At 48.1% G+C, this 72,089-nt stretch overlaps 1 protein-coding gene across 1 annotated transcript; it reads left to right on the top strand.

Moving 5' to 3' along the window:
• The first annotated feature begins 12,041 nt into the window (after positions 1-12,041).
• METRN (meteorin, glial cell differentiation regulator) lies at positions 12,042-65,265 on the top strand. The gene is made up of 4 exons (XM_069647012.1): positions 12,042-12,315; positions 24,377-24,804; positions 40,654-40,713; positions 59,614-65,265. The coding sequence occupies exons 1-4, from the start codon at positions 12,083-12,085 to the stop codon at positions 59,928-59,930; spliced, it is 1,038 nt and encodes a 345-aa protein (XP_069503113.1). The 5' UTR covers positions 12,042-12,082; the 3' UTR covers positions 59,931-65,265.
• The last annotated feature ends 6,824 nt before the right edge of the window (positions 65,266-72,089 follow it).

Raw genomic sequence — 72,089 nt, 5'->3', positions numbered from 1 at the left:
CTTTAATATTAAAGGTGATAATGTGCTGGTCTGACCAAAGGCAAGGGGTAGTGGCTAGGACGTTGATGTTGCAATTAGAACTGGCTAACCAGTCAAGGGTCCTGCCTTTGGAGTGTGTGGGCCCTAGAATGTGCAGGGTGAAGTCGGAATTCGCGAGAGTGTTTTCCAAATCGAGTGCAGCGGGATCATTAGGGTCACCAAGTCCCAAGTTGAGGTCGCCAAGGATGATGATTTGTGAATTAGTTTGGGCGTTATCAAGGAGGAGGGTGGATATGTCATCAACAAAGGTCAGTGCGGAGCCTGGGGGTCGGTAGATTAAGTGGATGGTGGCTGTTTGGTTGGGTGTTAGTGTGAATGCAATTATATAAACAAACTCCAGTCCTAAAATATGTGTAGAAAGGGTTGGATAACCAGGTTTGTTTTTGGAACTGAAATCACTGGATACCTTCTATCACAGGTTGGCTGGGTTAGGGCTGGTACTCTGGTTAAGCTTAAACAGTTGGCCCAGTGGCAGAGTTTCTACCTGTACAGGCAGGGTGCCAAGGCATTCTTTGAGCATGTGTTTTCGGGTTCAATGGAAGAGGGAGGGGTCCATGGAGAACCTTGATGGATCAGCCTGAGGGAGTACAGAGGAAGTTGGACAGAGAGGGAAGACTTGGAACCTCATGTGAGGCCCTGCTGCTCCAAGCTCTGTTGTCACCCACATGCATCATGACCAAGAAATTCTGTTGTCACCTGCATACATCATGAGCAAGAGAGTATCCGGGGAGTGGTGGCTCGCTCACTACGTGTCATGGTTGTAGGTTTCGTTGTCCAGGTTTACTTCTCGGGGGTACATGTGAACATTGACAAAGCCTTTCAACAGCTCAGCTAGTGCAGCAAAGGGTCCGAAAAAGCCTGTTGCAACATAAAATCTGTGTTTAGGTTCTTGCCTATGCACCATTTTCTTGTTCTTGTCTCGGGAGGATAGCTCTGTGGCAACATGCTCGCTTTGGAAGCAAGACGACACAGAGCAACATGGGTTTGATCCACAGGTCTGCGCTTAGAAACCTGTGGGTATTAAGCGCGTTACAAATATCATATATCATATCACCATGATGACTAAAGAATCTCGTTGAGGCTCTAAACCGTGATATAGGCTGGTAGATACGGACACTCCCAGAACCCCCCTTACTTATGTGACTTTTCTTGGCTCGACATTCAAACTGGCGGACCCATGGCCATGGGCAAGTCCAGGCCCATGGATTTCTCAACTGCCTGGCCCTTCTTTGAGATCTTTAGCTCATGCATGGAGTGTACCTTCATGATGCGAGTTCCATGTCATTTCGCCGACAGTAATTACTTCGAGGCAATGACTTCGACATTTTATTTCGATTTTTTTCCCCCTTCCCCTTCATAACTACCCATATCCTAAAACTCTCCTCACCCACCTTTTTACCCCTTAATCTACAAATACCTATATTTTTTGCGAGGTATTTTTGAAGCAATACTTCGAGGGAAATGACCTCAAAGAGATTACTGTGGTTGAAACCCCGGGATACGGGATGTGGGCAGGGTCCGACTTGGTCCTTCATCACCTTGAGGATTTCTTGCTGGTTGGCAACGCACTGGCACATGGTGAATGCCTGCAGTTGCCGAGCGATTTAAGGCCATGGCAGAGTACCTGAGATCGCTGTTAGGGCTGAAACATTGAATTGATGCTCTTGTCGGACTTGTCCGGGCAGTTTGAAAAACGTGAAGATTGGGGTGGTACAACACTTTCTGGACCATTTGAACTTTGTGTGCAAAGTTGGGTTAGGTTGAGCAGTCCTTCCTGGCGGCACAAACAGGGGCACCTCGAACATCAGAGTGTAGGTGGGCCTGAGGTATGTGTTTTTGCCTTGGTCACTTTCAGTGGGTGGTGTGATGGCTGCCAGAGGAGCAGGGGGAATGGCGCATGGAGGCCTTCTTTTCCAGATTCCCTTGGCTCACATGAGTCAGGTTTGTTCTGGAATGGTGAGTGGCGCAATAAGGGTTGGCAGGGGAGTTGGATGTGAAGGGTGGATGGCATTATGTTCCTGTCTTTCTTTTCACGCCTCATGTTTGTGGGAAGAAAGAATGCTGTACAGGAGGTGGCATTTTGATTGTGCTGACCAGACGGTGGAGGGGATGGTCAACACGGCAAATGATGATGGACAGGTGGATGTTCCAACTATTGAGGATGCTGGTGCCGTGGAGTCTGGACTGGAATGCTGTGTTTGGAGCGGCCTGGCGGGATATCAACATTTCAGTTGTGCAGGCTCCTATACATTGGTCAAGACTCCATGACCTGACATTTGGGATAGATCCCAATCCAGCTCCCATGCTGATGGAAATGGGGGCTCGGCGAGCGTAGCCATTCTTGGTGGAGTGGATTCCACCCGCACTTGAGAGAGGGGTGTAGCAGAAGGCAGAGCGAGAGCTCATAGGCGGTGGGACACGTCTGAGGTGCGGAGAGTTTGGGGCCTTGGAGAAGAAACCAGGGGATGTCTTTAATTTACTGATGTCGCTCCTCAAGCAGAACTTGGCCCGAGAGGCGATAGTGACCAAGCGTGCAGGGATAGACTTCTATGGGACGCAGAAGTGAGGTTCTGGACCATCAGTAGAGAACACTGGGAAAGGTTGTTGGAAGGATGGGGAAAGGAGAGGGGAAGGAAGATGGACAAGAGAAGGCCTATTTCGACATCTCTCCCTTTGAGGTTGCCTCAGCCTTTGCGACGTGTGCACATGTCCCTCTGGGATGAGCGGCTGTGCAACACTGCATTGCCTTCTGATGTCCTGTGGGTGTCTGGGTTGACGGGAATATTGGGATTGCTGGTGCTCAATTCTAGTGCCACTCTTCACCTGAAAAATGTTTGCCAACTACACAGTGTCTAGCCTCATTGTTTGCTTAGTTTTGGCTCATAGGTACCGCTCTGACACCTTTAGTTTAATCTCATACGAGGCGCTTTAGCACCACCTAATGCAGCTACAAAGTGCTGACTCACCAGTTGCGCTTTAGCACCACCATTAGTTTTGGCTCATAGTGTTTTAGTGGCACCATTTACTTGCACTTTAGCACCAGCGTTAGTTTTGCGCCATAGTTAGTGTTTTAGTGGGACCATTTGCTTGCACTTTAGCACCAGCATTAGTTTTGAGCCATAGTTAGTGCTTTAGTGGCACCATTTGCTTGCACTTTAGCACCAGCATTAGTTTTCAGCCATAGTTAGTGCTTTAGTGGCACCATCTGCTTGCACTTTAGCACCAGCATTACTTTTGAGCCATAGTTAGTGTTTTAGTGGGACCATTTGCTTGCACTTTAGCACCCGAGTTAGTTTTGAGCCATAGTTAGTGTTTTAGTGGCACCATTTGCTTGCACTTTAGCACCAGCATTACTTTTGAGCCATAGTTAGTGCTTTAGTGGCACCATTTGCGTGCACTTTAGCACCAGCATTAGTTTTGAGCCATAGTTAGTGCTTTATTGCTTGCACTTTAGCAGCAGAGGGAGGGAACCAGCATGACATGCTACAGGAAGTGAAGACGGAAAGGTACTGGGGAGGTGGGCAGGGACTGGGCTAGTGGAAGAACTTTGCTCTCATCTATTATGGCGGCTCCCCCTAGTTCTTTCTACCTGATAGGATGCCTGTGTGGGAAAGAGTTCCCTGTGGCTTTGCCAATGCTTGCTTCTTTGAAGCTACGCCGAGCCCGGTGGGTTCCAAGCAACACGTACCTGACTTATTTTTGCGAGCGGGTTTTGAGCAGCTCTGGCGCCTGCCTGGGTCCTCGTGCATAGCTCTCAACCATTTGTGTCACAAAGGCGGGTGAAAACACCCGATTTTATTTTTGGTGGGTGAGAGGCCCATTGAAATGAATGGGCATGCAGGAGGCTTGGCGGGTGAGTCAGCTGTTTAGAAGGCGGGTGACACCCGCCAAAAGCGTGTGAGTTGAGAGCTATGCCTCGTGGCACGTCGCGCCGCGGCTCTTCCACCTGTAAAACAAGGTTTCAAAGGAAAGTGATGCGCGCCAGACTTGCTTCTTCATAAAACGAGTGCGCTTAAAATGTCCCAAAAACTCACCAAGATCGAGAAATACCTCATAAAACACGCAGCAGCGAATACAGAGTCACCAAAGTAGCTCCCCGGGTAATTCCGCCGCCTGTGCAGGGATGTTTAAGTATGTTTCTGATTGGGTCATTTTGTACAACGTTATACAGGTGCCTGATACTGTTATGCAAAAGCAGGCAGTGCAATATCACATTTGGTCTCATATGCGCCCCGACTGGCGAGTGAGGGCACGGCGTGGCTTTATATTCGCCCATTTTAAAGGGGGGGGGGGGGGGAGGAGGAGGAGAAAGAGAGAAAGAGAGAGAGAGAAAGAGAGAGAGAGACACCGATTGGGGAGGCACGAGTTGAGCCCTGGTGGCCCATGAACCTCTCTACATGAGATGGCCAGGGCCTCTCCAGTCTGGTGGTGAAAGGCGCCCCAGTCGGTAAATATAATGGCAGTGTGTTGGGTACCTTTTAACTTTCCCACTGCCCTTCAGACGGATATAAATGCCCTAATGTCTACAAGAAAGCTTTGAAGTCCCGGCAGGGGAAGGGTCAATGGCCACTGAGGTGGGTCAAATTCCAGGCCAGGTGAAGGGCTATATATGCTATATGGTCCGGTCCCTAATCAGAGACAAGGGCAGGTGGATTTGTCTCCATAAAGCAGTGTCAAGCCACTGGCTGAACATTTGGTTGCAGGGTGCGGTGTGCAGCTCTTCAGCATTCTGAGGTGGGTGTTATGTTCCGCCCTGCGTCCCGCTACGCAGTGACGCAGGGCGTGCTAAATAAAAGCCCCGCCCCCGCGCTCGGGAGGCAGTTCCGGGGCAGACCATCCACCCGTGTGCGTGCGAGTTATTGGAGCTCCCGCTGGCGCTGTGCCACAGGCAGTGCGGCCTAGCTTACTCCTCCAGCTCTCGTGCGCGCACGCCGAGGGCTGGGACCTAACAATGGCGACGAGGTGAAACGAGGACAAACACGCGCTCGACGTTCACGGCGCCTAGATGGCCTGCAGCCATCGCGGCCACATTTTTGGACACTCGATGGGGGGGGGGGGTAAATCGCACACGTGACCCACCCCACCCCAAAAAAAAAAAAAAATTCTCTCTCTCCTTCAATCTTATCATCATCACTCGCCCTACAGGTAATGACTGGGCGGTGTGAAGCCATCTCACATCTGGTATCGCACACCAGGGGCCCCATCACGACGTGGCATCGGAACCACATGGAAAAACCAGCACCTGAACTCTTCGATACAGCGTTTGGACACCAAGGCACCTCCAGGGAAGGCCCAACTTCACCGCGCTAGTGGTTGCCTGAAGAGATCACGACAGCACTGAACAGGTACACGTCGACATGGCGGCCGGCACGTCCACCCCTGGGCACACCACGCCGTCCAGAATTGCGGCAAACCTATCGCTGACGTCCCCACAGCCTCGCACACAAGGAGGCTCATCGACACTGGTCCAGCCATTTGACCCCTTTACCGACCCATCTTCGAGTGGACCCAGATGGCAGCTGTGGATCCAGAAATTCGAGATGGCGATGGAGTGCAAAGATGTGACGTCGGCCAGGAAAATGAAGGCGCACCTACTCCTCAGTGTGGGTGACGAGGTACTGCGCATTTTCAACTCCTTGGATGTGGCCGATGGCGAAGATGCGTACCAAAACGCAAAAGATGCCCTAACGGCTCATTTTCTCCCCCAACTGAACCCGGACTATGAGACATTCATCTTCTGCACCACCATACAGGCAGCAGAGGAGACCCTGGATGCCTACCACACTCGGTTAAGAAAATTGGCCATGTCCTGCGAGTTCACAAATGTTGAGGGAGATCAGGAGGCAAATCATTAACGGCGTACACTCAGAAAAACTAAGGCGCTTAATTCTCAGCGAGAGAGGCATCCCCCTGCAACGAATCCTTGAATTAGGACGACAAAGGGAACTAGCCCACACCAGAGCGGCCAACATGGAGGCCACTCTGCACAGACGGCAACCGGTCTTCAACACAGCCATGGTGGCCCAGATCACCAACAAACAATCCTCGAGGGATGAATACAGTGGGGGCTATGGCCAGAACAGGTGGCAACCGCACATTGCTGGGCCCACAGAGTGTGGCTGGTGTGGTGGCCCACGACATGGCCGCCGCAACTGTCCTGCGCAAGGCACCACCTGCGGCGCCTGCGGCAGGAAGGATCATTATTCAAAGGTGTGCAGATCATCGGGCGCCTCCACGCAGCCCCCACAGAACATTTCAGACAAAAACGCGACCAAGAAAAAGAAGCAGGCCAGTGCAAGGAGGGTCGCAGTGGCCAACTCTTCCACGGAGGAAGAAGGGGATGACATCTCGACAGGGCAGCAAGATCCCGGCAAGGACAACGAGAAGAAAGGAAGAAAGATATACCTCGTGTCCGCATTAAGCCAAGGCCAAGAAACACAAAGAAAATCTGTCCGAAGGCGCAAGTGCATGGTCACTGTCCAAGACCAGCGCATTCTCATGACCATTGACACCGGCGCTTCGGTGAACGTGATGCCCACAAGCATATTTCAGACTCTGAAGCCTCAACCAGTCCTGAAAAGCACGGATACGCTGTTGTATGCCTACGGCAGCCGAAAGCCCCTACCAGTCATGGGCAGGTTCCGCACCACGCTGGAGCACGGCGAAAACAGACTGTGGTCGAAAGTATATGTCGTAAAGGCAGGAATCGAAAGCCTCCTGAGTGGAGACGCCGCAGAAGATCTGGGAGTGGTCAAATTCACCTGCCACATTGATGAGGCCGAAGAGGTGGAGAAAATGCTAAGTCAATACCCCAAGCTGCAAGATGGAATAGGCTGCTTGTAGGGCAAAACCATCCGGCTGCACATCGACGTAACAGTACAGCCGAAGGCCGTACGGCATCGGAGGACACCTTTCCACATGAGAGAACAAGTGGAGCAGGAACTCAAGGCTCTGGAGGAAGCTGGCATCATAGAGGCGGTTACTGGGCCCACACCATGGGTCTCCCCGATGGTTGTCACGCGAAAGCCTAAACAGCCTGGAAAGGTCCGGATTTTCATTGATATGCGTCTACCTAACACTGCCATCAAACGAGAACGCCACATCACCCCAACGATCGACGAAATCGTGGCGGACCTCACAGGGTCTTGTGTCTTCTCGAAAGTTGACTTGAAGCGGGGTATCAGCGGGGTATCATCAACTCAAACTCCACAGAGACTCGCGCTACATTACAACATTCTCGACGCATCTGGGGTTAAGGAGATACAAACGCCTGAGCTTCGGGATCTCGTCTGCGGCTGAAGTATTCCAGCAAACTATCCAGGAGGTCATCAGGGGCATCCCTGGGGTCCTCAACGTGAGCAACGACATTCTGATTCACGCCCCCAACAAGAAGGAGCACCTCAAAAGGCTTCATACCCTACTGGGCAGACTACAAGAGGCTGGATTGACCATACACAGGGAGAAGTGCGAGTTCCTCAGATCGGAAATCACTTTCTTTGGTTACAAGTTTGGCAGCACGGGCATCTCCCCTGATCCCCAGAAGGTCGCAGACATCCAGGCGGCAAGCCCACCGATGACCCCTATAGAAGTACGCAGTTTCCTAGGGATGGCAACCTACTGCAGGAGGTTCATTCGAAACCTGGCCACCCTATCTGAGCCACTACGGGAGCTGACGAAAGCAAACACCAAGTGGGACTGGGGGCAGAAGTGCCAAGACTCGTTCGAAAGTATTAAAGAGTCCCTGTCCGTCGACACCAAGATGGCGTATTACAACACCGAGCTGCCCACAGAACTATTCGTGGATGCAAGCCCCGTTGGGCTCGGTGCCATCCTGATGCAGGTGACGAGAGAAGGGGAGAAAAGACAGATAGCATACGCCTCGAGAGCCCTCACGGAAACCGAACAGAGGTACTCCCACGTCGAGAAAGAGGCCATCGCAGTGCTGTGGGGGTGCAGGCACTTTCATCTGTACCTATACGGGCGGCAGTTCACAGCAGTGACCGACCACAAACCCCTACTACCCATCTTCATGGGAACGTCGTCACACCCTCCGGCACGGATCACCAAATGGCTACTACATCTCCAGCAATACGACTTTGATCTCATCTACCAACCAGGCAGTGGAAACCCTGCAGATTTCCTTTCGAGGCACCCGCGAGCAGCAACCCAACACGAGATCCAAGTGGCCGAAGAGACAGAGGAACATATATACCAAGTGGTTCGTGCAATGAGACCTAAAGCGGTGAGCATTGAAGACATTGAGGCAGAAACCAACAAGGATCCCTGCTGCAATCTAGTGAAAGATGCCATAATCTCAGGGGACTGGAAAACCTTCATGAGACACACACACAACAGAACAGCGGAAGCAAAAGGGTTTCTGTCCGGCATGTTCACCGTCCGGCAAGACTTGTCAATCACAGAAGGCGGAGTGATACTAAGAGGTAACCGCATAACGATCCCTCTCAGAATGCAAGACAGGATAGTGGTCCTAGCGCATGAAGGACACCAAGGGCTGGCAAGGACGAAGGCCCGCATACGGCACAGGGTATGGTTTCCCCAGATCGAGGAAAGGGTCAAGACGCTCATCAGCACGTGCCTAGCCTGTCAGATAACAGGAGCCCCGCCAGAACCAGAACCAATTCTATCGGCGGCACGCGGCCGCTCTCGGTGGGAGGCCATCAGCATTGACTTCTACAAGCTACGGGAAGGCCTCCACCTCTTGGTAGCTGTTGACGACCACTCCGATATCCGGAGGTTGAAATAGTCGAATCCACAGCAGCGGAAGTGGTCATTCCAGCCATAGAAAAAGTGTTCGCAACTCACGGACTACCAACCTCCATCAAAAGTGACAATGGGCCACCGTTTACCGGGGAGGAATTCAAGAACTATCTGCAGGACCTCAACATAAAGTATCACCACATCATGCCGAGGTGGCCCCAGGCCAACGGGGACGCCGAACGCTTCATGAGAACCATCAACAAGGTGCTAAGGGTATCCAAGGCGAACGCCAGCCCATGGAAGATCGACCTCTACCGATTCCTCAGGAACTATCGGGTTACCCCCCACAGCACAACCGGCATACCGCCGGCGGATCTCATGTTCGGCACCGTCATTCGATCCTCGATTCTGCACCATCCAAGCAGGACCCCGGATGAGGTCAATGAAGAGCGCACGGAAATGAGGAGGAGGAGTGCCAATGCCCACATGAGCGGCAAGAGAAGAGCGAGGCAGTCTGATCACCAAGTGGGGGACCAAGTCGTCATGCTACGAAACCCCACCAAATCAAAACTCGACACCAGATACGAGGAACTGCCATGGACCGTCAGCGATCGGCACAGAACCATGGTGACTGTGACCCAAGGACACCGTCGAGTGACGAGGAACTCATCATGGTTCAAGGCGGTGCCTCGCAACCTGTGGACTGACAGCGAGTGCTATCTGGAAGAGGAGGACGCTCAGCCCAGCGAAGACGAGCCTAGGTCCATCCCGGATGAGACAAGAGCGGCGGATGGTACCTGGGAACCGCTGGAGGCCCCCGGCCTCGAGGACATGATCAGTGAAGGTGAGCCAGATCAGGAGCCGGGGGGGGGGGTGCAGGCCCCGAGAATGGCGGTACGGTCTGAGAGCGGCCACGAGACCGCCGGCCAAGCTAAATGACTGTGTGGTAGTGTGAGGTGCTTGGACCACGGACCCTATGGCTGGACGATTATTGGTTAAGAGCGTGAGCAGATGTGTGCACTCACAGTTGATGCAAGTTAGTGTCATGTTTGTTTGTTTTATAATAAAGGAGGAATGTTATGTTCCACCCAGCGTCCCGCTACGCGGTGACGCAGGGCGTGCTGAATAAAAGCCCTGCCCCCGCGCTCGGGAGGCAGTTCCGGGGCAGACCATCCACCCGTGTGTGCGTGCGAGTTATTGGAGCTCCCGCTGGCGCTGCGCCACAGGCCGTGCGGCCTAGCTTACTCCTCCAGCCCTCGTGCGCGCACGCTGAGGGCTGGGACCCAACAGTGGGCACGGGAACCCTGCAGGTGTATCGGATGACGCAGCAATCAATGCACGACTCGCTGAGTCGCTGGTCTCAGGGTGAGCTCCCGCAGAAGCAGCCTCAGTCTTTCATCCTTCTCAGATCGATGAAATGGGTGCCCAGAAGCAGGGCACCCGTTTATTGAAATGTTACTGAAGGGCAGTAAGAGCTTCACTGGTGCTAGTACCGACACCGTGTATGCCACCACCCTCCCCTGGGCCCTTACGCCTGCATGTTACAGTGGGTGCTGGCGTTGACTGACCTGGCCGTTGCCCTCTGCAATGTAATAACTGGACGGCGACACTGGGATTAATCTCATACGCATGCAAAGCAGCACATACAACATACAGTAAAACTGTAATGGCATGTCTGTACACAGATTGACAAGGCGTGGTTTTGCAAACATTGCGGTGCACGTTTCTTGAAGAACACGCCCAGAAGTGGTGCACGCAACTTTTTTTGTTCCCAAAGCACAAATCATCCACTTCCTAGAGCTGCGCAAAGAGAATAATAAAAAAAAGTGCAGGACAACCTGTTCTGAAAGGTGACCGGTGGCTTTTAGGAAAGGACTGAGGCTGATCCAGGAACCGAGACATACCTGTGTGCGGGGCGCGCGCAGTGGGGGAGCTGGCGAGGCCGCGATGGAGGTCGCTTTCCTCGGGCCCCTTTTACATTCTGGTGCGCCCTCGAACGCTGCCCTCAAGGAAGAGGACTTGGATTATTAACCCGTGCCCCGTGAGAAGCCTTTTCGCACCCTTTGAAACTAAAACGTGCCTCCGCCACTGGGCGGGCACTCTCCATTCTGTACCCACCAAGGATCTACAGGGGTACTGCGCCCCCTCCAACCTCTGCCATGATGGGGGCGCAGTACTGCCCACAGGGGCTTTAAGGGCACGTCAGGGAGAAATGTCAGCATCAGCATTTGTGGGTGTTGGGAGAGTCCTCAGACGGCACCAGTTCCCCCTCCACCGTTCGAGCTGCTGCCCACATGTTGCCAGTCTCATGACAAAGTACATTATATATGCGTTTTGCAGGATGCACAGTACAGACTTCCCTTGCTGGGGCCTTCAGGTCGTCACCTCCCTCCGGCCGTGCAGTATCCAGCGACGTTCTTTTTACTGCGAGTTTGACTACTTTATCACACAGCTGACAGAGAGTGGTCAATAGCTTTTCAGTGGACATTTAGTGTTTCTGCTCCAAGCCTCCTGCCTATCCCCTGATAAACTGCAGCTATTAACCCCGCTGTTGCATTCCTCCATCTTAATTATACTCTATCCACCCCACTGGTGCCTCAGACTGGGGTTTCCTAGCTGGAGGTCAGGCGGCACCAGTGACCCCACGAATCGCGAAAAGATCTTCAGTCGGCCCTTGCTAGTGAAAAGATGAGTGTTGCTGCAGTGCGGCACTGGCAAAGCGACAAGTGGCAGACGCAAGACAGCATGGTAGCATATGAAACACAAAAACACGCAAACGAAGGAATGCCTGTTAAAAACAAATTTTAAGTAGACAAATATATATATATATGCAAACATACAAAATTCATGTATACTTTGAAAGTAAATAAATATTTCAAAAAATGTAAAAAAAAGTACTAGGATCTATAGGAAACTAAATTAAGAAATGCTTATAAATAGACAAACGAAGCATGCACATATAGACACGAGTGCATTGAAGGGGGACTGCGTTGTGTACAGCCGGTCCCTTCCTCCACCTGGACCCGCTCACTTCTGGAGGGGAGCGAGTCAGTGTTGCCAACTCCTCTAACACTGGAGCGAGTTCCCAACCGCTTTCACTTTTCTTCTCTTCGGTCCCAGCTCTTTAATGGCATTTCCCCCCCCCTCCCCCCGGCTGGGCCTGTGTGCGGTGGGGGAGGGGAAGCCTTAAGAAGTTCACCCCCCCCCTCGCTGGGCCGTGATTGGCCCGAAGTTGACCGGTCCTGCCCGGATTGGCCAGACCTAGGCACCCCTTCCCCCTGCCGCCCGTGAAGGTGGTCAGTGAGTGTGCAGCGGGCGGCGGTGAATGATTGTCTGCCTCCGGGACGGTGAAACTGAGGCAGCTGCGCACATCCCTCCCCCGCCTGTCCTCGGAGTCCCAACGGGGCGCCATGGACGGAGCCGGCGGAGAGTGATGCCCCTGTGTCCTGCACAGGGGCTCGGTCGGAAGATGCTCTGGCTGGCCCTCCTCCTCTCCCTCGGGATCCTGGACGCCGGACAGGCAACTTATTCCACGGACCTCTGCAGCTGGAGGGGAAGGTAAGGACTTTCCTCGCACTTTTTCGGGCACTTGGGTCCTGGGCAAGCAGGGTCGGACTGGGGCATATAATTGTCTCGTGCACCAATGAAAAAGTGGCACACAGTTGCAAATGGCAATTCATTCCTTTTGTGACATATTTTGGATAGTACCCAATTTTGCATTTTTAAAGAACATGTATTCAGCAACACTGGTCAAACGTACCAGCGGCATGGTGAAGTAACTCCTCACACCGGCCTCCATTGGACAAAAAAGTGGCACACTTTGACCAAACAAGCTGTCCCACACTAGCATTTTACGTTTTTCGTTCGGGTATTTGCCTATAGGCCAGTCCGTGATTGTGGCAAGAAGCGTTTTCCAGCAACTGCACGCCGGCATCTACTACCTGGGGCAAGCTCAGGGGAGCAGGGGTAAGCTGGAGACCGTGCCTGTGACCGCCGGAGCCGCCCCCCCCTCACATCCGCACAAGCCTTCCTATTCGGCGAGGTGTGAGATCTGCCCACCAGGGGCAGCAGCCCTGTGCTAGTCTCAGTCTCGAGTGTTTTAAATCACGGGGTGACCGTTAGGCAGCATGGCACCCACCCAGAAGTCTCTCAAAGGGTCCTCAAAGCTGGCCTTTCCGAGTGGCATGGCCCCGAAGAGTTAAAGATGGTTATGTGTCCCTCAACTGGCCCGAAAGTGCACGCATTTTAGAGAGGTTAGGCAGCGACTCTGTACTGAAAGAGCAAACGGGGGAGGGGCCGTTGACACAGTCCCCTCTATCCCGAATGAAGGGCAGCGCGGTTCGCACTTCGCAGTGACTAGAAAGTGCCTGAAGGAATCGATATCTTTGTGCTGGGCAGTTAGAGATGTTGTGAGTGGGTACTGGACACTTGGGAGGGTGGACAAGATGTATGGTTTGGCAGAGAGTGCTCCAGACTTGAGAGGTTGGAGGGGCACTGGTGTGGAAAGTTGAAGATGTTGGAGGAGGATGGTATTGCAGCCATAGGGTATGGTAGAAGTGTGGGGTAGGACTTTGGACGTTTAACAATTGTACCTGAGATTTAAGGCCAGCTGGGGATGTGAGATGTTGGGGGTGTGTGCTGGACACTTAAAGTTTGATCCATGTGTTTGAGGCTCAAGCTGTTGGAGGGAGGGTAGTTGAGAGAGATATTGGGGAACGTCCTTAAGACTCATTGTGTGTGCTGGAGACTTAAGATGTTGGAGGCTCTAGGCTTTGAAGAAGATGTAAGAGATGTAAGATGTTAGCGGTGGGAAACAGAGACTTGCAGTGTTGGGGTGTTAAGATTTAAGAATAGTCCGAGGTGTGTGCTGGAGGCTCAGTTTTATGGAGGCTGTTACTGGAGAATTACGATGTTGTACTAGTGACTTAAAGATGCTGGAAGAGAGTGTTTTTCGACGTAATTTGTTATAAGAGGGTTGAAATGCATTGAATACAGATATCAGATGTTTGAGGAGGGTAACTGACTCACACGTTTGGGGTGTTGAAGGGGGTACTGCAGACTTAAGTTGCTAGTTTGCTTGAGGTTGATGGTGTTGGAGAATGCTGGAGACTTAAGTTGCTGGAGGGTTGCTCTGTTTGTGTAAACATGAAGGTGTTGGTGCAAGGCATTGGCTGTGTAAGGTGTTGGAGGGCGGGAGTGGGTGCCAGACATGTAAAGCTGTTGATTGAGGCCCCTTAGCGACTCAGCAGTGGATGATGGGGTGCCTGTGGTGAAAATGGTTTGGGCATTTTCATGCTTTGGGTGACTTATGGGAGTGACTGGCTGTGCCTGTGCAATGGTTCAACGTGCACACTATTGGCAAGAAAATCTGCTGCAGGGGGCGTGGGAATTTGGGCTTGGGATGCTGCTGTGGGATGGTGGCCTCTGGATGCTGCAGGAAGTGTGGGAATTTGGGATTGGGAGGAAGTAAGTGAGCTTGGGATGCTGAAGGGGGGGCGTGGGCTCTGAATGCTGCAGGCGGGCGTGGAAAGGTGGGCTCGAGAGGAAGTAGGAGGTGGGCTCTGGATACTACAGGGGAGCATGGGAATGTGGGCTCGGAGGAACTAGCGGGTGGGCCTGGGATGCTGCAGTGGGAAGTGGCCTCTGTATGCTGCAGGGGGCGTGGGAAGGTGGGCTCTGGAGGAACTAGCGGGTGGGCTTGGGATGCTGCAATGGGAAGTGGCCTCTGTATGCTGCAGGGGGCGTGGGAATTTGGGCTCTGGAGGAAGTAGGAGGTGGGCTTGGGATGCTGCAGTGGGAATTTGGCCTCGGGATGCTGCAGGGGGCCTGGGAAGGTGGGCTCTGGAGGAACTAGCGGGTGGGCTTGGGATGTTGCAGGGGGAAGTGGCCTCTATGCTGCAGGGGGCGTGGGAATTTGGGCTCTGGAGGAAGTAGGAGATGGGCTTGGGATGCTGCAGGAGTAAGTGGAAAGTGGGCTCAGGGTGCTGGAGAAGGAATGTCACGGGGGATAGTCATTGGGCCAGAGTTCACAACATTTCAGAAAAAGAAATGACATCTCCAAGGACACACTGCGAATTACATACAGCACCCGGCAGCAAGATGGGCAGGTACAGGCTGCTCAAAAGGCGAGGAAGGCTCGCAAAAAAGCGGGCCACCAATGGCAAAAGGCAGGATTGGTGACCATGGCTTGGAACACGGAACAGACCAGAGACGCTGAGAATGACGTTATAGGTAATTATGGGCCTTGATGAAGATCCAAGCCACTGCCCCATCTGCTGTACCAAGGGTTATGCCGCCAGGAGGCTCGGCTTTGGGGACTGTAAGGCAAACCGAAGCGGAGACACGAACAAGGATGCCCATTTTGGGTGGTACATTTGTGAGAGCAGAGGAAGCAGCAAGCCACAGTTTGTAAGTCTCTCGAAAGTCAAGAAGCTTCCGGTCACACCCTGGTTAATAGGATGGACTTTGGAGCACAGCTGCAGGAATTTGATGAGATGCACGCATCTGCCACCTTTGGTGATGCTTCTGTCCAGCAGATTGTATACTGCGTGTATGCTCTATTAAAAGCAGTCACCTTAATCCTTTTGTATACGCAAAACAGTCATCTTAAATAGTGTGGACCCCACCCCCTGGAGATTATTGCGTCCCCCCGCCCCCTTGAAGACCACTGGTCCCAACTTCCAGCAAGTGGCGCTCTTTCCTCCGCTTAGGCGGGCTTTACGTGTCGGCGTGTTGTTACAGCCCCGAGGGGTTGTTGTTGTGCAACCTGAGCTGCGGCGGCGCTACCGCCTACCCCTCCCCCCCCACCCCCGCGAGCCAGTGTTGCCAACTCCTCAGTGAAGAAAGTAGCTATTGGCTCCCCTAGAAGTCGCCAGAAGTAGCTAGATGACGTCACTGCCCAATTTACATAATTACCTCCCCTTTCCCCCTGCAATTTATGGCTTTTACTGTGGCCCCCTCCCCTTTTAACACCTCCCTTTTAAGTTATAAGTGTGTTTTACTGTGGCCCCCTCCCCTTTTAACACCTCCCTTTTAAGTTATTTGTGTGTTTTTACATTACTCCCGTTAGAAAACGGGCGAATTACAGCACTTTTTTCAATTGGTTTGGAAACTTGCATAAATGAGCAAGTCTCCAAACCAATTGAAAAAAGTAGCTAGATTTCTCGCTAGCCGCTTTTTTATAAAAAAGTCGCTAGGGGGGCGTACTTTCTCGCTAAATATAGCGAGAAAGTCGCTAGGTTGGCAACACTGCCGCGAGCCGTAACCCTGTTCGTTTCACATGGACGTGCAGGCATCCGCGGAGGAACATCTGTTGCCCACAAGGGCCCCAGTGTGACCAACAAAACCCTCGGCTGGGAGTGTGGGTGGAGCTCGTGGTCACCCGGGGTCCGTAGGCCCTGGACTCGGACCATTGGCGCTCTCGGGCCGGCGGGCGGGGAGGGGGTTGTTTGGACAGTGGCAGGGAAGTGATACAAGTGACATTACCCCAGCGTTTGGGGGCAGGGGGGCGGGGCTGGGTAAACATCCGCACAATGGCGCTCCATTGTCGGGAATTACAAAGCTGAGCCCGGGTATCCTGCGCAGCTATTCTGGGACCAATCAGTTAATGCTGGAAGAGGGGCAGCGCACCAGGGTATAGCACCCCCTCCAAACCTCCCACTGGGGCAATGCTCAAGTCAGACATTGGGAATACCGAGGCGGCATATTAAAAATAGCATTTCCGCTAAGGCCATAAACAGAGCTCAGAGGGTTCATGCAGATGCGGTGTGGTCCGACTCAGAATTTCATCCGTACGAGGCAGAGAAAAGGAGTAGCCCTGCAGCTCTTAGCAACTGCTGATCCTCTCGCGCAGCAATATATGGCGACAGGCTTGTGACGATGTTTCTTTAGAAGTTATTGCTTTGTGGGCCTCCTTTAAAACTCGCCTGGAATCTTTGAGCCCCCCGCCACTCCCCTCATAGCAGTGTGGCCTCATGCCGCCCTCAGTTCACTCCACTGGAAGCCTTCCAGCCACTGTGGCAGTTGTTGTACAGGGTGTGTGCTGTTGGCTCACTTGTATGGTTGCGTGCGTGTTTTAGGGTACTTTGGGTTTTGTACGCGTTTTGCGATTGCACGCCGCCCCACCCACCCCCCTCGTGTTGTACCTTGTGTGTTGTGTAACTACACCCGTGTTTTCTGACTAATTTATGGAACTGTGATAGTGGGAGTACATCATTGTTGTGGCTAGTTGTGTTGCCCTGCTCTGAGTGTTTTAAGTTTAAACCTGGGGCCATTTGGTGTGTATACATTGCGGAGTTCTGCTTGGGTGTCTTCCCTGGGATGAGGAATCGCTTCCTGGACACTTTTAAACGTAGGTGGCCTTCCAGATGTTTTGGACTTTCATTCCCATCAGCCCTACCCAGCATAGTATGTGGCGAACGCTCATAGGATTTGTAGTCAGAGACTGCTGGAGAGCCTCGTAATTAGACCACTATAGGGTTGCTGTAATCATTTTCTAGTCTACTAACAGCCAAATGAATCACAATAAAATGATGATCCGGCGACACACAAAAGTCAAACACCGTTGCACGCATCAAAGCAATAAACCCAAACCGTTTAACAGCGAGGGGCCTGTGCATTGAGTAAGGTGGTGTATCTGTGTGCACAGCACGCAAACATGCATCGGTGAAGCCGCATGGCCGTGCAGCAGACCCTGTGGGCCCCAATCTGGGGTGTGTCATAGAAGACAGGGAAGTACAGGAGCGATGGACTCTAAACCCATGCATGAGGTGCCCCAGAGACTGGCTTAGAGAGAGGATTTAAGTTTCATGAAAGATCTTGCCTTGGTAGAATCTTGAAAATTAACCACGCACCTCTGGTTCCAGGCTAAATGCATACCCCTGCAGCATCAAACGGAGCACCTGGGTCTCCATGTTCCAGTGTTAGCCCATAGACCACATGTGCCTTGTCTGCTGGAGCTGCAAACATGCTGCAACAAACGCGCCTGCCCGATCACCATTGCTATTTAATATGGTTATCGCCCCAAGTCGACTTTATATCTGGTCCACTGTGTCTCAGATTCAACAAGATGTTGTAAAGTAGGTGGTCTTATATGTCGCCCTTCTGCCACACATGCTGGACTTGCTGTTCATGTCCCTGTGAGAACTGAGGGGGGGGGGGGTGTTAGTTGGATAGATCCCGAAACCTGTGGTGTTGTGGGCTGCTGCTGGAAAGGACTGCAGACCGTTTGACCGCACGCTATCTACCCCCCAGTACCCTCCACAAACATCTAATCCCTGCAAAACGGATGGGAGCCCCTCAACTGAGAACGAACATGGTTCAAATAAGTTAGCCTATGGGATGCATTCCACCGGGGAGTTTCTACAACCACGTTTGAGCTCACTACCCTCAACAGATATTAATTTGCATATCCGTCTGGTCCCACCCACAGGGATTGTCCAGCACGAAATACTAGGCAATTCTCTGAATGAGAGTACCAACAGCAACCCTATAGTTACAGTCAATCTCTTTACGTGCAATTCAACGCTGCTGTATTTACAAGCAAAGCAAAGGCACCAAGCTATATAATCGAGCACGTTGACAGATTAGTACATTCTGTGAGCCCGTGTCATCAGTAGCGTTGGCAGCCTCTTTGACTATTAGTTTCTGTAAAGATCCACTGTTGACTCACGGCCTGGGTTCTCACTGGAAAAATGTTAACAATCTATCATAGCAGGCAGAGCATCGTCAAAATTTCGCTCCAAGCTTGTATGTTCATTGACAACCACGCCATACCCATTCGGAACAAAGTGAAAATCCTCAGTGTTTACGTGAACGCAGACATGAACTCTGCGGCTCATGTCGACGGGATTATTCATGGCACACACTACCATCTCAAAGTATTGGGACATGCTAAATCTTTTCTGGCCCAAAGAAACTTGGCCATTTTGGCTAGGGCAGTCATATTACCGCGTCTTGGCTACGGCCACGCGTTATTACTGGGGGCCTCGGCACGTTTTATTCACTTATTGCAGATCGTACAAAACTATGCTTATCGATTCGTGTACGATCTAATATATACCACATATCCAGTGCTCGCACGGAGCTGCATTGAATTCCTGTCCCAGGCAGGATACGCTTCAAAGTCATTATGATGACCCACAAATGTGTTTTTGGCAACGCTCCTAAATAACCAAAGGAACATTTTACAACATACACCCCATTGAGGCTCCTCCACTCCAGCACCAGCAAGTCGTTGATGGTGCCCAGAGCTAAAAGGAGCAGGGGTTTGGGAAGATCTTTCCCCGTTCTATCTGCTCAACTTTGGAACGCTATCCCACCTGGACTACGGAAAGAAACCAACTTGCCGTGCTTTAGAAAACTTATGAAAGCCCACCTTTTTCGCCTAGGCACACCTGTTCCCTCTGAGCTGCTTTCTGTGATGTCCCTCCTTTGCAATGTCCTTTGTGTTTTTGTGGCGCCCTGATGCCTACGGGCTTTCGGCGCTTGATAAATAAATAAGCCATTGACTCCGCCCACAGCATTGTCAGTCCTTACCATGGATGCCGATGTCGATCATTAGTCGTTTTCGATCGGGAAACACAATAAGATAAGGAATTGAATTCTGAAAATGTTATGGCTACAAATTACTATTTCAATTAATCGTTAGAATTATCCCCACATGCTGTCAAACCTGCACATTTGTGGCACAATATTGCTCTTAATTTGCTGCAACATTTTGAGCCCCATGCCAGTATACATCCCGAGGGGCCTGGGTCCATGCCAGTATACATCCTGAGGGGCCTGGATCCATGCCAGTATACATCCCGAAGGGCCTGGGTCCATGCCAGTATACACCCTGATGAGGGGCCTGGATCCATGCCAGTATACACCCTGATGAGGGGCCTGGATCCATGCCAGTATACACCCTGATGAGGGGCCTGGGTCCATGCCAGTATACACCCTGAGGAGCCTGGGTCCATGCCAGTATACACCCCGAGGGGCCTGGGTCCATGCCAGAATACACCCTGAGGGGCCTGGGTAATGCCTGGAGTCCCAGTTTGGACTCCGGCACATACTTCTGGAAAGTCTTCCTAATGCATCAGGGAAAGAAAAGTGTCCTACACGGCAACACAAGTCCCAGCTCTGGTGCATCAAACACCCATGCAGAAAGGGTACTGGCCTACAAGACAACACAATTCCCAAACTGTGATGCACCACACACACAACAGAAAGCCTACTCATCTACATGCCAACACACGTCCGAGCTCTGGTGCATCACACGCACATACAGATAGACTACTGACCTACAAGGCAGCACAAGTACCCTCTTTGGTGCATCACACACACTGCAGAAAGCTTACTCGCCTACACAACAGCACATGTCCCAACTCTGGTGCATCACACGCACAAACCGAAAGACTACTGACTTACAAGTCGGGTGTTTTAGACCCGGCTGACTGCAGGAGCGGTGTGTCGAGTATCCATGATTCCCCCACCACGACTGTGCTGGCTAGGGCTAATGATAGCTGTAGTACAAAACATCCGGAGAGCTAACCTTGTAGACCCCTGGTATGACATAACTCAGTGGGTTTACTGTCCGCAGCACACATTTGTTTTCATTTTTGTACGATGCATCCAGACTGGGGCACCTCAAGTCTTTTTTTTTTTATCATCCATGGTTGATAAAAGGAGTACCATTAAGAGGGCAGGGGCGGGAGTCCCCTTTCATTCGAGGGGGAACAACTCATTTGATGTTCATGATATATATATTCTATGTAGCTTGGAAGTGAAACTGCCCCTCTCGCCTTTGGGCCTCATGATCTGCGATGCAGTGGCTGGGAACCCGGGCTATTTTTGGAGCCAGCATTTTCTCCCTAAGGATTGCACCAAAGGCTCAAGTTCATCTCCCCTCTCAAGTGAGAGATCTCAAGTTTCAAGAATTTGCATGAGTGAGGCCTGAGCATGTTGTGCAAAACGCTGGTGTTTAAATTGGTTAGAAGTCAGTGGGGGCCCTTGAGACTGCCCCAGAGTGACTCTATGGTCCTAGGCAAAATTCTACCTCCTTTCGTTATCCAGATGTTGTGGACTACAAATCCATTCAGCTGGAGCCATCAGTTTGAATGGTGAAGGATCTTGGGATTTGTAGTCCAGCATTTTAATAGCCACCGGTTGCAAGGGCTTGCTCCAAATTTTGCGAGACTCGACCCGTGCAGACTCGGATTAGGAGGAGGGGGAAATGTAAAGAACTGAATTGGTAGCTGGCTGGGCTTATTTCGCATACGGGTCTTTTGTGTATATATAGTAATGATTGGTGCTGTCTACTCGGCAGTGTTTTACAGACATAAGAAATAAACGCAGGACTGCTGCGGTTTCAGGTGGACACTACCATTCACTGATCCTATGTATTGTAAATTGGCGGCTGAGTTTACAGTGCATCGGTAAAAGTTGCAACCCAGCGTGGGATCGAGGTGGAGAATGCCCGCCAGTGCTATTGTGCAATCGCCCCCTCCCTTTGTGGAGAGATGTCCTGGCCTTCTCTGCCGCGGCGGTTACGCCCTCTGGCCAATAGGGGGCAGAGCGTGCATAGAGTTGGGCCCAGCTGTTGCGTGTCTGTCAGCCAGCAGCTTCCACACAGGCAAACACTGCTGCCAGGGTGAGCGGAGAACAAGGAAGGGGTCAAGTGGGCGTCCCAGAGGTCCCCCAGCAGCCAGTGTGGCCCCAGCTCCCCGGGGACCGGTCACCGCGTGCAGGGAGTCCAAGTAGAGATCCAGCGGTTGATTGGCGAAGTAGAGATCCGTGCGAGTAGTTCTACTCTTGTTTCTGATTTAAAATATTTCAGAACTTCCACACGTGGATCGAAAAACGGGGGGGCGGGGGTATGGAGGCGAGGAGTACTTTTTGTATTAAAAAGGGCTTGCTCCAGCTAATGTGCCCTTTTTTTCTTGTAACAAAGTTAACCCACTTGTCTGCGGATGGACGAGTTGCAAGGCTCTGTGTTTTGTCCATCACTCATTATCCAACACATTTCCCATTGTTAAAATCGCTGGGATTTGTTTTCAGCACCTTATTTTCAACGCACCTGTTCATCAAGTCTCGGGAGGATAGCTTAGGGGCAACGTGCTCTCCTTGGGAGCAAGACACGGATAGGTCGGCGCTTGGAAACCTCTGGATATTAAGCGCGTTATAAATAAATCATATCAGCAATAGTGTGCGGATTGGTAACTTATGTGTCTAGTTATAGGCGATGATCTGATACCATTGTGTTTTTTTTATGTAGCGCTTCATTACGCCGCCCGTCACTAAGCGCTGTAGTTATTAGTGTTATTACCCAGTTTGATGGTATAAATATCGTTGTTTTGGGTATAATTCCTTCTAGGTATTGTGACTTGCACTCCAACGGTTTTCTGCGACTCCCCCATGCCCTCCTAGCAGATTATGCAGCTGCTCCCGTGGCCTGCCTGGTGTCCAGTTCACACTGGCCTACCTCAGCCAGAGAGATCTGTGCCAGGTCCTGGGTGTTCAGCATTAACCACTGACCAGGATCTACCACTGGGGAACCAGGAGCAAGTGCACAGCGTTCCGCAAATCCACACATGGTGCTAACTTGCCATTTTGTTCCCTATTTAGGACCCATCATGTCGTATACATGTGTGCTAATGTTTATTCATCGTTTATCCGAAATAAACAGAGTTACATTCATACAGGTGTGTTTGTTCTGCATCAGCAGGCCGAAGGAGCCAAAAGTGACTCCTGGTGCTAGCTTTTGGTGCAGGCTCAGACTGGCCTACAGGGGCAATGCCGAACCAAAAACGCAAAATACTAGGGTGGGCCAGTTTTTTGTGGTCAAAGTGAGCCAGTTTGATAAGTTATTTCACCATGTGGCTAGTATTTTTGACCAGTGTTACTGTATAAATATTCTTTGAAATGCACAATTTGCATCACATTCAATCAGAAATCTCCCCCTTAGGTACTACTCAAAAAGTCTCACAAAAGCAAGAATTGCTATTTACAACCGCCGCCCAGTGGTCTATAAATGGAGGATCACCCCAGCTTGCATTTCACCTCGAAGCCACACTGCCGGAAGTAACATGAAACACTTCATGTGTGCAGTGATCGCAATGTCCAATGAGTAAGCAGGAGCTGAAATCTGCTCCAGGGCAGCGGCATCACCCAGTGCTAGGGAGCAGCCCCCGGGGAACGAGGAGCAAGGGCAAAGCCCGAGAATTGCAACTTCCACGCGAGATGCAAACCAGGTGAAGTGGGTCGGGCGCAGTGCTCCTCTAAGTGTTGCCCTTCCTACACTTTGAAGAAGAAACCGTTCCGGAATGGCTTAGTTTTAAAATGAAAGTGTTGCACTGCACTGAACGTTTCTTTAAACAGCATGCGCATTTGTTTGGGGGTTTGCATGGCGATGCGGTTTGGGGAGCTGGGAGCACAGTGCCACTACTTCTTTTCATAGACTTCGACCACTGATCCAAACTATATCTTCCTGTTCATTGTATGTGACTCAATGTATGCACCAGGACAGAACCTTGAGGGGTCGTGCAGGTCAAATTGGGCCGTTTAGCTTTTCAAGGGAGCTTTGAAAACTTAAGCACTCCCTCCATCTCCCATATGAAGGGAAAGACACGGCCACAAGTATTGGGTATTATTTCTTGGCTAGGCCGGCACAAGCAGGACAACAATGGAGTTATCAAAGGCAGTCATAAGGCAAGTGGCCTTCGCATAGATCAAAATTAAGATTCAATGTGCTGGAGCTTAAAAACAGCTCCTGGGTTTCGGCATCACCCAGTAGGCAGGAGCTTCACCCAGTAGGCAGGAGCTACCACTAGGGATCCAGGAGCGAGTACACCATGCACTGCAAATCTAACTTCCTAGTGGGATACACACTTTACCTTTTTGTAACTTTTGTATTTTCCATTATATTTAAATGTTTGAGTTCTTCTTTATTTACATTCATAAACACTCAAAATTCATGTCACATATGCATCTTTACAAAAACACCAGATGTCCTGGGGAGCCGAAAGTAGCTCCTGGTAACTTTTGGTTTTAGGCTAACTAGACTCTCTCAGTCTAGAAGCAGGAGCTAAATGGCTCCTAGCAATTTCAGACCCTGTATAGGCGAGAGGGTGCCCGCCTAGTGGTGAGCGGGCAATGCAGTGTCACAAGGAAAGGGGACAATTGGCAGCAGTGGGTATTCAGGTCCTTTTTAATTGAACCACGTTTAAGGAATTTAAAATTACATTCAACACAGGAGTGCTGCAGAAGTAAGTAAATAGTCATTTCAACTGTGCCATCCTCCACTGTAGAGCTCTCCAGGTGCTGGGGCTTGTCTGGAGAGTGTGTTGGGCCCACGCTCGGGGTATCCAGGATTGAGTGTGTGGTATTGAAAAGCAAAATGTGGGAAGGGTCGAACAATGGAACATGTAAGGGTGCATAGCTTTCCGAAGGTATATGTATATAGTACAGGAAGGTAGGGTTGCTCTGTTAGAAAAAAAGTGGGTGTCTTGCGGCTGACCTCTTTTCAGTCCTTTTAAAAAAAAATCTCATTAGCACTATAATTATGTTCTTTTCACATGTTTAGCTCTCTTGCTTAGGGATGCCTGTGTTCTAATTCTGAGTCTTTCCTTTCTTTCAGTGGACTATCACAAGAGCCCAGTAGCGTGGAACAGATCTCCCTGCATTGTGGTGAAGGCTCACTGGAATGGCTGTACCCATCAGGTGCTCTTCGACTGAGCTTCTCCCCTCGTCTTCCGCTTGGCACCCCAGGTATAGGCACCGGACCCAGCCGCATTACCGCTTGCATCAAGCCAGCCAGCACCTTCCGTGGTGCGCAGGCCTACCTGGAGCGGGATGGCATCCTGGAGCTGCTGCTGTCTGAGACAGACTTGTCCCTGCGTCCCCGGGTGCACTGCTTCAGCTGGTTGCCCCATCAAAAGGCGGCGCTCTTCCTGCAGTCCACTCCGCACCAGGACATCAGTCGGCGCATTGCCGGTTTCCGCTATGAGCTACGTGGAGACTGGAACTCGCGACTGTCTCTGCCCCTGAACAAGTTCAGCGTGGAAGGTAGGTGGCATGGCACAGGGAAGGGGGGGTAGATGGAGGGGTGGGGGGACAGCGTTTAAACAAATATATGCAACTTCTGCCCACCTCCTGCTTCTGGCCAAAAAAGTGGCCCATTTTGACTGTCCCACACTAGCATTTAGCATTTTTGGTATGGGCATTGCCCTATAGGGCCTATAGGCTAGTCCGAGCCTGGCGGCTCATCCATAATGGACGAGAGGGTGTCCACCCAGTTGCCCCCTCACCCATTATGGGGGAGCTGAGGAGCCAGCCAAGTGAAACATTGAGCACTCCATCAGCTGTTTTTTTCCAGATGAGGGACTGCTCCTGGGCTGGTTGCACTGTTTCCCTTTTACAGTTCAGTTCCCCAGCTGCACATGCTTGCCGAGCCATGCAAGGCTGGGGGTGTTTTGCTTCGCCAGCCTTGCATAGCTCATTGGAAATGCTGGCTGGGGCACTGCATGTCTCTATGTGCGAGGGGGAGCTTGGCACCCATGCGCAGGCTGCTGCAGAAGGTACGTTTATGTTCATTTATTTTGTTATTTAAATATGTGTATGAATGCTTGGTTATGAGTGAATGTGTGTATGGTGCTCGTGCGAATGATACAGTGATCGTTGTGTTAATGTGTGTGTTACTTTTGGTCCATTGCACTGATTTTGGCGAGTGGGGGGGTAGAGGGGAGGATGTACAACAAAGGCATTTTAATAATGCCTTTGTTGCACAATCCCCCTACCCACCTGACAAAATCAGCTCGCCTTCTGAGGCGCTGTAGAGTCCAGGGGACAGGGATGGTATTTTTTATACAGGATATCTATCATAGTTCAGTCAAAAATACCATGCTTCCCCTTTGGCCCCCCACTACCTAGCATACACACATAATCACGTTGATTGTGTTAGGCACTGTGGGGCCCTGAGGACAGGGATGGCATCTTTTTAATGGACATCTATCAAATATGTCCAGTAAAAAATATCATGCCTGCCTACTGGGCCCCCGAGCGCCAATTGCAAACTGTTTGGCTTTTACCCATCAAGTATGCTCTAAAATGCAACATTTTAACCTATTATTTAAAACCCCCCTGAGATCCCCTTCATTGGTTCTGGCTCCCACGGTGCGCGCGGTCGCTATGGCATATCTGGGGGAAATATTTATGCCCCGCCACGTAAAAAAAAATCACCAGCCACCACTGGCCCAGGGACTGTGGTGGGAGTAGGATGGGCAGAAGCCATGGGATAGTGGTGGGAGCAGGGTTTGGAGAGCCCATGGTCTGTGGTGGGGAGAGCACCGGAACTGGGCTAGAAGTGGGATGAGGTAGTCCAGAGACTGTGACGGTAGCAGGTGGGGGAGCACAGGGACTATACTGGGAGTAGGGTGCGGGGACAGCGCATGATAGTTCATAGCCATTTGGACTTACTGTTCATTTGGCATTTTTGGGGGGGGGGGTTGACCTGCCCACATTTTGCTCGGGGGGGCGGGAGGGGTGGGTGTTAGGGGCAAAGGCCTAAAGTTTGAAGACTACTGCTCTAAGCAGTGTCCTACTAGTGCTCCATGGCTCCCATCAGTGTGAACTTCCTCCAAGAAGTGACCTTTTGAGCTCTATATTTAAGTACATGATCCCAGTACTAGCTAGAAGATTCCCACATCCCAAATTCAGTTCTGATTCCATCAATGACTAGTTCATTGACCCAGTCAAACACGCAGCTTTGCCTATCCCAATACGTACCTGTTGAAGATAATGCTACAGTACTAGTCATTGCTGTCAAATTAATTGTTTTTTTTTCTTGCTGTCTAATGTACAGTCTCACTAAATGTGTCTGTTATGCTTACATGTACACCTGATGTAGCCCCCCCCTCTCCCACGAGGCCTGGCTCGGCCAGAGTATCTATTCAAGATTCCATCCACATTTTGTAACTTTATTCGTGGTGTTGCACTTATGTAGAGTGTTCAGCTGCACTTGTAGATTCTTGAGGGTTTTGTGCGCTGCTATAAATGCAAAAATAAGCACAAATACATGTAACGTGCAGACCAGCGTCCCGAATTTCCAGAAAACCCAAAGCGCCTCACAGCCATGAAAATGGTACTTGAGCACTATGCAAAAGTCACATGATATAACCTTACAGGGAACAGCAAGTCTTACCCCACTGAACTATCCTTTCACTTGTATCGACCTGTGGTGAATTCTTCTGATCACCCTGAAGATCAAAAAGGCTGTGGTCATCGCGCTCAGTCTTGCAAGGTGTTTTCTACATCCCCCTTAACCGCCGCCCCCATCTTCCCATGGACCCTAGTGGCTGCCAGCCCTCTTTTTAGGGCTATGAATAAATCTGACTCCGTAGAACAGGGGGCTGCAACTTGCGGTTCTCCAAATGGTTTGGCCTATGGCTCCCATCCATGATCCCTCACCATTCACTACTGCCTAGGGCTGATGGGAGTTTCTCTCTTGGGTGAACGAGCACTGTCAATTAACCTGTTCTATGTGATTGTACTCGCTCTCGAGGGGTCTATAATCACGTTGTAGCTCTGTATCATTTGCATATCAGTCTCCACAGGGGCAGTGCATCAACAAAGTGCCTGGCAAACCCCCTTTCAACTGTCCTTGGGTTGGGACACAACTGACATGCAAGTGAATGTCTCCTTTGGCAAGGCACTCAGAATTCAAACTTGATTGTAGACATGGGTGTAATTTTAGGGGGGTTGCTCCCAACTTTCATGGCTCTCCATTTTGTCCCCTTCATTTGGCAGGGCCACCTTTCCCACCGCCCCCCAACACTTTAAGCAAAGTTACTCCACTGATTGTTGACCCATCTGAGGCTGCACTATCCCATACACCAGCTTGTTGGGCCTTTTGTTCTCAGTAGTGGGGCTTTCACACTTTTGGTCAATGTTGAAACATTTTGGGTTTCATGCTAAATTACTATGGATAATCTGGTCTCGATCTAGACGGCGCCTCGCCCCACCTCACTGATGATACTCAACCAGGCTGGAACACGACCTGCCTGCCATTTTGCACTGGATTGTATTTGTTCGTGGGAGCAGACGGGGGAGGGGGGGGGCTTGGGGGTCCTGTTGGTACTCTTGTGAGAGGGAGAACTGCCTGCCATTTTGGGTTGGATTGTATTTGTTGGTGGGAGCAGAGGGGGGGGGTTCCTGTTGGTACTCTTGTGTGAGGGAGAACTGCCTGCCATTTTGGGTTGGATTGTATTTGTTGGTGGGAGCAGGGGGCGGGGGGGGGTTCCTGTTGGTACTCTTGTGCGAGGGAGAACTGACTGCCATTTTGGGTTGGATTGTATTTGTTGGTTGGGGGGGGGTGGGGTTCTGTTGGTACTCTGGTGCCTGCCATGTTGGCCTGGATTGTATTTCTTGGGGAGAGCCGACATAGAGCGCTAACATGCCATTTTGAACCATTCTAAGATGTAAAATAGGTTGTTGGGCTTTGTGCATTCACATATTTGGCTAATATTACGCAACACTTCAGTATATGAAGAAGAAATGAGAGTACGAGACAGGCGGCAGAGGAGTGCAAAGGAATCTGTACACCGCATACTCTGAAAACGTGACCCATATGTTTCAAAACTGCTTGTCGTTCCCGTGTCTTCTGAGCTGAACTTCCCACGCCCCGCTAAAGGCCCCATTTCCACGAACCTGTTCCGCATTTGGGGCTCTGTCCGATTCCCACGCTACAACTGATCCCCCCCCCCCCCCCGCTCTCTGGCTGTTAACATTCCGGAGTCCTTTGGCAACTCAATTTGCCTTTTTCCCCAGAAACGTTAGCGCCCAGAAGTTCCAGAGTTATTCGGGCCAACAAGTTAAGAGCCCAGCGAGCTTGTTTTCCCCTCTTATTGGTCACAGGTGGCCATTGCAGTCTCACTTTTGTTGTTGTATTGCACCATAGCCGATTTAAAGGGGGAAAAGCAAAGTTGCATGAAACCAGGATTGGATGAGCTGGGACAACTGGGATTGTGTGACTGCACAAGTTTCATAGTGGCTATCTGGGTGTGCTAAGGGAGCTGCGCTGCACAGTGCAGTGTTATGTTATGGTACCGGGGATTTGTGACGTGCACCACTTCCATCTGCATGGTCTTCAGGTGCTCTGGGGGTTCCAGAATGGTGGGGTGTTAAGTTAAGGGGAAAGTGCAGTTCCTCGTCTACAGCACTTTTCCACGAAGACCTCAATCCAGAGAGCTTCCGTTTTGGTTCTTAATCGCGTCCTGCTGAACGCGTTTCGATGACATATTTTTCAGACCATCATTATTGTAAGGGGCAGGCTTTTTTCGGGAGGTGCTCCCATTGGTGAGCAGGGAGGCAGATTACTTAGTGGCGTGTAGTACATTAACGGTCACCATTCTCCGGTGTAAAGATTTCAAGTTGCTCGCCCTCAGTTTTCAACGTACATGGGACTTGCACTGCCTGTAAGTAGAATATACACAGTATTATCTGGGGTGGAATTTGCCCGGAGCATAACGGTGCAGCACTCCAGAAAAATGTCTCTTGCCGAATTCCGTGAAGGCCTTAGCCCAAACCCATAGGTTGGGAAACTCTCTGGCAATTTGTTTTCTGTGGTTTTTATAACTGCAAGATGCAGGTGGAATCCCCCCAAACCCCCACCGCAGATTACCGTTCCCAAACACCACACTACATTTTGCAGTAAAAAATGAGTGGTAAAATATTACGGTGTGAGAAAAATACAGAGTAATTAGACTGGGTACCGACTAGAAACCTTTACGGGGATCTCACTGGCTGCAAGAGGGAATATCTTGTTTGTAAATATTTCTGTGACCTCTTTTCTTTTGGTGGAGGAGGTATGGCTCTCGTTTTTAGTCTGCTTGCTACCCTTAATTGCCCCAGAATTTGTATAGGTAGAAGTTGGCTACGAGGGCACTGGTGGCAGCTGGGAAAAGGATTGGTGTCTGGGGGCTGTTTGCAGTGTAGGAAGGATATGTGGGAGCAAAGTCCTCAGGCACAATTCTTGTATTTTATTGTTTAAAGCGCGGACCTAGCTCGAGGGCAGCAGAGCGCTGTACATCGAGTTGGTAGCTAGCATTTGGGCTGCCATCTTTGAACAGTGGCACAGTACTGTGAGGTCTGTGTGTCCCGGTTTGCATCCATTGGAATTCGTTTTTGGTCAGGTGTTTTTGAAAGAGCCATGTTTTGAGAGATTTGTGAAATTGGAGAATTGTGGGGGCATTCCGAGCTGACACCGGGATCGAGTTCCAGAGGGTGGGTGCATGACAAGAGAAGGATTGTTGGCAAGGTCTCGCTTTGCGTACGAGTTGTGATTCAAGCCAGTTTGTTGATGTGCTGCACGAGGAGCGTGTGCCACCAGATATGTGGAGGTTAGTCGCCAGGTACGTTGTTGTGCTACTTGTGACTGCTTTGTAGATGATACATGCAGTCTTGAACAGTATCCTGACTTGGAGTGGAAGCCAATGCAGTTTGTGTACGATGGCAGTAATTCAGTCTAACTTCAATGCTCATGTAATAAGACGTGTTCAAGTGAGGTGGACTGCTTTTAGGGGTGTCAAGTGAGAATTCAGTCTTGGATGGATTTAGTTTGAGGTAGCCAGTTGACATCCAGGACTGGATGATGGCTTGGTAATCATGGAGACGAATGATGTCCTGCGCACTATTTTAACTCCTGTACAACCGAGTATCATCTGCGTATTGATGGATGGCTATATTGGTCTCTTTGAGGAGAGTGCCCAGAGGCTCCATTTAAAGGTTAGGTTAAACAGGATTGGTGAGAGGATGGAGCCTTGGACTCTGCATGAGACCTGGAGTCAGTTCATCTGGACAGGCTGGTGTCTGCCTGAGAGGTAGGAGGTAAACCAATTCAGGACATTGCCAGAGAATCCCATCCTGTCAGCGAGGAGGGAGATAAGGATGCAGTGGTTGATGGTGCTGAATGCAGCTGAGAGGTCAAGAAGACAGAGGAGGCATGAGTCGCCGATATCCACGATTTGAAGAGCATCATACACCACCTGGGTGCTGGCTGTCTCAATGCTACACTTTGGGCAGAACCCTGACCGATAGAAAATAGGAGTGAGACCGCTAGCACACCACAATGCACAACACTGTCGGGGATATGTGCCACAGGTGGCCAAAAATTAGGGGGTACAATAAAGTATCACCACTAACCAACACCACTAAAAAACTCATCCCTCCGCATACACCTCTAAAACTCTAAAATAACACAACCATACCGCTACAGCACAACATATTGCACGCACTTCACTACACCGCTACAATGAAACAAACTACACAGAGCCTCACACAACAGCACATGACACCTACCAACCGAAAATTCACACCTACGCTCAGCAAACGGTATAAACCGAACCGGAGCTGCCACAGCACATCACAGCTTGTACTCTTTTCCCGCTTAGTCCCACTAACTTACCCCACTCCCTACCCTCTTGCTTTTCAGATCTGCCAGAGCGCCAGGGAACCACTTAGGTGGTTATAGTGCTTGCTATTATTATCCTTTAACATCACCTAACATTTAGGAGGTAAAGTTGTTAGATTCTGGCCAGTAGTTGTGTACCAACCACTTTTTTTATAAGATTTTGCCAATAAACGGGAGGTTTGTAATGGGCTTGTAGTTGGCCAGGTTGTCTGTATCTAGGGTTGTTTTTTTTCAATAGAGGTCGTATGAGACCAGTCTTGAGGGTGTCTGGGAATGATCCTTCTGCGAGGGATGCAGTGATGATGCTGAGGAGCGCATTGATTGCCAGGCCCATCAATTGTTTAATGATGGAGGCTGAATTTAATTGTCAGAGTAATAAGTATCAGATGCAACCTTCAGCTGAAGAATTGAGGCAACTGTTTGATCAGATGAGGCGGCGCAAAGCTGTATGCCAAATAACAACCTGTTGTTTTATTAGTCTCAAAACCAGTGGCCGGTCGCTCTAGTATGCTAGGAGTCCCACGTATACCCAGCCAGCACATTTGGGAGACTGCGAAGCACTCTGGCTTGGCCAGTGAAGGAAGCAGCCCAATTCTTCCTCTGCAAATAGTTTCACCTTGACAAGATACTGTCATGCATCTGACACTGAAGGACCACTCATTGAGGATTGATGCAGAACAAAAACTTTATAACCCAACCAATGGCTCCCCAACGCTATGCCTGGGCTCAGGACATTACCAGAATCTTTGGCCAGTTCAGGTTCTTTTGAGTCTCTTCGAGATTTCTGTAAATACCAAGTATTATGAAAGATTGGATAGTGAAGGGGGTGGGTTAGGTAATTGTTGTGTTGATGCCTGCAGACCAGAAGTACCTTGAGCTCTGCATGCAGGGCTGCTTCTATATGTTTGTTGGGAACCTGAGTGAACTTGGGTCCAGTGGTACGCCTTGGTACTAGAATGCATTGGCCGGGGCTATGATATGTAAGTTGGTTGTAGGGGTGTAGTGTTCTGATGTTTGTTACCTGTTGGGTGGTTTGTTGAATTGCCATGTGTAAGTGGCTTAGTTGGTGTGCATACTGTTTGTTGTATATAGAATTTGAGCGTGGCATGGGCCTGTATACCTACCCAGGACAATGAGGGACCAGCTATTCAGGCTATCTTTCTGAGTTACAACTTCTCCTGGGGAAGCTTTGGCACCACTTTGATGTTGGTGATGGTCCAAAGTGATCCCATCCAGGTAGAGTCTGATGGCTTATGCCAGTGGCTGGGGCAGTTCCTCTGCTCACGTAGAGTCTCTTTACAGAACTGCTGCCACTGGGATTTCTGCGGGTGTACAGCCCTATTCTGCATGGCCTTCGTTTTCTGCTGGACTCAAGACTTTGCAACCATGGAGAAGGGTGGTAGAAATTCTGGTGTGGGAGCCACTGCATTGAATGAACTAACATTTACCAGATGTTTCTTGATGGGGCTCAATGCACAGCGCATCAGTGATCAATTGCATGCTTTTAAAATACGACATACGTGGGCAAGTGTGTCCCCGCAGGAAGTGTTACTGGGGTTCGATGAAGGGGCCCAGGTGGATGAATCCAGTACCAGCCTGCATGATGAGGCCACAGCTTTTCCCTGATAGACGGTTATATCTGCCCCAGCCTGGGGGAGGGTGGGCGGGGGGATGGGATGCACCTATTTTTTACAGTACCTGTTTTTCATTTGTTGAAAATTTATAAAAAATAGAATAAAAAAAAATATCACGTACAGTTGTGTAGGTTGAGAAGTCGTCTTAAACCTGGTGATTTTTATTTACCTTGGATTTGTCTCGTAGCCCCCCTCCTCCAACTCCTGTGGCAGATTGGGAATTTTAAAAGTAATCTTGATATTTTTCTTCCAGAGATTTGGCCTGTCTTCTCAACCACTGACTTCTTTGTCAATCTCTTCCATAATTATTTACATGGGAGTATTTAGGGCTGAACAGAACCATCCATTAAGGCTTTTCTTTCCCCAAAACTTAAGTTTTTTTTTTTTTAAACTTCTGGTTCGATTATTGAAGACCCAGATAATTAGCATAAAAGTAATCCGTGTAATAATTTCCGTCATTTTTGTTTAATGCGTCCCAGCCGTCCCTCCTCCACATAGTGGAGTAAACGAACGTTTCGTGTATCCTGCTGTCTTCCCTCTCTGTGAAGTCCCCAGACCTGATAAGCCCCTCTCCTGATTGCCATGGAGACCGAGATCACCCTATGCCTGCCTCCTTCCACGTTCTATCCCTGGCTTTGAGCCCATATCTGCTTTAGTTTAGCCTCCGAGGTCCGGATTCTCCCCTCCAGTTACCAGCACATCATTCTGAGGAGGGTGGACATATTGGAGGGGAGATGTCCTGATTCCAAGCAGCAAAAGCTGCTAAAATCATACGTTGTGGGGGGAAACATGTGTGCTCCAGTGACATTGCGAGCATTTCATAGACTGCCACTTTTCTAGTTTAAGAAAGTTTTCTTAAACTTTCATCACATTATAAAAAAGTGGTGCTGCAGTCTAAGAAATGCTATGTTTAGAAAGGGGGAAAGGTGTGCAGTGGAGTTTAAAAGCCACCTCATAGGTGTCAGTATTTTAATTCCTTTTATTGAAGTGCTAAACCAGTGCTGCTGGGAGGAGAATCCCCTCCGTGGCGGCCTGGCATTCGTAATGGTTGCTCGGGCTGTTGTCAAGCCATAAATCAAGCACATGCAAAAGTGAAGCCTTCATGTCCCTGCACCAGAGTCTGTCTTTATTGGGATATGGTGTTTGTAAGTAAAGTGTCCCTCCTTCATGGAGGACCACTTTCTTACATTTGCACGCACCTCCGAATCGGCCCCGAGTCATATATGGCGCTCTACTGATAACCATGGTAACCCCAGGCACTAACTCCGGTCGCTGGTTTGTCTGACTCGGGATTAGCACTGACGTTTCAAGAGTGGGGCACTTTGGAAGGGGGAGACGGATGGTCATGCCTGGGCCAACAGCTGCACGAAGGAGTTTAAAGAGACTGGGACAAAAGCCTTGAAAGTCCCCTTTCTTCTGAACTGCCACATCCGTGCAAAATAACAACTGCGCTATGTTCGGCTACCAACGGGCTCTACGACATCTTATTTTCAGAGCCACTTGTTGCTTTAACGCGACGGTGAAAGCCAGAACTGTCTTATAAAAGTATGGCCATGGTTTGCTTATTTTAAAAAAACGAATATGTTGTAGTCGCAGTTTTTTTTTTTTTTTTTTTTTTTTTTTTTTTTTTTGCAATGGTGCGCCATTATCGGTGGCAATTGAAGTAGGAAACAAACATGCGCGCCCCTACAATGAAACTAACCCGCAGCCAGCTGTTTATGCACCCTGCTTTAGACCGTGTCGGGGGCCCCAAATGGAAGGCGTTTGGTTACTCCGTCAGTCCTGATTGCCCTCTCACAAGGGTGCTAGATGCTTTCATTGTGCGGGACACGTCTAGCATATATATGTTGAAATGCAAAGGAAATATGGAAGGCTATCGTAAAAGTAAACATTCCGCATACATGCGCGACATCCCTCTTAAATGCGGCGTCCCGTCACTTTCTTCCCCCGGATGTCCCGCCTACCCACTTACTGCTTTTCCGGTGCACGCTGCGTCCTCCCATCTCCCCGCGTGCTTGCTTGTGCCTCGCTGCTCCCTCTCGGCCTCTCCTCCGCACTCTCTGGTTGTTCACGCGCGCCCCTGTTTTTTTCCCTGTCCGTCTTCTGTCTCTTCAGCAGTTCCTGCTCTGCTGCCCTCTTGCCCCTCCCCCGCCTTTCTACCACACTCTGTTGCAGCTCTCCCTCTACAATTATCTTCTCAGCGGTTCCCGGGCCCGGCAGGGGTCATCAAGCCCGCCTTTGGCCCAGACTGTGTTCTTTTGTGTTTCTCCTACAGAGGCTAATCCCAAGGGGGAGGGGGTAGCAGGGGAGAGTATGGAGTGTGTTTTCTACTTCTTTTCTGCTTTGATATGCCTGTCCAGCTGCCCGTCTTGTCGTCAGGGGGCAACTAGGTTTATTACTGTGGGTACACACATCTGGAACGACTTTGTTCGCGGTCCCCACTTTTAAATCTCCACATGTTTTCTTAGTTACCCATGCACAAAAGTCGTATTGAATTTTCTTCTAAGGATCTTCTCAGAAGCGTATAAGATGTACCCCAAGTCCTAAGAACTGAATCAAAGCATGTTCATGCCATGTTTTTTTATTTATTTGGTCCTTTTTAGAATCCCCCTTTGTCCACAAAACATTAAAGAGATTTGGAAATGTCAGCTAATTTTGTCCAAAAATACTTTTGAACTTTCTAATGTTGCAAGGACGATCAACGTGACACGTTTTTGTAAGCGCACATTATAGCGCTATGTCTCCATAGCGATATGTTACCCCAGTTGAAACGTGACCAATTTGGCTCCAGGCCTGGCTTTGGTCTTTTAATGCTGTGATGTTTGACCTTCATTTTTAATGGATGAAATTAAAGTATGTCTTGTCACACCAAGTGCCAACCGAGTACTGGCTGAAGGTGCTTGGCACGACATCAGGTCGGTTGACAACTATACCACTCTCCCATCTCTGCCCTTCTAACCGCATCCTGCAATACCCGGAAATTCACTGCCCAGCAACCTACCACCATTCTCTTCTGAGCCATCCTATCGCCCCAGCTGAACAATCTCCCCTAACACTACTCCAGCCCTCCCCAGTGATACAAAACACTCCATCTATCCAAGTCCTCGGTTGTGGAAGGAGGCAGCCACCAGCAGACAGAGAAACACAAAAAAAGACTTTGAGGCATTAAAAATCAATGGGTATGAGAGGGTTGGGCGTTAGACAGATGACCCATCCACCTGGGGACTAAAATAGCTCGATGCCATGTTGTATGTGCTCTTACTGCCTTGCTGCCATAAACTCAACCAGAACCCGGCATAGGATCATTGGCTGGTGAGAAGAGGAGAGCGATACTGCTGCCATGTGAAACAAATCGTTGTTGTGTCCATCCCTCCCTCCCTCCATTCATTCTTCCTCTAAGATTGCAGAGGAGAAACTCTGAAGAAGAAACAATCAACAGTTGGACACTGCATGCCTTGATAACGTTTTACCCCACCCTATTTCTACTTTACGGAGTCCCTGCTAAAATGACCACCTTACACTACACACACAAATCCCGCACTTGGCCATCACAGGCCTATCATGTGTACCACACCAGCAATGATTCAGTCTTCATGAAGCTCACCTCGTAAGCACTACCCCGTCCTACCCCTCTGCCCCGCACGTCGGCGGCTAACCCAGATCCAGAGCGATATAATCTTAATCAGCCCTTACGTTTTCCTATCAGGATCAACATACTTCTAAGCGTCGATAGAGTCGGACAGGCACACAGGAACCGGGTACTTCCGACCTGCACATATCACTACCCTATTTTACATGTGCCTGTTCCTCTGTCCACCAACATTGCTAGACCTCCTTTTCTTACAGGGCTGCATGCCGCAAGGCCACCAAAATGTCAGAAAGGCGCAATGCAAGACCTCTGTACTTGTTTCCATTTCCTTCAAGTTACTGCGTTGCCAGATAGAGCTAGAGAACCTTTCCGAATTCCACTCTGTGACATATAACATAATAAAACATGATCATTTTGCATGCTATGCTATTGGCCCTCTTTCCTGAAGGTCCGCAAGCAGGTTGAACTTTAAAATCTAATAATAATGCGATCCACCCTATAACCGCTCATTGCTTCATTATTATTAAATGCATCGAACAATTACAACAGAGAAGCACTGTTGGGGAGAGAGAATACTCAAGTGTACAATGTAATAACACTTCAATTGGGGAGTTGAAAAAATGGAAAGGCGCATTCCCTGTAATATGAGATATAAAGAAATACCCCCACCCGCCCCGCCCCAATGAAAGGTACACAACACCCTCCCAAGACCTTGATTGGGGAATTTCACCCATTTAGGAAAGCACAACGATGCAAAGTGGGTCTTTCGATTACATCACAAAGAACTACTTTAAAGTTGAAATGCTGACATTAAGGTTTCATTTCAACAATGAGCAACAGTGGTGTGTAGACTCGATGGAAAAATGATCTCAGGAGGGAATGTAAGCTGATCAGCTTGCCATGTACATTGCCCAAAAGGCATCAGCCAATAGCACACGTTCACCTGCATATGAAGTCATGTTATTATTACAGCACTTAGAAGCGCGAGGAATCGGGCATGAAAAGCTATATAAAAACATGATATTGTTATTATTACATTGGGGTGACGCACCTTAACGTGAGCCCTTCTCAAAAATGTAGACTTTAATCTGACTTTTTGTTTTAAAGTATAGTTGTTTAGGGTTTTTGCTGGTTGCAGTTCACATCTGCCACACATACAACCACACGCCTATTTTAATAACTCGCTGGCAGTGTTAGATCTGGGTGTCAGGTTTGGTATTCTCCAGGCACCCCATCACTTATCCAATACATTATTTAATCCTTGTAATGTGAACAGAAGTGCACTGGGACCACCTATATTTAGTGTTGGATCTGGGGCAATAATGTGTAGCTCAAACAGACAATACATGTCTGTCAGTTTTAGTGCATGTTTGTATGGGTACACGTTTTTTAGGTCGAGCTTTGAAAATGCAAGATATATATATTTTATGTTTCCATTATAACCATGCCAGTGGGGCCATTAGCCCACCATCCAGTTATACCGATCCCAGGCTCTTGCTTCGGCATTGTATGGGGCAGACATATGGGGATGTGCCAATGTTCAAGCCTTGGAGTTTCCGAAACTACATTTTTAAAGCATTTGTTGTCATTGCCCATAAGTACACCAGGACCTAGCCTACGAATGGAGTGTGACCTCCTATCAGTAGAGGTCCATATCAAATTGAAGCCAGTATTGTTTTGGGCAAGACTTTGGTCCTCCCCCAGGTTTGGGTTGTTATAGAGAGGTTGTGAAACACATGCTAACCCTGGGAGGGGCCAAGTCTTTGAAGCGTGTCAAAACCTGGCTGCTGAAGTTAAATCTAAGTGAATTCTGGGTGGAACTCGAAGTTATGAACAGTCAGGCCCAGGGGATAATTAAACAAGCAGGCGCTGAGTATTCTAGGCGCTCCCTGGTGGCAGCATGCGGAAAGCTTTCAACTGGGATCAGATACCTTAGGTCTAGGCCAGCTTTTGGCTTTGAACCCCATCTGGATGACATGGGCTCTTGCTTTGCACACCACCTGTATATAAAACTCTGATGAATCTATACTTTAAAATTGGGGTCTTTCACAAAGACTTGGCTGAGGGTAGTTAAGTTTTCCTGTCCAATGTGTGAGGACCCGGAGGAATCAGTCATACATTGTTTATCTGCAGGGGATATGATAATTTTAGGAGGAAATATTTGATTACGCCGTTGAAGCAAGCAGGCATTCGCCAGACCGACCAGTCTCTGGAGTGTTGCCTTGTTTATGTGGTCACTGCCGTTTTCATACCTATGCATAGAGCCTGGCAGAGGAGGCCTAAAATGGTCAGCGCAGAGGTTTGAAAACTGAGGATTTGCTTTGAGGTTTTTAGTGGGGATTTTATGGATATGTCGAGTTTGCATAATTTAATTGTATCTTCATAATCTGCCCTAAACCTAAATTATCTGATCCCAGTTGAGCGCTTTCCGCATGCTGCCACCAGGGAGCACCTAGAATACTCGGGGCCTGCTTGTTTAGTTATCCCTTGGGCCTGACTGCTCATAATTTCTAGTTCCACCCAGAATGAGCCCGGGACCTCAATACCTTCAACTCTCTCTTTATCAGGAGCGTTGCTAGGGGGGTTTAAGGGGGCTATAGTCCCTGATCTTTTGGTTGTAGCCCCGGATAGAATCTCAGGAGCTACAGCCAAAAGACTAGCTAGCCCCCAGTCCCAACAGGTCCGACATCAGCTTAGCCCCGGGTCTTTTCCAGACCTAGCAACTCCCCTGCTCTTCATAAATATCTTCCTTCTCGAGCCCTTCGCTCAGCCGCCTCCATCTCCCTCAGGGTCAGTCGCTTCTCCAAGCAACGAGTTGGTGGTAGATCTCTTGCCGCTGCTGGAGCCTCCCATTGTACCAGCCTCCCTTAAACTCGAGGAGAACCATCTCTGGTTCCGGAGATACCTCAAAACCTTTCTCTTTGCCTCTGCTTTTTCTCCTCAGCTCCCCTGATGACTTCCTGGCTGAAGCTGCACTGCACGGGTTACCTGGACACCTTCTGATTGATGCGCCAGGTCCCTCCCCTGCCAGCTGCACACCTGCACTGCCTTCCTGGCAACCCCCACACTTGGGACTGTTTCTGTATCCCTACATGTCCCACTACCAGCACTTGACACTTGTTGTCTGCACTTGCCCTTGCACTTGCCACCTGCTGGCCGTACTTTACTTATTGCTATTTATTTATCCCATGTACTGCACTGTTCCCCCTCCCCCGCACTTTCCCACTTCCCCCTCCCATGCACTTGCGCGATCTGAATGACACCTGGCCTAGTAGGATCGTTCTCAGTCTTCCCTCTGTTCCCCCCCCCCTCTTGCCTCTGGCGCGCCTTGAAACACTTGTGTATAGGCGCATTACAATTGCATATCATATCATTTTAACAGTGGTTTAATCAATTTTACCAACTTTGCATCATGTTTCATGGAATTGTATTTTCCTTTATGCTTTTATGGTTTTTTAAGCCGAAATAAAGTAATATTGACTGACCATATATGATGTGAAGTAAAAGGACCACATTCGATGATGCAAATTAATACGTTTAAACTAAACGAATGCAGGTTTCTAAAGAACAGGAGGTTACAGTTATGGACAACGACGACAGTGTGAATCGGACAACCTGGGTTTCTACAAATTGAATCATTTTCACTCAAGCCTAGCTAGTCACACAAGTAGTATGTGTGCAGTTGTGTCACAGTGAACATGCACCCCTCCTCCTCTGGCCACTTTCCTCTTTGATTTTGTGCAACAGTTTTGGCACATTTTTTATTGTTTCGGTTGCCAGGGTTGGCCATTCGACCAGAAGTTACCCACAGAGCACAGAAAGGCAGCGGGGGCTGGCACATTTATGGGTATCTTGATGGAAGCCCATAAAAATGTGTGTGGGGGGCCTTTGGGTGAGTTGATTACTTGGTAGGGTGCAAGGGCATGAACTGGGTAGATATGTCAACAAAAACACACACATAAATATCACAGTAATCTAGCCATGCTAATAATAATAATATGGAGGTAGCTATAGGGGAGAGATCCTAAGTGACCAGCAGGGGGCAATGTTTTCCGTCCAGGTACATATCTGCTCTGTGTGAGATCCAATGCTTCTTCTGTTAATTTTCAGCATTATAATTCTTAAAGGAGCCCCTGCCAATGATGTGCTGCGCCGTGGTACCGCTGCCAAGTTCTCTGTGATGATTATATTGTGAAGCAACTTTAAACAGTTTTTTTGTTCCGCAGGGGTGTGCCGACCATGCAACGACACAGAGATCCTCATGGCGGTCTGTACAAGCGACTTTGGTGAGTGAAAATGCCATCAAAACACCTCTTGTTATCTGCAGAGCTACATTTTAAAAAAAAAAAACATGGCTTTAGGAATGTTGTATTTCAACGTGTTTGTAGATTGCTCTTGGAACTGGTAGATTTGGAATGTGATGAGTGGAATGTGAGAGCGCGGTGGGAGCAGAGGAGAGAGGCCGGAGTGAACCGCTGGCTTTGAGTAACAAATTCATTGCTTACCTAACTGGTGTCGTCTTCCTTGACGAAGAGTACAACAAGGAGATAAGTGAACCTGTTGTCGGTCATGCCTCCCTGCAATATGTTCTATTGGATTTGTGTATTGTTGATTATTATTTGTTTTTATTATTATGTGGGTCAAACCTAGCTCGGTAGCAACAGAGCACTGTATAGATCACAGCGCAAAACTTTGACAGCGAGAATCTAACCGTAATCAAGAAAACACTAGTAATGATTATCACAGTACAATATGTAGATGGAGGTATAGCACATGTCTGCTACTTACATGACCATGTGGCACTGATGATATCTCAGTTGGACCATTGAGAAAGTGCCAGGGTCCTGTGAGGGGGCTCAGAAACCCATTGCCGCTCTCTTTTCCCTTGCAATTTTGTCGTTAGGGAGGTGGTGTACTGTAGATTTGTGGTCCTCCCCATCACCTTGCAGTCCAAGTTGGCAGTTTTGTTTGGTGAATTTGTGGTCCTGTGAAATGAGTGTGGTAATGGATTGCTGTGGGTGATGCAACATGTAAGTGTGGATGTGGCGTGCACAGTGTGCAGGTGTGGGAGGAGGAAGCGGGGTGAAGATGGCAGGGTGGGGGGAGAGTGGTGAGAATGGGGGAGGGGTTGTAAGATGGTTGGGGGTGGGTGGCTGTTTGGAAAGAGGAGTGAGTATGAGTGGAAGGATGTAGAGTAGGTATTGTGCAAAGCAAGCCTCCGGCAGAAAATAAAAAGTAGTTCACATTCACAAATCACATTCCATGATTTTCAAGAAAAACTTCTGTGGGCTCATTTTTTCTGTGGATCCCTTGCTCACTGTCCTCAGAGAGGCACAGCTTTACCTCACTGATCATGCCCAACAAGACTGAAACATGGGGTTGCTGTTGGTACTCTTCTTCAGAAGGGAACTGCCATAGCATTTCGGTGCTGGACTGCCCGTGTGGGCGGGACAAAGACTGATATGCAAATGGTATTTCCCATCTGTGAAAGGTACAGTGAGCTAAAGTGTGGCTGCGTACTCTAGAGTGGGTACCTTCCCAAAGAACAGGCAATTTTTTCCGCGTTCGTTCTTATAGAGTGGCACCCATGACTCATTTTTGAGAAAATAAAAAGTGGTTCACATTCACAAATCACATTCCATGTTTTTCTAGAAAAACTAGTATCTGTGGGCACATTTTTTGTGTGAATGTTTGTGTGCAATGGTCCATTTTAAATCATATCGGTCAAGGCACATAGTTGCATAGTGCACTAAGAAATAGAGTGGTTCTCACTGGCTTAGGAAACTGGCCCATGCAAGCTTTATGGGGCCCTTCTCAGCCCGGGGTTGGGGGAAGAGGGGTGAGGGTTGAGGTGAGGGGGTGTTTGTGGAGGAGGGGGATAAGGGTGGTTGGATGTTGGGGGAGGAGAAGTGGGTTGGGTTGGATGTGTAAGTGAGAAGGCTATAAAATATTTTATATTGAGAACAGTAGGGCTGGGCTTGCCGCTCTGTCGTTTCAGTCTTTCCATAGATGCATGAGTTGAATTTAAGGCCGAATCCAGGGGCCTCAGTTCAGGAATTCTAGTGGCTGGCATTTTTATCGTTTTAATCACGGTGTCTGGGGGATACAACATAATGTTCACATTCATTATTAGAATTGGCAGATTCCAAGATGGCGGCCACGCAGTGAGGAAGTGAGTAGCTTTGTCCCTGCTGAGGCCTACAAAGTCAGGCAAGGCATAACTTGGAGACAATTTGAGGAATACGTAATACTGAACAACCAACAACATGAGGGGCGTCTTTGTTTCATCCCCTGGGACTGCCGAAGTCACCTGGTGACACAAAGAGGACACCTGGCAGGAGCAGCGTGAAGGGTGATCCGGATCCAGCAACAACGGCAGCGGTGGGTCAGAGAATGCAGAGGCAGTGAAGGAAATGCCTGAATACTTGCTCCACCGCCAACCCACCCAACAGCAAAGGGCGGGAGAGCGTGCTCGGCGGGCTGCAGGCTCACCAGCCAAGCCAGGACAGCGGCCTGATCCACCTTCCTTGGCGCACCGAAGGCTGGATTGCAGAGACCTCTGTCCGCAGGTAGAATGTGGTAGAAGAGCCCATTCAATACCTGCGGGATACAGCGGCTGCAGTGCAGGCCCTGCCACAGCCGGATCTCCAGGCCCCTTTTCCAGGCATCGGCTGGTGGCATAAGGCGTGTGGAGAGGAGACGCCCCTGTCTCGCCTGGAGCGGCGCCGGGCACAGAAGCCCACATGGCACGGGCACCTTCCCAACACCATGAACGCAGTGAAATATTTACGTGCCTGCTCCCCCCCAATGCACCACCACGCCTGAGGCGTGAACCTCTGTCGGAATTGGGGAGCTGGCTTTTGGGGGAGTTCCACTGAGGCCACATAGTGGCAGATATCGCCTTGTAATTGGCGCAAGCCTCGAGCCCACGGCAGAGCACCCAGACTCACCAGTAATTACTCGTCCTCAGCAACAGCAGTGCCTAATGCCTGGGAGGAATCCCATACGTGGCTGTTGGTCCAGGGATGCCGAGGCTCAGATACACCCAGGCACTACACAAATGCTACTAGAGGAAGCAGGACACGAGACCACCCCCAGTGTAGTGGTTCCAAAGCAGATCTTGAGACGTGCTTTCTCGACATTCAAGCAAGACTAACCTTGTCGTTCCAGACAGTTTGCGATGTTCAGGCCAGAGGTCAAACAAGCACTGTCGGTATTGAAAAAGGATGTAGCATCCCTGGAGGAACAGATGGACATCCCATAAAGGGCTCTGCAAGAGATGGTACAAGATAATGAAAAGACAGACAAAGCCATTGAAGACCTAGCCAGGATTGCCCATAATGTGGATTTGCAATGTGAAGATCTGGAGAACAGGCCCAGAAGGTCGAAGATCTGCATCAAGAATCTCTCAGGGATGCAGACCTGAAGGAGAGGGTGCTTCGAATCTTCAGGGATCTTTTGGATGACGATGGGGCAACCAGCATCCCCCTCGACAGGATCCACAGAACGGGTCCCAAATATCTGGAGCCAGAGGCACGCCCAAGAGACACACTGGTTGCACTAGAATGCTATCCCGAAAAGGAGAAAATATTGCGTGCAGCCAGATAAGCAGAACCAATCAGATATTTATGGGGCGGAAATCCAGCTCTTCCAGGACCTTTCCCAGTCCACCTTGCAAAAGCGCAGAGACATGGCAGTGGTGGTCCGGACACTGCAAGCGAAACAAATAAAAAATAAGTGGAAATTTCCCTTCAGTCTCTCCTTCACTTGGGATGGTTGGCAACACAGGATAACAACAAGGGAAGAGGGGACCCAATTACTACAGATCAATGAGGAAGTGGGAGTGCGTCCAGAGGAGAGGGAGGGAACTCCTCTCTCCCAAAAGACTAAACCGTGGGAATGGTCGCAATCAGGGCGGAGCCACAAACGGAACCAACAAAGCAATGTAGAGCTACAAAATGCTAGAGAAAAACCTGCTCTATTGGAAGCAGAAATATTAGGTGAAAGCTAATAAGGCCGACCGGCTGCTGGCTAGGCAGCTTAAACAAAAAACGGCCTCCCAGACAATCCGGGGTATATTCGACTCACGAGGTGGCAGTGTGATGGGGACCCTAGAGATCATTACGCAATTTTGGGAGTTCTACTCCTCCTTGTATAGGTCGGACTGTCCAGATCATGCGATACTGAGGGAATATCTACACTGGCAGGAAATCACTGGAAATGGAGATCAATTTAGAGCAGGTGCAACATGCAATTCGAAATCTCCCGTTAAACAAAGCTCCAGGTCCAGATGGTTACCTGTCCATATTTTATAAAACTGATCAGGTCACACTCATACCGATATTGGCTTGTTTATATAACTCATTCGGTAAAAGCGGTCACATCACCCCTTCGATGTAGGAGGCCAAAATGGTACTCTTCCCCAAGCCTGACTCTCTGCAGATCATTCTGGCTGATCGCTCTCATAAACATGGATGCTAAAATATACACAAAAATATTAGCCAATAGATTACATTCCTTATTACCAAAATTAATCCATCCCGATCAATCAGGGTTCATATGGCAGCGGCAAACTCAGGATAATATTCAGAGAGCCTGCCACTTAATGACGAAAACCTCCCTGAAGGGGACCAAGCGATATTTCTATCTTTGGGCGTGGAGAAGACAAGACGTTCAATAGGGTTGGTTGAATGGTCTTTCCTTTTCCGCACCATGGAAACGATGGGGTTTGGCCCCGAGTTCCTAAACAAAATTTGGGCAGACTGACCCCCCTTCAGTTTGGCTCCTCATAAACGGCCAACTGTCCCAAGCGATCCCACAGCAACGGTGCACCAAACAAGGATGCCCCCTCTCAACCCTTTTATACGCTCTACATCTCAAAACCTTCCTTACTAGAATACGATTAGCAGAACATGTTTACAGGATCCCCTTCGGGAGAGACACTCATAAAATCATGGCATACGCAGATTATATAATCCTTACTATTAGTGACCACGAAAACTCGTTACCAGAGGTCATTCGCAAGCTAGATGCGTTCTGGGCTGTAGCAGGGCTAACAATCAATATCACTAAATTCGAAATCCTGAATCCGTCACTAACCCAGGAAGGGTTGCATCGGGCCAAAGAGGCAACCCAGTTTCCATGAGTACACTAGGATATTGAACTTTTACGGGTCATCATAACACAGGCATTGAATGATCTGTACAACCACTCCTTCAGAATCTCAGGCAACAACTGCAAATATGGGACCCGCTAGTTGTCTCCTGGGCCAAGTAAGATAAACTTGGTTAAAATGGCCATTTTGCCCAAGGGCCTCTATTTGTTTCGGGCACTCCCAATTCCGGTCCCCAACACCATTTTTCGCACAATGAACACAATGATATTGTCCTTTGTGGAATAATAAAACACCCTGCATATCACTAAAAACAATGAAGTTGCCCACACAAAAAGGAGGGTTGAGCCTCCCTAACTTCTGCAAATGCTCCCAAGCTTCTCAACTCTGGGTGATAAAAGACTGGTGCACGGAAGGCTATGAGAAAAGATGGGTACAAATGGAACGGGCAATAGTGGGGGCAGCGCTAGGAGAGACGCTATGGTTACATAGATCCAACCGGCCACAAAATCTACATATAAGCGGGATAACAAGGTTGTTAGAGGACAAATAGGACAAGGTCATTCTACTGCAACGAGTCACCTCCTTTCTGTCCCCTTTCACCCCACTATTCCACAATCCCCAATTCACCCCCGGTATGGAAGGGGCACTTTCCCCCTTTGGAAGAAAGCGGGTTGTATAGAACTAAGGCACATGTTCCAGGGGGACGACATTAAATCTTTTGAACTATGCAAACCCGAATTAGGGTTGCAAGAGGAAAACCGAATGCAATACTTCCTACTCTTGCACTGGCTAATAGCCCCTCCAAATAAGAGCGCAGCCACCAGACCTAACACCATTCGAGACATTTCTAATCTCGGACCCAGGGGATAAACACCTAATTTCCAACTTATACAAGCTTCTAGTAGATATGATATTTTATTTATATTGAGCCCATACACAAGTGTTTCAGGGCACGATGAGGCAGGGGAGCGGTACAAGGGAGGACAAAACAACGATCTTACTAGGCCCAGTGACATTGAGAATGCGCAAGTGCAGGTGAAGGGTGAGAGTGCAAGGGCAGGGCAAGAGTGGAAAGTGCTGAACACATGAACAAAAACAACAGGTAGTCTGGCCAGCAGATGGCAAGTGCAAGAATAAAGCGCAGACAACGGTTGTCTAATAAGTGCAGGAAGGTGACTATAAGGTTGCAGATACAGACCCAAGTGCAAGGGTTGCCAGGAGGCAGTGCAGGTGTGCAGCTGGGTGGGCAGGGGTCTGGGCCCGATATCATAGGGTAGCCAGGTGCTCAGTGCCGAAGCAGATGGAGATCAGCATGGGAGAGGAAGAGAGAATGCAGAGGCAAAGAGGAAGGTCTTGAGGTGCCCCCGGAACCGATGATGGTTTTCCTGAAGTTTTAGAGGGGCAGAGAGGCTGTTCCAGAAAGAGGCCCGAGCTGAAGAAGGAGATCTACCCCCAACTCGTTGCTTGGAGAAGCGACATCCCTGAGGGAGTTGGAAGTGGAGGAGCGAAGAGCTTGAGTAGGAAGGTATTTCCGAAGGAAGAGTTGAAGGTATTGTGGACCCAGGCCCCCCAAAGACCTTGTGGACAATGCAAAGGGTCTTGAACTTAACCCTTGCAGTCACTGAGAGCCAATGAAGAGATTTCAGGGCTGGAGTGATACGATCCCTGGGCTTGAGGCCAAGGACAAGTCTTGCAGTCCTGTTCTGGATCAGTTGCAGAGGGTAGTAGCAGGCAGATTTAGAAAGAGGCTGTTGCAAATGTCTCTAGAGCTCTGGTTCTCTCTAGGCTGGACTGTGAGCTTATTTTATTGTTTTTTTTATTTGTAAAATTACAGTTCAATACATGTATCAAACTTTTGTTACATTACAGTATCACAAAATTTGACTTTATGCTCCAGTCAGAGTCAAATGGTGATGCTCAACTCCCTGCTGTTTATCAACTGTGTTCCTTCCTGTATTTTTGAGCATAGTAAGATCTTGATTACTACTTTAGGTTTGGTCTGTGTCCAATATCGCGTCCAAGAAGTTGATTATGCTGCATGTAAGCATGATGTTACTCCCAGCCGAAATAATTTCCCACCATTCGTCTGCATCATAGAGTATGGGTTTGAAGGTGCAAAGGTGTAACTCTCGGGGAATATTAAGCTGAGAACATGCGGTTATGAGATGTTTTAATGACTCAACTTCTCCTGTGTTGCAGAACCTACATTTATCGGAGGCGATAATTTTAGATCGGCGTCACCATAATGTTTCTCTGGTGTTCAGGGCATTCAGTCTGAATTTCAGAAATTGGTTCCTATGGTGACGTTAGGGGCAAGTTGTTAGGTAGTTCGGTTGAGAGTGTAATTTCAACATACTCATCGAACCCAGGGGTGGGGATTTGAGAGATGCTCGGAGCTCGTAAATTGATATCCAGTCCCAATTTTCTTTTTTTTTTTTTTTTTTTTGCCTACTGGGGTCGATCAATCAGTTTGTCGGTGGATATATTGGCAGCTTCCATGATGGTTTTTATTTCAGACTTCCATGTTTGGAGTAAAATCGATTGTGAGCGTTCATTGTCATTAGCAAATATTTCATATGCCTGAATTTGTGAACCAAGTAGCATTTTCCTCACGGACAATGAGGATTTCCATAGTATTGTCATATAGAGCGAGTTCAAGGTCAGTTCATATCTCGGGGCCACCATTGAGATGTATTTTGGAAGCCCTAATGCTCTTTTCCAGAACTTGCCTTCGAGCTGCTGCCAGAGGCGATGATCGAGATACCATCCAGTCCCCCCACCAAAGGTTATGGTGGGTACGAACTTCTGCAGGTAGAATGTTATTAATGGAGCAATTGAGAATTTTCCATAATCTTTATTGATTTTTGCTCCTTGTAGACCAAGTTTATTTGCTCTTTCCAATAGGTCATTTGTCCATACAGATTCGCAAAGAGTTATTTACCATGATACCTAAGCATCGTATAGATATCAGGTCATTGGCCTTTAGATACTCGTTCAAGCTGAGCAATAGATGTTGCAGGCCTATCTGAGTTAGATCGATCAGCACGATGTCATCTGCATATAAGAGGCAATTGATGGAAGTTCTGTTTATCTTTGGAGAAAAACTGTGAGCGGATTCCAGCCAGTTTGGTAGATCAGAGGCTTTACTCCTTTATGCGTTGGGATTGGCTCTGTCAAGACGCCTTGAGAATGTACTCTTACTTGGATTGTGGTGTTGGTGTGTAGAGCTATGAGGGGGTCAAGAATCTGAGCTGGACAGTTCCACCCTTGTAATTTGGACCAGAGTTTTCCACGATTTATTGCGTCGAACGCTTGTCTGAGATCAACAAAAGTGAAAAATATTTTGTTCTTTGCTCTTAGGGCTTCAAGTTTAAAGATGGTTAATATGGTGAGATTTACATCAACACCTACTTGTTCTGTGAAGCCTGTTTGTCGACAATCTATTTGTTTTTCCTTGGATGCCCATGCCGTCAACCTCAGTCGCAGAAACGATCCAAATATTTTTCCCATAGTGTCCAGAAGGGCAATGGGACAATAGTTTGAAGGCTTGTCTCAACTACCCTTCTTATATATTGGTACCACTATGGCGTTGGTCCACGAGTCGGGCGTTTTCCTTGAAGTAGAGATTTGACGAAACAAACATTCCATGAATTTAGCCCAGTGATGCTTGTGTTTTTTTTTTAGCGTGAGATTGGATATTTGATCTGGTCCAGCTGCTCTCGAATTCTTTAATTTTTGAATTGCTAATTCTAGATCTTCATGTGAGGGTGTTATATACCAGACTTTTGAGGAGTTAGAAGGAAGAACTTGTAGATCTTGGTGTGGCTGTTCATATGCCTTTGTGAAGTACTCCACGCATTTAGAGCTTGGAATTTCGTTTAACATAGTTGGAGTTGTTTTTGTGGTTCCTTTATTTAGGATTGCCCAAATTTCACACCTGTTGTTAGTGATTATTAGCTTTAACATTATTTCAGCTCTGTTTTGTTCGATTATCACAGAGTGAGATTTGATCCAATTTCTGTAAGCCTGGCTTCGATCTTTTATGTTCTTTTGTATGACTTCTTGAACGCTTTGGGGCTTTCTTATCAGTTGGAAATCTTTCCTTAGTGATTTCTTAGACACGGCTATTTCATTACTGAAAAGATGTTTCGGGGTATGGCCGTATAGTCTTGAATAAGAATATTTTGGCATGAAGGCGGCCAACATCGGAGCGTATTCAACGTCATTTGAATCTGCGAGGCTCGTAACTAGTTTCTGGATTTGCCGACTGTTGGTTTTTAGCCGATTTCCTGCCGCATTTGTTGACAATGGTACTTTGTATTTTTCCGGTTGTGAAAAGATTTTGGGTTCTAGTAATAAAAAAGTTGCTTCCAGGTTGTCTTGCAGGGTTGGTCACCCTTCGTATTACCATTGACCATCTGACAGTTTCGTGAGGCAAGGGCTTGTGACCAAAGTTGACCTCGTTCAGATACTTCGGATTCAGGTATCTGGTTGTTTTCCATCGTTTGATGATTGAATCGAAACCAGCTGCAGTTCAAATCACCACATACAATCACTGATAAGTTGGTATAATTGAGGAAGGCATCATCAATTAGGGTTGTTACAGTAGCGATGAAGTCCGTGGTTGAAATCATTGCCGGGTTCCAGTATCCATTGATTACCAGTAGATAGCTGTATTTCTTAGAATTTGTCGACTCAATTCGAATGATCGTTCCCTGCACAAAAGTATTCGGGTTTACCGCTACTAGGGGGATCATCCAATTATGTATTTTCACTAGAGTTATTAGTCCTGAATAGGGGCGACCTTTGGAATTTTTTTTTGCTGGGTTCAGAAAGATAGTGAATATGTCTCGGCTGGGAACGTCGCAAAGCCACGTTTCTTGGAGGCAGATTACAAAGACCTTTGTTTAGAGGTTCTGTAAAGTTATTAAACAGATGAGTAAATCTGCGTGTGTTGCAGGAAAGCAGCCTTAGATTTGTCCGTATCACTCATTGTTATTGATTCTGATTGTTGCTTGCACAAGATTCGAGTCTGTTTCTTCGCTTGGATAGCTTTGCGATCCAAGTCTTTTCGTGGTCTGTGTGAGAACGATAAAGATTTCCGTAAGGACATCCAAGAGGCAATACTTTGAGATTTGTTTATATTTGTTTTGCCATTTGGAATTCCTTATTAACTTATCGAGTCGGGTTCCAGAGGGATGTCAAATCCGAAAACGAGCGGCTCTTCAACTGCTTGTAGTAAGATATTTTTCACGTCACAAGATGTTATATGTAGCAACACCTGGTCTGTGGTTTTTTCCGTTGCATACTCAACAATTTTTATGTCATCTGTCGTTATTATCCGAAGTTGAGGAACACACGCAAATAGTTTTAAAACATTTGCTCTGTTCAGATTTACCTCGTATTCATCAGATTGCATATTCTGGAGACAAAGTTTCCATGAGCTAATTACAAGTTTTGAGTTAGTATCATCTTGTACTCTAGAGCGGAAATGTAAGCCATTTTTCCTGTGGTTCGTTGTTTGCTTTGGATTTAGTTCAGAGCTAACAGGTGAGAACGAGACCTTTGAGGCGTTGGAACTTTCCTTTTTTTGAAGCTTCTCGAATATATCATTTGGTCGAGTTGTCTTTCGGAAGGATTTTCTTCCTTGCCGGTTTGTCAAAGACATTTGATGCAGGGGCCTCAGACGAGGTAATCATTGTTTGTTTCGCTTCTAATTGAATATGTAGATAGATTACATAAGTCAACAGAGCTTTCCACAGCCGAGCTGTCCATACTTAAGGTGTCCAAGTCTATACGTCGGTGTTTTGCCGTTTGCTTGAGCAGGCACTTGAGATTCTAGGAACGCTGCTTGTGGATGGCCATTTTTTCGCTCAACCAGAATGGTTTTTCTTGGTGTTGTCAGAATTCTTATGCATTTTTTTACGTTTTGATGTGTGCTTTTTTGTTGTGTATCTTTTTGTCCACTTCCACTGATTTTCCTTTTGTTGAGCTTTGGTCTCTTCTTATTTATTTTGGTTGTGGCTATGGTTTTTGCGGGGCCACTGAAAATACTGAAAGAGGTTGGTTGAAATCTCGCTGGGCCAAAGGGTTCCTCATGGGTCGCTGGGGCGGCCATCAGGAGAGGGACAACATTTCCTGATGGATCAGCGTTGTTCAAGGAGTTTGATACTTTGATGGATAGCTCAGATTCAGTTTGAGCAAATTGGGTTAATGATGAGACAGGAGTGTCAAGTTTTGGAGGAGACGCATCGCTGTTTGCAACAGGATTTATCGCAATTAACAGTGTGCATCACTGTTTGAGACAGCTGAGTTACTTAGTGTGATTGATGGCGCTGCATACTTTTGTTTGTTTTGATTAACATTTTTCCTCATCCATTTCACGGCGTCTAGCAGGCCTTCTGTTAATGTGTCATTTTGACAATGATGTCTTGCGGCCAGGTCGCCAAGACGCTCTTGCCATCTAGTCGACAGGTCGACAGGTCAGTATTTTTTTCTTGTTGTGTACGAAGAAAATCAGTAAAAAGATCGTTTTTTTTTTCTTTCTATTTTTTGAGCCAGGTTTTCAATCACCGCTCCTTGATCATTTATCTGACCTTGTAGGGCTTCGTATAGTTTGGTAAAGGGCGCATGCGCGACTGCAGTTGCCTCAAGAAGAGCTTTTACAGGAATTGCATCTTGTTCAGTTGAGGATGAATTTGAGCAGTCCAGATAGAACTTAGAATTGATTGGAGAAAGAATTCTTGTTAAATTGGATGGTTGAGATTCATTGTGGGAGGTTTTATTCAAAGGATGAGGAGTGCTTGCGTGCACAGCTTGATGGCCTTGGACGTTTGGAAGATGATGAAGATTTGACTTTAGTTCCGCAATTCGTTGTAGGCGTCGCACCCTTGCAATAGAGCTTAATTCCAAGTCTGATGGTTTTTGTGTTAATGATGGCATGGGCAAGTCGGGAGGACGTCCATTCAATGGTCGGGGAGGAGCTCCCAATTCCTCCAGCGCCTGACAAGCATAGCTGCTGTGATTTCCTTGGACCGAGGGATCGAGCGTAAAATGCAATTTAGGTTGGCCCTCCCTATTCTTAGCAGTCCATCCTCCTGATAGCAGTGAGATCTCATGAATTTTTTCAAGGGATTGTTCCCTTTGCAGACTCGACTGTTCTCAGTTTATTGGAGGCTCTGCGGCCGTAGATGACAGGTTGTGCGACGGCCTACAAGTTACATGACTGGGCTCTGGTCTTGTAGAGATCGAGCTTTGGCTCATGCTTTTTGACGGAGCCACTTCAGGTAAGTTCAACTGAGCAGATGGTCCTGTTGTATTCACAAAATTTGCACAATTTGAAATAAGTTGAACTGCCTCGTCATTTGGCAGGTTTAGCAATTCGTCATCACTCACCATGAAGGGAGAGGAGACGAAATTGGTGAAGCACGAAAGTTGAGGGGGATATGCTGCCGATACCTCGGGCTCCACGGGATCTGATTGAATTAAGAGATCACACATCACCACCGGACCCGGACCCGGTTGCGTTGCAATTGCAGCCTCACTCATCGCGTGGAGTACAGACACAGCAGGAGGAGCAAGAAGAGGAGGGCTGACGATCTGAACTGCCGGCTCTTCGTTGAAGTTTCCAGTCAGGTTAAGTGGCAGTGAAGTAACAGAAGAGACATAATCGAGTCCCGCAGACACAAGGTCGTCTGGAGCTGCACCATTAGAAACATCTTGTCGCTCTAGGGTCGACGATGGCGTTGATTTCCTGAATTTACCTTGACGGAGATTTACGAGGAGATTTACTGCCGTGTCTGTGGCTATGTTTGTGTGCGACTGGCAGTCATTCGAACAGAAGCTGGTGAATGACTTATCTTCGCTTGCACGTTCACAGCTCAAAGCTTCGTGACAAGGATAGGATGATTGACAAGCGGACGACCACGCTAGTTGGGCCAGCGGAGCTAGCGGCAGCGATGCAGGTAAGGTGAGTGATGCGAGCAGAGCTCGGCTTGCAGTTTTGCTTACCTTTTTTCCACCTGAAGCTTTCATCTCAGTCCATGGATCGAGCATACGCCGATGTTGGAGTTTTTTTTTTACGAGTTTGAGGACCCTTTGCTGTCAGCGTCATCGGGGCTGCTTTGGAACAGAGTCTCGGGTGCGCCCGGGGGCGGACTGGGGCAGACTGGACACTGCGCCGGACTCCGCGCCGGACTCCGCGCCGGACTCCGCGCCGGACTCCGCGCCGGGCTCCGCGCGCCAAAAAGGCTTTTGAAGGTAGATTCCGTAGGAGTAGAAAGAGGACTGAGAGAGAGGAGGTTGGGGGGAGTTATTTTGTTTACTTTGTGATAAATCAAAATGCCAATAAAAAGATATTTGAAAAAAGAATTGGCAAAGGTTTCATCACGATAATGATTGGCCCCCCCTTTTGGATTAGCGTCACACTGTCGCTTGCATGCCTGCCCAATGTGTGGCCATCGCCAGGCAGGAATTGCAGGTTTGTTTGTAGCTCTCCCTGCTGGGGGTGGCTGGGGCCGTCCACTCTTTCCTTGAGAATGTGCTAGACTCCCCCAGTCACCTCCTGTTTACCCAGGGCCGGGGGGGGGGGGGGGGGTGGTCTGGGGGGGTTCACTGCTGGGCACCGGGTTGCTGTGGAGATGAGACAGCCTGATTGGATGGATGGTTGCAGTCTGGGGAGTTAAATCCTGTCTTTCCCGACTGACTGGGTAATTTAAGAAAGCTGCAGCGCCGGTTCACCGCATTCCTGCAGGGCTCAGCGAAGCCGGATTCTCTGTTTAATCACATGGAAATACCCTCCCCGGAGCGACGGGGGCAAGTGCAGACACGAGCATGTGCTGCACCGGGGCTATAGTGCAGCTAAAGGATTAAAAGAATAAGCTGCCTAGGGCCGTGAAAGAGGGTAAAAGCAGCGCGAAAAATGTGTTCAATAGTTCAGCGAGTGCCGCCATTTCAAAACACTGGAACTTTTGAAACGCCTTTGGTGTGGCCTCATTGACTGACGCTTGTTCCGTGCAATGTATCAGAGTTCGGAACTGTGACGCAGTCGCTCCTATGTGCAAGATACGCTGACCACTCCTCTTTATATTTGGGGGTGAGAGAGGCCACTGTGACTTGGCTGTGTCAGTCGAACTTAAAATGCGCCATGTAATGTGACGATGTGGGCTTCTGCGACTGGGCCGTGGATGACAAATACCGGATGAACCCACAGCTTCTCGTGACTGCAATGTAATGTCATGGGTTCAGTTCCCCAGTGGGAGCACTCCTGCTTCGTTGAAATGGCTGTGCGCGACCTTGCCACGCTCACTATCAATAAGAAACGCTAATTTCTCAAGCAATTATCAAGCAGCTTTAAAAAAAACTGTTGCCAAGCATTGATAAGCTCTTCTACCACCAGTTATTTTTTTCTCTGAATATTGAGTATACCACCTACAAAATATTCCATGAGTGTTTATTAAGCAAATTTACATTTTTGAATCGTGATTCGCCTAGGTAGGGCATAGTCAATGCTTAAATAACGTTTTTTCGACGCATGCTTTCTAACGCTTTAACTAGGGCTGCACTGCGTTTAGCTGGAAGCTCCTGAAATGGCCTGTATTTTGAAACGGGATAGACGGTTCGAAATCTATAAATATGCATACAAACTACGGCGCCCCTCGGAGGGCTGTGAACGTGCAGCCATTTTTCCAGACTTCATACTGACATGTTTTAGAAGTGATGGAAACTTTAGTTTCAAAGACAGATATTAAAATGCATTTGCCCCATACAATTTCTTATACATTTTATTCTAATGATTTTAACAGAAGCTTTTACGATCTTACATAAATCCTACTTCAAGCATACGATTTTGTAACAATTCAATAAGTATTTGGGCGTCATATAAGTTCCTACAAAATTCTTGTTGTTCACAACATCCCACTAGTTTCTCACACGTTTTTATAGCCTACTTATAAGAATCTTATGTTATTTTTGCAAGGGCCAGTATGCCTCAAAGAGGTTTGATCTTTAAAAACATGTTGTATATTATGTTGGAAAATGTATCTGTTATCTGTTTCCCCTCTTCATCTGTTCTTTGCTCTCTATTTTAAAACGTTGACGCTTGTTTGTTTCGCTGTCCAACTCCAGGCGTCGAGGGGCAGAATCCTGATGGGTTTTCAGGATATCCCTCATTAATTTTCATGAGAAAAAATGTGCATACATTTAGTCATTGTATGCAAATTAATCTCCTGAATATTAATGAGTATCCTGAAAATCTGACATGCTTCTGGCCCTCTAGGCCTGCAGTTGGACAGCCCCGGAACAGGTCAGTAAGCAGTTTATGCTTTGCTTCATGCACCCCAGTATCTGCAAAGGCTCGGGAACCAGAATACAAAATATGCTGCAGCACTCATTGCAATGAACTTCCTGTATACCATAGCAATGACTATATGGTAATTAATGAAACATCTTAAGATTGTACGAAGGGGGCCTGCCTTTAGTGCTAGATGCAGACCTGCCAATGGCATTCACTTTTTTTATTAACCAAATGCTAGCACACACAGGACATTCTGCATGTGTGTAGGTGCACACAGTTCACTAAATGGGCATCCTGCTGCATCTCTTCAGTCACTTTTCTCACCAGCCAACTATGCAGACCTTTGTAATAAGGCACCCATGCATGCGTGCTTAGTTTCCCTGTAGACTAGGGGCAAATACCTCCCAAATGCTCCTCATGCCACAGACCCCCAGCAGACGTAGACCCTCCTAAGCCCTGCAGCTTTTTGCACAGTGCAGGGCTCCCAGCAGCTCTTAGTTGCACATTCAGGGTACACCTTCTGCCCCATCTTAAAGCGTTTGTGAAGGAATCGTTCTATGCAGACGATTCACAAAAGAGTCTAGCGGTGGTGTAAGGGGGATCCAATCATCACAACACCACTGGAACCCTGAAGGAGAGCTTGATGGGGAAGGAGGGTATACGTAGGGCAGAGGGCACAGCCAGGAACGTACGCACTGAAGCCCACCCTCAGATAGTGGCCTGAACAAGCTTCGGACCTTCTCAAGGGCCTGGGATCTGGAGGCCCAGAACAGACTGGGGCGCTCTGATGCTCTTATTTAACCTGGCCTTTTTCTGATAGTGCAACATGCTGAAGTGCCTCATAGCACCTAGAAGCAGCCACAAGGCAGCATGTTAGCGCTATATAAAACACACCTAACCAAACCAGACTTTGCAGACAATATTTTCGCCTCTCTGGTTTTTTCAGATGATCTCCTTGCTGGCAACACTCAAATATGCTCCCCCCCCTCTGTAACCTGTATATGCTTCATGCCTGCATGCCAACAACATCTGCCACCCAGTACCGCTCACCAAAACCAGTCCATGAATTATCATTTTCTCCCGACTCCCTTCTCCCATCGCTATTAAGCCCACAATCTAAGAGTTCCTCAACTTGTATTACCCCAGCCCGCTTGTCTTGTCCATCTTTTAACTGCCCAACATTCTTCATTAATCCCAACTTCACCTTCAGCGAAGACCCTTGCTCACTCTCTCACCCATGGCAATTTAAACTTTTAAAGCTGATTCCTTGGTCTTCATCACAACTCTTATTAACCTTCCCCGATTCCCCTAAATTTCCACTAGAGGCACAAAGGAGACCTTTTAAAATTCATCCATTATCTCATTTGATTCCCCTTCTGGCTGTCCTTCGACCCTTGAGCAGGCTGTATTTCCCTCGTACACCCTGCAGATGCCTTGCGCACAGAAACCCAACACACCCATACCACATTACAAATTTCCCTATGGCTCGTCATAACGCATGTCTTTTTTTCTTCTTATGCACCGAGACCACTTCGATCTAAGATTGTCCACTTCATTGGGCAGGCCCAAAAAATACCTTCTGCAACTCCTGATCCTTCATTGTAACCACCCGCACCTCACCTTTCCCCAATCTCCCAAAATGCTCTTTGTAACTGATGTCCTTTCCACCGTCTCAGGATCCACCCTCTTTTCTACACCCTGGCTTAGGTATTGTATTGTATTAGTCATTTATCTAGCTCCCTTTCCCCCGTTTGTATGGCCTCAATGCGCTTTGTGGTTGGAACGCCCTCTAGGACCAAGGTCCGTTTGTGGGAGATTCTAGGAGTTCATTTTAAGATGCTTGTGTGCATTTTGCCAGGTTAGGACTTAGGTGGGCTGGATAGTGTCCTGTAAGCAGCTCTGAGGTCAGGCACATGGGCGGCTTCTGTTGCTGGTTGAGCATAGAGTGCTAGTGCCAGGGACTCGATGTGTACCCAGCTAGACCAACGTTTTTCTTAGGTTGTCGCTGCATACTAATGGCAGAGGTGTTGAGGTATGTCAGGGGTTTCAGTGTGGACGGCTACGCGAGCTGCCAGACCGATTTGCAGATGTGGTGCGAAGTATGCATACCTTAAACTCGGATGGAGTTAATCTTCAATGTCGTTTTATTAGGTCCAGGGCGATTGACTGGTCTCGCCATCTTTGATCTCCCTAGATTGAGAGCCTGAGCAGTGGGAGAGGGGCCACCAGGAGGGACGGGGGAGTGATATATGATCGTCTGGGTGTGAGGGCCGGTGGGGGCGAGTGTATAATGGAAATGGTGCTGCAAACGCTGCCAGCATTCGTGGAGGTTTGGGTGGATAGGTGTGTTGTCGGGTTTGGGCCAGTGTTTCTGTGCGCGTATTAACATTATAGAGTGCGAGAAGGTTTCAAGAGGAAGAAGGAAAGAGACATGTTTTGAGGGCCTTTCTGAATGTTTAGTGATTATCAATGTTGCGGATGTGGAGGGGCAGAGATTTCCAGGTGATCAGGGCTTGGACAGAGGAGGATCTGCCCAGTCTGGTGCAGCTGTAACGTGGGACAACTAGGAGCAATGCTGTGCCGGATCTCAGTGTCCCCAAGGGGTGGTAGAGAGTAAGTTTGTCTTGTAGGAATTCCAGGCCGGTCTTGTCAATGGCATGGTGAGTGATGCACATGGCGTTAAAAGGAGTGTGTCGACCAATAGGGAGCCAGTGGAGCAATCTTGGTGTGGGGCTGATGTGTTCTCTGGGAGGGAGGCTATTGAGCAGGTGAGCCGCAGCGTTTTGGATTCTTTGCAGTTTCCTTAGCTGAAACGCTGGTGCACCTAGATAAAGGCAGTTTGCATAGTCTAAGCGGAAGAGGATGATGGAGATGATGGCAGAGAAACAGCAAGGATAGGTGACATATGGGATGATACGCCTGAAGTTGTGTAAGGTGGATGAAACAAGTTCTGGATACAGAGTTGATGTGGTGCAAGAGGGATATGTCCGTGTCCAGTGTGCATCCAAGTTTGGCATGTTGACAGATTTTAAGGATGGTCTGTGTCTCGCCTCCGTAGTTGTAGCAGGTCAGATTGTTGAAGCGGATGAGTGTGGGGAATGGGTTCAGATAGATGTTGAACAGGAGGGGATATACGGAAACTCCATGTGGGACCCCTTTTGGTACTGGTCGGGATGTTGTAGAGGTGAAAGGGTGGAGGAGCATGATTTGTGAACGATTGGAGATGAAAGAGGAGATCCAAGTGAGGGCAGTGTCTTGGATTCCTAAAGAGTGTAGATTTCTAGGAGAATGGTGTGGTCTATGGTATCGAAGGCGGCAGAGAGGTTAAGGAGTAAGTAACAAAAACAATGAGATGTTAAACACACAGTGGGTACTCTTCAATGGAACCTCTGTGCAATTGCAAATAAGTGAATACCAATTCTTTTAGAGTTGCTGATATGCGTGCTGGATGCTCAGCCCAGACCACAGTACTTTGTAGCAATCTTGATTGGATTGTAGTACAATACGCTCAAATACAACTCCCAACATAGTCACAGTGATGCCTCTGCTCAGCCCTGTGTTATACCATGTGAGCTGCAGCAGATTGCAAGTCGACCCGGGATTTAGGGAACTTTAGGGATAAATTGGCTCCCTCCTCTTCCTGCACCATGCCTTTTGAACTGTCCGGCAGAGGGTAGGGGATGGGTATGGTGGGACATTTCTTGGTGTGCATGATTTTGGTGTCTTTTAGCTGTGCATCATCTTTAATGAAGTCTCTCTTCTCTTTGTCTCTCACAGTTATCCGCGGGAACATACGGACAGTGTCCAATGATGCAGAGTTGCAGGAATCTGTCATCAGTGTCACCGCCACCAAGATCCACCGGCAGAAGTTTACCTTGTTTCAGCCTGTTGGTAACTCTGTGCGCTCAACAGGCAACATCCGAACATTGCTGCGCTGTGGAGTCAAGCCAGGCCCAGGTAGCTTCCTTTTCATGGGCTGGGTGCACTTTGGCGAGGCCTGGCTTGGCTGTGCCCCTCGCCACAAGGATTTCCGGCGTGTGTACGAGGCAGCTCAGCAAGCACATGAGAACCCCTGTGAAGTGGTACTAGACTGAAGCAGGCATGGGTTTGCAATCTGTATTTGTGTGTCCGATGTCCCATCTCAGCCGTGGAGGATGCTACGCACAGAAAAAGTGGTGTGGAAGTACTGCTGAGATTTTGGAATCTGGATGGTACAATTTGATCATGAGGGTGGCGTAGTAGCCTGTCCTTTCCTGCTGCTGTGACTGGAAAGTGTTCACCATGGAGCTCTCACCAGAAAGAGATTGTCCCAGCTCCAGTGGAACAGTCCTGGTGACAAAGGATTGTGTAGATCATGGACATATGCAAAAAAACTCTGACATCGGACAACTGGCCCTTCCATTTTCACAAATGTTTTAAGGGACCAATTGGATATGAGCATGGCTTGCTAGACTGAGCACACTGGAACAGTCATGTGGTCAGGGATTGTAATGAGGAATGCGAGGGCAGTTCCCGCAAGGATGACCACAATGGTCGCTGATGAATAAGTCAGGAGTATGGAGTAGAGTTAATGGGAGAGTCATGGCACCTTGTGTGCAACATTGCAAGATGGGTAGATCTAGTCCTTTTTGTGCAGGAGTCTTTCTTGATGTATCAGCAGGCCTTTGAAAGATGGCCTTTCGGTGGACTGGGTATGTGGGTGCTATGAGGGGGGCGGAGGGTGTGTGCGCGTGCGTGCGTGCGTGCGTGCGTGTGTGTGTGTGTGTGTGTGTGTGTGTCTCCACTGCCATGAGATGGATGGAGGCAGTGTCATAGGTACTTGACGTATGCAAAGGCTATTCTACATCTCATGCAACTGGAACTATTAAGTAACCACTTTTATGGGAGGCAGCTGCTCTTGGGCTATGAGCGCTCTCCTGCCACACCCACCTTTGTTCTACTTAAGTCTGGGGTCTCACACGCTGTCTGCCTCTGGGCGAGCCTGACCCGAGCTTGCATACTCCCACAGATATTGGGCTGTTGGGGGTGTTTCTACAGTGCCACCAGCTGTCATAGACACATAGATTGTGCTGGTCCACTCCTGTAGGGCTGTAATGCTTCGTTTGGTTTTGAACAATAAAGGAGCTTCATATTCCACAAGCCACTGGGAATTTAAGAGTTAACATGTGAGCAGTCTGTCCATGGTGGCCAGCAGCAAAAACCAGGCCCAATCCTGTTTCTCCTCCTTACAGCAAAAATGGTGCTTGCCGTTCTTCATTAGAGAGTGATCTGTTGATGAAAGCGAGAGTTGGATCCAATCGCAGCCTCTGCTATAGAGTGGTCATATTGCCGCTGATGCATTCAGTGAATTATTTGTCTGGGCTGACTTCTACTTGGCCAACTGAACAACGGTTCATAATTACAATGGCTTTCAAAAAGAAAATCCCAGGGCTGAAGCCTATGACTAATCTAGGCACAAACTCTTGATAACCATCCAACATTGTAGAGTGGCTAGCAGCACCAGGTTTCATTTGGGGTGTCCCAGACAGGTCTCCCCTGATTAATGGTTGGGTGAGGATTCTTGGGAAATTGGATACCCGAAGCATGCCATTTTGTTTTTGAAAATGGTAGCTCGAGGACACATTGGTATCCATGAAAGAGACCCCTTTTGTTCCTTGTGGTTTGATTAACAGTGTGGAGGAATGCCAGTAGTGTTACACGAGCCAATGGGAAGCCTTCTCACACAAGAGCTAACTCCCATTCCACATATGTAGCAACATCAAGCAATTACAATGCACAAATATGTACACTTTTTTTTTTTAGTTTGAGATAGCAAGGAACATCCAAGAAAATTCTGCAATTAAGCAATTCTGAGTCGCCCGTCTGCAAGCATTTTGTTACAGTTTGCCACATGGACTGGCTTTGTGCTATATACCACCAGCTCTGTTTTCCGAAGCCCCGGGAATATCGCGGGTTACATGGACGAGATGCTGCACTTCAGTCTGGGGATTGAGATCTCTCCAAGAGATGTAGACTGCACCTAGAGGGTGTCCAAAGGGGGCACAGGGGTTGAAGGAATGGAAGAAACGTGAAGGGTATGGGATGTGTTAAGAGGTTCAGAGGAGGAGGATTAGGAGCAGGCTGGAGGTGGGGAGAATCCCACGTGAGGTGCTCTGGGAGTTATAGCCTAACGTGACATGGCGGCATGGCAATGTAGTTCCCCCATGTCACATGGTGCAGTGAAGGTTTAGCTGAATGTATTTCTGCTCTGCAGTAAGATGATTTTCTGAGAAGGGTAGTTCTGTGTACCCTATAGACAGACTGGGATTTTGGGAGGAGTAGTCCCCCTCTGCCCTATCAAGTAGAGCAACAGTATGTTTTTTTTGGCAAGGAAAGGTAATGGGGGTGTGTAGAGTTAACAGTGGTCCCCTACGTACCACTGTGACTGAAGAATGCAGCATTCGGGTGACTGCCAGCAAGTGGTAACCGGAAAATGTGAGGAGGTCCCACAATACTCCTCAGATGTCTTGAGCCCAAGGTATTTTTTGATGTGTAGTATTCTATCCATGGGAAACTGGAACATCTATATATATATATATCCTCCGATGCCATGCCTTGTAGATTAGATTTTCTGTGGATAGCAGTACATAGCGGTAAGCATGTCACTGTATCGACATTTGAATCTGGTAAAACCACGGGAAAGATCAGGAATATGAATGTTCTATGTCGCAGGGACATACATACGACTGTGAGAATAACTATTGCTTCAAGTTCTTGCATGGATTCCTAGGATTAAGGGTACTTTTACAGCAATACACCTGTTGGAGTCGGGGGTAATACTCTATGGGGTAATTGAATACTTTAGGAGAATCTTGACTATTCCTATGGGAATCGGAGATACTCCTGTGGGATTTTGAAACTGCTCCGGGTGGGGTAGTGATTGCCTCACGGAAATCAAAAAACTCCATGACCAATTAAGAGCACTCTTGTGTGACTTGGAAAAACCTCTTGGGGAATCAGGATTACCACTAAGCATCAGGCACCCCTAGTGATTTTAGGAGAGGTCTTAATGGTATCCAGTGAACATTTTTGTTAAGGAAAATGTCACAAGGGGTGACATTTCCCCAAATTTGCACCCTGACTAAATCACATTTTCCCCTAGAGTTTATAATTGTAAATGGCAGCCCCCCTACAATATTTGGGGAAAGTATTTTAGGGGTGAGGAGAAAAAAAATCTTCTCTGTAACGACATGTTGCAGGCGAGATATTCACATGGAACCATCTTAACCACTAGCAAAACAGTCATTGGGAGCTCACAATTGCTTACTGCACAGGACTCTACCACTTTTCATCCACACTTATTGTCCCAACTCCCCCTTCCATATTTCAGTTAGATGCTGTTGCTAGAGTGGCAGTCTCCTGGTCGCGGTAACATTGAATACATGGGATGCAGGCCGACAAAAGAAGGGGGCTGTAGAGGCAGTATACAGGAATGTGGTTTCTTCCTATGGACAGTAGTCATTGTGTCCTTTGGGGAACACGCTTCTCAGGTTTGCAGGAGTGCCCTATCAATGAAGAGCTCCATCCTTCCCATTAGGGGTCATGTATGTTATTTCGTCAGACAAGCAACTCTGGCTCGTTCAGGTGCCCTGAATTGCCACGTCTTGGGCCCGGATAACCCACATGCTCAAAAACCTGTGCCCAGGTTCGGTGTATGACGCAAAATTCTTCCCCAGTAAGTCCCCTGTCTAGTACAAGAATTAGTCTGTAATTGTTCTATATTTCCAAGCCTCAGGGCCGGCTAGGCTATGCTCTAAGGCGCAATATTCAGCTCAGGTGCCAACCCTCTGGGTGTCTCGAAAAGACCCCATGGTTTAGTCTCATTGTCGGTCATGACTGAAGGCTCCGCAGTGGGTCGAAGATTAGAAACAGGATCTCCAACATGGTTTATGAAGCCCCAGTACATGCCACATTTCTAAATCATTAGATGTTTGTTGATTCAGTATTGATACTGAACCGTACAGTACATTTTCAAATGCAGGTGCAATGCATTCTGGGATTTGTTGCCTTGCTTTCCTTTGCAAGCAGCCATACAAATTCCATTGGCTGGGAATGTGAAATCCGGGCCTTTATTTCATTTTGATAAGAGGGAGGGTAGAATGTGGGCTTCCTTTCTTCCCAATTACGCCATGATGGGAAAAGCATCCTGGGATTAAACCACAATATTCCTGCCTCCCCCCTTTAGCCAGCTGGCCAGGCCCGGCCAAGGATGTTTTTTTGATTCCTTTCATTATTAGTTTTCCACTATGTGCACTAATGTTCTACCCATACCAAATTGTGTTTTGTTTCTCCAACAAAGGGATGCTGAAATTGCAATATTGTTATGAAATTATTCACTTTTTTTAGGAACTTGTCTGTGTAAATATTTAAATATATAAATATATATTATGTAAAATAGTTCTAAACGGGGTGGCAGGGTTTGGGCGCAATTATGGAAAACCCTGTTCCCCCTTTGACAGGAGACTACCATGGAACCGCCACCGCCTCTGGCTTTCTCTCCTGTCACAAAGCTGGGCTAGCATTCAAATCCCAATCCAGGAAGTAAGAAAACAAAATGGCCGACTCTGCTTTTCTTTTTTATTTGTGTTCTATTTTTTTTACTTTTAATTTAAAAGGATAGTTCTATTTTCTCCTCCAAAACATTCCCAGATATCTTTCAGGGGTTTCCACTCTCCTTATTAAGCTGTGAAAGTGTAGTTTTTTAGAAAAATAAAAAACAGAGCTTATTTAAACATATTGCTTTTTAACTGACCATGAAAAGGGGAATGCTGGTCGTTGGACAGAGTGTATTTTATTTTTTTTATTTGCACAAAGTCATGCCATCTCATGGTCTTACTGCCTGCTCTGGTTTAATAATAGCATTAGGGGAAAAAAAAAGGAAAATAACACTGTGTTGGGTGGCACTGGGGGAGTGAGCACACTCGCCGTTTTTTAAAATCCATTTGCAAGTGTTTGAGGGTTAACTAAGGCCTAAAAATGTACTTACTTTATTTCTTATGCAGCTTTTTAAAGAAAATCTTGGTCTGTTATTTTTGAATTGGGATAATTTGAGGGTGCTAGTGGCATTTATGTCGTCTTTTGGACTCGCTGTCCAGTGACAGGCCTTATTCTTTCTGTTACGACTGCTGTGGTCCGTCATCGGGGTCCTTTTGTAAATATGACTTTTCCTTTCCTCCCATGCTGGTACACTGCCAGGCCTCAGATGCCCTGTGTGTTTGTTCTATTTGTGCCACTGTGAAAAGATTTTGTACATATCCATGTTGACCATGTCCTGAAGCAAATGAAAGTTACTTTGTGTATAATATTGGCAATATTGATAATTGGCGTCATTTCTATTTGTTTTTTTTTATGTTGCAGAATCTTTTCTAATAAAGACAGTATTTTTAGGTCTCCTGGGTGTGATTTTCATTTGGCTAGATGCATTTCCCTCCACAGACAAGTCAGCCCTGCTGCGAGAATTCATTCATGCCCCCGTTGTAATACCTTACCTATGTCTTACAAAACTTCCAAAGAGGTGGTGAGGTGCTCGACAAAGCTTCCAACAGAACTACTCTTATTCAACTGACTTTGTTCTCATTTGATTATTGACATTGGAAATCAAACTGGCTGAATCAAAACAGGTATTATTTTAAGGTAGGTGCAGGAACCCACCAAACTGTCAAGCCCCTGATCAAGCACCGTAACCCTGCACAGCTTTTTCAATGCTATTAGGTCCTGGCCTACTTTTGACCTGCATTGCACCAAACGTGGACCATAGCACTTAATCAGTTTGGGGTGCTGTTGCCCCGGGGTGGATTGCCGAATGTTAAGATTGCAGTGCTGCTGTTAGATTGTGACAGCAGACTTCCCTCCTCAATCCTTATCCACAGAAAATACATCTAATCCTTCAATCCCCAATCCTGAGATTAAACCACCCAATCCCTGGCTTCTGCCCTCATCCTGACTTTCAGCACCACACTTTTGACCTACATCCACCATACATGACCCAGAGCACCCCAGCCTTGACCCACATGATCCTGACATTGACCTGCAAGCGCTCCAATCCTGACCTGGAACAACCAACACGTAATGATTTCCACCTCGATCCTGACCTGCATCATCCAAGTTCAGACCTACATCACACCAGTACTAAAGCGTGTGCTGAGATGCATGCAGCCCAAAACCTATTAGCTGTAGTAACAACCTGCAATCCCACTCCTGATCTACTGTTCTCGACAGGTTTCAGTACTGAGAATAGCACAATCCCTACCAGAAGCATCCCCTACAATTCTGTCACTTGGGCCACAATCACATCTTTTGAGCACAACTCAGTCCTGATGTGCAGTACCTCCAATAGTAAAGCCCTTCTGCTCACAGGTCTACCAGAATATCACAGCCCTGAGCTGCAGCAGACCATACTTCTTCAGGGCAGTGACCCCCTCCCTCCCACCACCAGGCAGGCCTGTCAGCAGATTGTAGTATTGGCTTGAGTGTTCATTGCTATTCTAGCAGTGGGGCTCCTTTGTAACAGTAATCTCAGGGGAGACCATGGAAGAGACTGGGGAAATCTGCAGAACCCACCGCTATGTGGTGGGACCCCTAGACGAGATCTGTAGGGGATCACCTAAAGCTCCCCCACGTTCCCATTGGGCACCCAGCCGTCTCCCCTTTAGAGATACCAACTAGCATAGCCTACAAGGAAATGCATTGTTATTGCTAATGTCACTAAGTCTTGTGCCACGCACTGTTGCCACTTGTGTGTTCTCTAGCGGATCTGCAACTTGAGTTCTGCAACTTGAGTTCGGAGAAACCGGTCACTGATCGTTGGTGTGTTTCGGTTGGCAGCATGTGTTGTTGAGGTATGGTTGTGCCTGGTTTGGTTTCATGTTGTGTGTTGTGGAGTGTGTGTGCGATAAAAGGTATGGTTGTGTTTAGTTCAGAGTTTGAGGGTGAGCATGCATAATGTTGAGTTTTTAGTATGGTTAGTTAGGAGCAATATATTCCCCCTAACAATCCACCAAGTGTGATACCTTTCCTCATCCCAACAATCCAACTAAGTGCGATACATTTCCTACCCCCAACAATCCACCTAATTGCTATACATTTCCCACTCCGAACAATCCACCTAATTGTGGTACATTTCCTATCCCAAACAGTCCAACTAAGTGCGAGACCTTTCAGGCTAGTTGCAAAATCTGGCTAATTTGCACAATTAGCCTGGGTGCATGTTGTGTAAGATATTAGGTAATTCGAGTGGTCAGGGTTTTACTGAAGTACGGTAATGGCTGTACTTCCTGCCCACACTTACCTTATCAGTCGCTCTAGGTCGTCTGCATCAGGCGTCCAGGCGAACACATGCAAACAGATTGGAGCTGCTCAGTTGGAGCTGCCCTTTGCCTTGGGCCCTTCGCCGAGGGCTGTCCGTGCGAACGTGCCCTGTGTCTCTTGGTTAAGATGGCTGCCTCTTGTGGTTGCCCAAACAGGTGATGGGTGGGAGTGGAAAAGGGAGGAGAGAGCAGGGGTGGGTCAGGTCAAGGAAGGGAAGCAACAGTGGGCAAACGAAAATAAATAATGAAAACCAAGCCCAGGAAGGGAGGCAACCGAGGCAGATGAAAATAAACAAATAATGAAACAGAATGCAGCACGGCATAGAAACACAGGCAACGTGTCCTGCAAGAGGCTACCAGATGCCCCTACCAGGGTCCCCTGCGTCCTGTGTGCCCCTCTGAAAATAAAAGAAGGTGCCCACGAGTTCAGAGGGGTGGGATCAAATACCGGAACCAAGCTGGCTCCTGCAAAGAGACGAAAACAGACTGGGCAAACAAACATGGTGCAAACAGGTTCTTTGCAAGGGATGCAGTTGCTGAAGGAGCATCATTTGGAGGATGAGCCCCCTTGGCCAGCAGGATCCCTGACCGTAAGATGGTGGATGGCTTATTTGAACTCTTGGAATCTCTTAGGAGACACCACCCAAACATGACTGGAACGCAGGGACCCTGATTTAGGAGGAGGTGGAATGGCTTTGTCCACATACATCATGTTACCCTGGGCACATTGGGGAATTTACCCGCCAATCACAACTCTTAATGAACAATAAGTGCTAAAGCCGCAATATAAAAAAAGAGTAACAAACCAATCTGCTTTGGGGGAGCAACAACAGTGCACTACAGAGTTTGCATTTAAGCAGTAAGGGAAGTGGGTGCAGTATGAGAAGCAGGAGAAGCAGAGGGAGAGAACTGGAGGTGGCCAAACCAAACATGTTCATACTTTGGAGAGTAAAGACTTGCAAGAGAGTCCATAGCAAGGTGGCCTTGACCCAGAAGCTAGCAAGAGCCAGAGGTTACTAAAGTGAAAGAGCAAGATAATAGCCAAATGGGCCCTCTAACCCAGATCCTGGTGGCAGCTACAAAGCCCATTGGGTTGAATTGAAGCTTTATAATCCTGAGAATCTGAGCCAAGCTAGAAGTGGGCTCAAGCCTGCAGGGGGATAATAAAGGTGGGGTGATCCTTGGCTGGAGGAGTTAAAATTAATGCAGCCTGACATGGACCTTAGTTGCACAAAATTGCTACCTGGAAGGGCAAGAGGGAGCAACTGCATGGTGTTGCACGCGTTGGCGTCAATGGCGGCTGCCAGTGCATCTTCTGGTGCATCTGCCAAAGCCAAGTCAAGAAGGGTGCAAGGGCACGTCACAACTCTCTGAGTCTTCAGTGTATTGATGGATACTTTCCTGGGCACTGGTCGCTCCAGAACTGTGGACTACGAGAGAAATGGGACTTTAGACTAAGAACATTAGATCCTCTTAGCTTTGGCCCCTTTCAATTGATGTGAATTTTTGTTCAATCCGAACACCGTCACCGGAAAATCCCCCTTTGTTGATCCCCAACTTCTGCAGGTCTTTCACCAACCCCTCCTTGCAGAGAGCACGCGCACTCTGAACATTAACGCGTGCAACATAGCCAATACCCGTTCAGCCCTGCACCCGTATAGCCATACAGGAGTAAAAGTGGTTCAATACTCAACGTCCCATGGATTTGGCCCGTGGATAGAGGAGTGAAGTTGTAGGCCCAGTATGCATGTCCATTAAAGGAACCACTATCCCACAGAGTTGACAGAAGTGTGTTTGTCAGAACTGTCCACTGATAGACTTTCCAGCTCGGTTCTATGTGAAAATGTCCTCAGGAAAATGTAGTCAGCAAAAAGTTGTTTAAAAATGTTTAGTCATTTAGTACAAGCAATGCAGTGTGAAAATAATAATAATTTAGCATTTATATAGCGCTACGAACCCTCGGGTATCTGAGCGCTGCTTATTATTATTCACGGTGTGTGGTGCTCATTTATCATCCTCGGAAGGATGAAAGGCTGAGTTTGGCCCTGCCGGTTTCGAACCTGCGTTGGCAGGCTCTGCACTGATGTCAAAGCGAACGCTCTACTCGCTGTGCCACTTGACCGGAATGTTGCCAGTAATAAGGTCACCAAACAAAAGTACAAAGTTGAAACCCTAAATATGATCCAACCCTCTAAACTTCTTCAATCACTCTTAACTTCATTCCTAAACCTTCCCCTAACTCTAATTACAATCTCTATCCGATCCTGAACTCTCACAGAACACGACTCTTCAGTGCACTAAAGCATTTTATTAGCATATTACTGAATGCAATATAAATAGAAAATGAACAGTGAACCTGTCTCCAACCCCATCCTCAGCTCGCCACAAATTACATAGCCCGTGCCTTAACCCCAAACCCTTGCTGTAATAATAACCTTACCCTGGCTGCAACTCTAACACTTACCCTAATGCTTATTTTACCCTAACCACTAGGTTTATCCTAACCGCTATCCAAAGCCAACATCACTAGCCCTTTCCAACCTCTGTGTCCCTTTCTTTAACACCCTACCCTAACACTTACCCTTAATCTAGGCGGAGGACAGAGAAGTTAGGAAATGTGTCTTAAGATGCGAGCGGAAAGTGTGAAGAGTGGAGTGGAGGAGGTGCAAATGTCAGGAGGGAGAGCATTCCAAAAATGAGTGGCAAAAAGGTAGAACGAGTGGAAACGTCAAGAAGCACAAGGAGGTTTGGGTGTAGTAAGAAGATGAAAATGGTGGGAATGAAGCGAAGGTGAAGGGAATAGAGCGAAATGAGGGAGGTAGATAAGGGAGAGCGAGGCAGTGGTAACACTTGCGCGACTTCTTTTTCATTTTCTCTGTGTAGTCTTCGTCATAAGGAAGGGAGAAATGGAGAGATGAGAGGGCGTGATAGAAGAGCGAGGAGGGAGGGAGAAAAGAATATGAATGGCAGAATTGAAAACCAAACGTAGAGGGGTAAAATGGGCAGAGGGAAGTGCAATGAGAAGACCAGAGCATCAGTCAAGTTGGGAGAAAATAGCGATGATCAGCAGCTTTGCAGCATGAAAGGATAGGTAACGGTGTGCCTTACGAATATTAAAGAGAAGAAAGCAAAAGAGGCAATCAGTCAGAGAAACATGTGAGGTAAAGGATAGTGAAGGGTCAAAGATGATGCCAAGATTGCGCACAGAAGAAGAAAAGGGGTGAAAGAGGAGACCAGGAGGTGAGTAAAGGGGTGATGGGGATGTAGGTGGGAAGCAGGGAATCTCCGCATTTAAAGGTTTTAGGTGGAGGAAGTCCAACCCATGACTATATCGAAACATGGAGGCAGTCAGAGAAAGTAGTGAAAGAGAAAAAGATTTATGAATTTGCCTATGTAGAAATGAGAGGAGAGATTTAACGATTCAATGATGGAAAATAAAGGGTTGGGAGGAGAGGTGCAGCCGGCCCATGATGCAGAGAAAGAGTGATTAGAGAGATGGGAGCGGAACCAAGAGGTGATAGAAATAGAGTCCTTTTCAGGAAAAACGAGAAAGGAGGGTGGGATGGTCAACTGCGTCAAAAGTTGCTGATAGATCAAGAAGAATGACAATACAAGATTTGTTATGACGTGCAGAAAGAAGAGAGTTGGTAACATGGAGAAGAGCAGTTTCTTCAGAGTGTGCAGGGCAAAACTGGATTGGGTCAATGTTAGAAGAGACTGAAGGTGGAGGTGAGAGGAGATTTGAAAGTATACAGCGCACTCGAGAAGTTTAGAAAGAAATGGGTGATGAGAGATAGGGCGATAATTATATTGGGAAGAAGTGTTGGGGGAAGTTTTTTTCAAGATGGGGATAATTATAGCATGCTTAAAGGAGGAAGTGAAGGAAGAAGAGGACAGCGAGGGATTGCAAAGAGATGACAAGAATGAAATAATAGAGGGATAGACAGCAGGAATAAGAGAAGAGGGTAATGGGTCAAGTGGTGAGGCCGTGGGGTGGGCATGGCTAAAAAAGGAGGTAGTGTCTGAGCCAGAGAGAGCAGTAAACGAGAGAGGAGGATTTGAGAAGGTGCACCTAACCTGATGACGCTGATCAAACAATTCCTAAAGTTTCAATCATTGGACCAGAGTGTATAACATTAATCGACAACAGCTTTCAATAGCCAGATCCTGGTGGAGCAATATGCTTTTGTTTGGCAAAACAAGAGACTGTGTGCTGCAGAAGCAACCACTCGACAAAAGCACCAGCATGGATTTTCATGTTGGTGCAAGTGCTGGAGATCTCTCTGGAGCCTCCACTGGGATCCATTGTGAATGCTGCCTCCCATACTCACGAGGCAGGCAGCATTTGTAATGATCATTTGCAAGGTTGGATTGCAAATGACCAAAACTTGGCGGGGGAGATGCTTACCTGCATGCCTACAACTAACGGTTCCACACCGCCAAATAATGAGATAAAATATATGTTATGAGGTGGTATGTACTGAGCTGAAATGAAGAAATGTTCTGCTGCTTTAAGAATCCAACCCAAATGAATGCTGCTCTAGTAGTTCAGCCAGGCCAATATTTTTTGTACCAGGGAATCGGAGAAGCATCAAACATTTCTGTAAACTAGACCCACCCAAGGGAGCACGTAGCGGCTCCCTGACCGCCCCATCAGGTTTTTGATATCCATAGTCAACTAAGAGTCTCAACCTTTTGCGGCAAACACACTTTTTAGATCTACAAAAACATCAAGTACACGTTTATTGACCAGGCAATGTAGGGTTCTTTTTCATTTCAGACAGAGAGAGGTATAGATTATATATGTGTTCTTAATTGCTGCTTTTCGTTAAGAAATGAATTTATGGGAAAATGACAACTCAAAACAAATCATCAGACTTCGGCCTCTCCTGTCTCCACGAATCCGTC

This window comes from Ambystoma mexicanum, chromosome 2q, assembly GCF_040938575.1.
Source record: "Ambystoma mexicanum isolate Mex_15411 chromosome 2q, UKY_AmexF1_1, whole genome shotgun sequence".
Classification (NCBI taxonomy): Eukaryota; Metazoa; Chordata; class Amphibia; order Caudata; family Ambystomatidae; genus Ambystoma; species Ambystoma mexicanum.
The sequence above is the reverse complement of the archived record's forward strand: the minus strand, read 5'-3'. Positions and strand labels throughout refer to the sequence as shown.

Excerpts from the sequence above, each read along its gene's own strand:
- METRN (XM_069647012.1), top strand. The coding sequence starts at position 12,083 with ATGATTGTCTGCCTCCGGGACGGTGAAACTGAGGCAGCTGCGCACATC. Across the intron at positions 24,805-40,653 it reads GAACAAGTTCAGCGTGGAAG|GGGTGTGCCGACCATGCAAC; the intron begins GTAGGTGGCATG and ends TTTGTTCCGCAG. Across the intron at positions 40,714-59,613 it reads GGTCTGTACAAGCGACTTTG|TTATCCGCGGGAACATACGG; the intron begins GTGAGTGAAAAT and ends TGTCTCTCACAG.